We start from the raw sequence: 60,948 nt of genomic DNA, 5'->3' as shown, positions 1-60,948 counted from the left end.
TTACTTGTGTATGGTGGCTCCAAATTTAGCAGTGATTCCCGAGGGAGTTCAGCCCCTCATCGCGATAACATCACGATTTCACCTCAGCTTTCCTCGTCCTGCTCCCCCCTGCTGTCCCTCCTCACTCCCTAACGCCTCGTTCATTTCATTTTCACCACAAGAACCGCGTTTTCCTGCCCGCAGAGCCCGTCGCCCTGGACCTGCTCTAACCCCCGCCCCCCGCCACCCCTCACCGGGCCGCCATTTCCCTCACGGCCCGGCCCCGGGGCCGTGCCCTCCGTGCCTCCGCCCCGCGGCGGGGCGGGCCGGTGGGGCCGGTGGGGCGGGGCGGGGCGGCCCGCAGCCTGCCCGGCGGGGATGTGAGTACCGGGGCCGGGGGGGCAGCTCTTGGGGGCGGCTTGAGCTGGTACCAGCCGCCGACAGCGGCCGGCCTGGCCCTGGAAGGCTCGGGGGAGCCGGGAGGGAGCGTTTATCTGCGCTCCCGGCTCCCGCAGCCCCGAGGGGCAGGCGGCATGTTCCCGGCTCGGCCGGGCCGCCTGTCCCGGGGGGTGAGGCGGGGGGGCCCCGCTGGTGCTGGTGCGGGGCCGCAGCCGCTGCCTCAAAGCCTCCGCTGTGCTTTGGTGCCTGTGGGGGCGTGCGTTAGAAGGGCGGTTTTGAACGTGTTTCGGCTGGAAATAAGGGAGGTCTGTTTGTATTGTTCATCTGACAAAGAGCCCTTCTGTCTGCTCAGCAAATTGGGAAGCCTCTTGTAAACTTCGAGTAAAGTCTGTGGAGCGAGAGAGGTGTTTGGGGTGCTGGGCGGGGGCCCGGGAGGGACAGGAGCAGGTGGAGCGGGCGCTGTGCGAGCAGGAGCCTCCCAGGTGCGGCCTGACCTGGCCAGCGTGCGCACGCGTGCTTCAGGAAAGGGTCACCAAGTGTGCTTCTAAAGGAGCCTGGCGATGTGTTTATTTGAGGTTATGTCAGCTCACAACGCTGGGTGCACCTGCTAAGACAGAGGTACTGCTCAGTGAACGTAAGGGGACTAGGGGAGAGAAGCAAATGCTTCCGTTACTTCATTTCTGCAGTTAACCTCGTGTGCGTAGTTCTCTAACGTATGTTCTTCACTAGCTTCTCTTCCCTACTGGTTATTTAAAAAGTTTTGACTGTGCTGGTGGGAAGCGAGCTATGTTACTCAGCCTGACCCCACTGCCGAAGAGCTGTGAAACACCAAGCAGGTGTTCCTTCTGGTAACTACGGGAAATAGCATCGCCAGGAACCGTTCCCAGTGAAAAGCTGATAATAAGAACTTTAATTGAATTCTCAAAATATAAATTCAAAATATTGAGTTGCGTATGTGGTTCCTAGAAGCAATGACTAGTTTGGTGTTTGCTTTTAAAGGCCTCACAGAAGCGAGTTGTATGAAGACGTTCCATCAGTATGCTGGCCTATCGTATATTCTCCAGACTACAACATCACGTTCATGGGACTGGAGAAACTGCATCCCTTTGATGCAGGGAAGTGGGGAAAAGTAATTAACTTCTTGAAAGGTAAGGTAAGAGAATATAGCACTCAGACCAACATTTGTACAAATTGATTAAAAGTAGTGTAATTAGTGCAGGCTTCTGTTAGTAATTGCCAATATACTAGTGACTGTACATCTTCACTTCTCCTTGGATAGATTTAAGCTATGCACTTTAGTCGCTATTGCAGTGCTTTAATATTCTGATGTATATGCAGATATTAATTTTTACATGTTAAATTGGTTGTAGGATTTGAGGTAGGTTGAGTGTCACATGTTACACATTCTTGAAGGTCTTCCACATGAAATACTGCAAAGATGAAATTGTGTCTTGTTAGAGCAAACATCCTACACCAGGGCTTTTGAATACAAAGGTTTATTTCATGGTTCTTTGAAAATGGAAGTTCTTGCCTGCTTTACTAAATAAAGCCTGTGGTTTTGTTTTTGGCTCTATCATGGTGTCTGTACTTAGTGAAACTTGTGAAATCTGATTGAAAATACAAGCTCATTAAGAGATTTGCTCTCCCCAGAGGTGTGAATAATACTAGTCAGAGTAACTAGCTTGGTTGACTTCATTCTGGCCCAGAGCTTTACAAGTCTGAGTTAAAAGGAGTAGGAAGAAACATAAGTATAGCAATGTGTTAGACAATCTTGAAATATTCCAGGCCTTTGTGATGCAAAGGGAAACATGAACTGTACAGAATTTCATTTCTTGGCCGTTATGAGAAGGATTCATGTGGGATATGAGAACTATTTCTACCTCTAAAGTGAGTGCCAGAATATTGTCTTCAAGCACAGCCTGAGTCAGGTGCCTTATGTACCTGGCTTAGTGCCGTGTTTTGATACAGATTTGTAATGATTCTTACATTTTCTTTCAGTGCAAGGCTAGTGTATGAGAACATTTCCTTTAAGTTTCTCCTTGAAGATAGCTGCTATTTGTAGTTCGAGTTCTTTCTTTTGAAGACTAAGCCTTGATCCAAAACTGAATGCAGACTTCAATTTTGTCGCACTAAATGGAAAATCCTTCCCATGGTAGCTGCAAGCTTACAGTTTGGCTTGCAAGACCTGCATTGCAGTTTGGGAGTACTGTGTACAGCTTTCTGTAGCCAGTGTGCTTCCATTGCTTTTGTACCTGGTGTAACGAGAAAGAAGACATTCCATCTGGCTTGTGAAACTACAAGTGTTAATGACCAGCTTGCTGCGGGCTGTAATGTGGTTACTCATGAGACTGCAGACAGTCTACTGGCAAATGGCACTTCCCAGTGTGAAAGATCAGAGCAACTTGTATAAATACGTTCTTTTATTAATGTCATTATATTATTCTGATAATGACTGGGAGGAACTTTGAGACCTCTACTGACAGGCAGAACTTTTTGTGATGGTTTTTGTTATTGCTGCTTAAATAAATTAGAAGATACAGAAATACTTGAAGGAAATAGAAATGTAAGAACACAAGTTAGAGGGAGATCCTATAAAAACTTGACATTTTTATCTAAAATTTAAGTTCATTCATCGAGGTTAAAAGAACAAACAAACAAAAAACACACCTTTTCTTGCCAAGACAAAGGTTATCCAAGAGCCAGGCCTGTTCCATTTATGTGGTCCTAATGACTCCTTCAGCTGATGATCTTTTGCAGTGTAGTATTGCCCTTACTATTTTAGGCTACCTTGTATTCATTTAACTGAGATTGAATGAATTCTAACACGCCATTTAGTAGCTGGATCTGCCTTCTAGCAGTTAACTATCCATGTATTGGATTCCACAAGTATTTTCTGAATCAAAACCTTTGCCTTTCTGCTCCTTCTCTGTGTGAAGTGTTTTCCTCTAGCTCTTTTCTACATGAGATGTCTACTCTTCCCTCATCATCTCTGACACTCCTGGTGTTCTCTGGCTCTGTAGTAACCTCTGTTAACAGCTGATTGCACAGTTCCTATTATTTTCTAGAAAATCATCAGTGAAAATCTGTCTACACTCACTTTCTTCTTCCTCAGGAATGAAGCTGTTAGTATTTTGGCTTTATGTCTGACATGAATGAAATGTTTCTCAAGCCACAGTCCAGAAAAACATAAGCTTGCCAAAGTAAATATTGTTGCAGGTGCTGTTCTTGCATAACACTAAGAACAAAATCTTTCATATTTTTGAGTTGATTTTCATCTACTCCAAGTATTAGAATTGAAGGAAAGGCATAGTTTTAAACTCCAGTCCTGTAACAAATACTAAATTTAGTCTGGGAAGGTCAGCATGATGCCTTATATTTGTTGTAGCAATTTGTTGATACACTTTGTTGATGTAGCATACATTTGTTAATGTAGCAATCATGGAAAGCAACAATTTTTTCTGAACGGCTTGTGTTTTTTAAGTCAACCTAAACTTGAACTTTCTGGCAAGTATGCATTCAATTGTGTTACCTTTGTTCATATACAGAAATCTTGGAGTGACGTTTTGCAACTTTCTCTTTTAAAACCAGGTTTTAAATAAACCATCTTTTGGTCTCTAAGGGAAAGAATTAATAGCTGCTCATTGGTATTTCATGAAATTAAATGAAGCTAGGAGTGTGACAGATACCACAGTTACGTGTAAATGTTCACTTCCATGAATATTCAAGTAATTATTTATTTTTTTTTGGTGCTGCTTTGATTTAGGGAACTGAATACTAGTATCAACTGTGGAATTTCTTAAAGCATATTAAAGGAATATTTGATGTACGAGTACTAAGATTTCTCAAGTGTATCAGGTCTTAGACTGTAAGGTGTCTTGTATTTCTTCCTGTCCATCCTCTGTTAGTACCAGTCTTTTCATTCAGTTTAAACAAGACATTACCATGATTACACTGTGAAAAGTTTCTGAAAAATATATATATATTAATAGCTTACATGTATAGAGATTATGTATTTGGAAATATATAAACACTGAGTAAACACAAAGGGTTGCACTGATTTATGTTACAGATGTAGGAATTAAGTCAAGGTCTAAGTAGCTTCTTAGGCAATGTGGAGTATGGGGAGTTAAGTGATTGTATACAATGACAACTACAATTTTTCTCCTGTTGTTTCAGAAGAAAAACTAATTGGAGATGACTTGATTGTACAGGCACGGGAAGCTACGGATGAAGATCTTTTGGTTGTTCACACGAGGCGCTACCTTAATAAACTAAAGGTGCTGTACTTACTAATGTGTCTTTCAAGCTAAGTGTCTAGAAACAATGTGAAAGGTAACATGTATCCTACTTGATTCATTATAGGATCGTTTTTTACAGATTATAGATGAGTTTTTCATATTTTGAATTCAACATTCACTTTGAGAATAGTGAAAGAAAATCACAGAAATACAAGGCAAGCCAAATTACAGAACATGGATAGGAAGAGGGTCTACCATCTTACATAGGCATATTTCAGCAAAGTTGAAACATAAGAAAAGTTATGATGTTTGAGATTCAAATAATATTCTCCTTAGTACCAGGGATTTGGCCTTGAAGTGTTGTTTTGTTTTACTCTAGTAAAATCTGTTTTTGAGGTTGAAATTTTATTGAAGAGCCCTGAAACTGAATATGTTATTTCATATTACTTAATGTGAGGATTTCTTTATGGATTTGAGTTTTATACAATCTCAGAAGAGTGTCCGAGTAGGAATTCTGTCATTAGTCTGTTGAGGGGGGGGGAAACAGTGGTTTCATACTTAAAGACCGACTGTGTCAATGGAATACAAGAGCCAAAAGATCAATGTGGGGCATAATCTTGTGTGTTATCTGTGTAAAGGTTCCAGTAGTGGCCCATACAAGGTTAAATATTCATGAAAGAAAAGGGAGCATGAATCGGATATTTCAAAATGAAACATCCATTTGTTAATCTTGCATTCAACTTTAAAGCATAAACATGTGAGATCATTGTTTCTGAAAATGTATTGTTATCCGTAGAAAGAATTGCATAGTGGCAGGTGACACTGCTTTTTGGTGGCAGCTCTTCACTAGGAGGGAAGGGGAGAGATTTATATTAAAAATAATCTTTCATTTCATAATTCAAAAGAAGTTACTTTAAGTCATCTTTGTCCTTCCTCAATGAAAGAGTCCTTGTATTGCTATTTCTGGAATGTTTTATTTTTCTGTGTAAGAAATCTATTGTTTGTGTGACTTCCTCACTTTTAATCCTTTTCTGTGTTCTTTTAGGCTTCTTCATTCATTGCTAGGAAGTTACTTGCAATTTCATACATCATTAGATTTGATCTTATTGCAGCTATTCTTGATATTGAGCTTTTAATTCCATGGAACCACCCACCTCTTTTTACTGAGTCACTTCTTTGGAGCAGGATGTAATGTGCATAGCTCTGTTTGAAATACAATATTTTTAGTACCTGTAGGGTGGCTTCACAGAGAATTGTCTGATAACCTGTGTCCTGGTGTTCAAAACCAGTATTGTCTTGCGATTCCAGATGTCATTAATTTTATCTCTCATGTTGCCCTTTTACTTGAGAGCGTATTTCCTACAGTTGTAGGAATTGAAAGATGTCATATTGGTCAAGCTAGTGAATTCCTGCCAAGCAGCAAAGACGAAAGTGGTTAGTTGCAAACGAAAAACAGCATAGCTAGACATGGTAAGGCACAAGGCATCCTCTCTGCTTCCTCATGTGAAGTCTTCTGTGTTACTTTATTCTATTTTTTTTTAGTTCAGACAGATACGGATCTACCAAAAAATGGCATAGTTTTGCATTATGTCATATAAAATTTGAACATGAATTTGGTGGTATATTTCCATGCACTTGCAAGAAGAAATGGTGTTTTGGTACCTTAAAAGAAGCTGAAGAAACTGCCTAGGATGATTCTGCATTTCATAATTCAAAAGTAGTTATTTTGGGCTGGGGTTGATTGTAGTGGAAAAAAAAATTGCTGTGCACAAAGTAGATCAAGCAGTGTACTGTAAATCCCTTCTGTTTTGGGAGAAGGGGCGTACCTGTTTGCCTGCTTAAGGTAATATGAACACTCCTTAGAACAAAACTTGGTGTTTTAAATTGAGGTGACTCTCCCCTCTGAGATACTCCTTTGAAGAATTAAGGTCTGTAAAGTAATGACTAGACTTTGGATAATTTGCTTGCTGTCTCTTTGTCTCTTCTCGCCATCTTGTTCTACTGTTATGGAAAATAATGAATTTCATGTATATCGCCATTCTGAAATTCTAGGCAATGAGGTTTAACCTTGTTTTGCACTTCCTAAGTCTTACACTTGAAACATTTTAATCTGACTCAGAAGTCTTACGATAACATAAGTGAGCAAATACCAAAATGTGAATAACATGGGTAATGCTTGTGTGTCAGTCAAACATGAGATGTGCTTTTTCTGGAAGTGACCTGAATCAGGTGATACTCAGTTGAGCTTACAAATTTTAGTGTGTTCTCATATATTTGCAAATGAGGTAGATATTAAGAAAAAGTAATCACTTTCTTGGAAACGTAAATTTTTATGTCTAGTAAAAAGTGGATGTGTTTCATAAAAATGAATCAATAGAAATCATGCCATGTGGACATCTTGTTATGTATGAGATCAATGTATCACATCAGAGACTTATATACTCCTTCAAAAAGGAGCATAGATGTTCTTCAGAATGAATTTTACATGGGCCTGGAGGGCTCTGATCTTGTGATTACAGAGAGTGTTTTCTAGTGCTTGTGTGCTTTGGCTCATGCCCTGTCATCTGAGTGCATCTGCTGTGAGACACAGAGCAATGATGGTAGGGCCCTTGGGCATAAAAGCAGTAGAAGAAGCTTTGTACAATCAGTTTAGCCTGTGATATCTCTGGCTGTTTGAGGTGTTCCAGAAAACAGCACAAAATGGATTTGGGCAGTGTGCATTGCTGCAGTTGACCATAGATGACTTGGTTGCTGAAAACATGTGGTTTTGGTTTGGGTAAAATGAGCACCACTGCAGGTCCTTACCATTCCCCTGCTCGTGTCCTCAGTTCATGCAGTTTCATGCTGTCACTCATTCTCTGCTTCCTATGTCATGCTTTTTCCTTGGTTATTTTTTTTTTTTTTCAATCTTCATTGGTAAAACTTTTGTGAAGGCTAGTAGTTGTTTTCTGGAAAATATTCATTTAGAAAATCATGAGATGAAATAAATGTATTAGTTTTCACCTATATTTTTGTGCGAGAGTTAATGTGTCAGGTGAAGGAATATAAAAATGTTATTGTAAAGATTATGGTATTTGAATAGAACACTGAACAAGAGGACTCAGTTACAGGGAGAAATACCTGACAGGCTTCAGTGTTTACACTAATGTGCTAGTGCAGTAGAGCATTCTTTGCAGCTAAAGTGTCTGTTAAGCCTCTTAAACAAGGGGATGAGGTAGCATTTGGTGAACAGTGATTTGTTTCTTGTTAGCATTCCTAACTCTTCAGTTGGAAGGCTGATGCACAAAAAACTGCAGTTCTTGGCTGGTTGGTTTTCTCGGGAATAGCACCTGGCTACCATTAGATTTTATCAGTTCTGTAGTACATGAATACATTATTAATAATTATTAATAATATTGCATCATACCTTAACCTGGAAGCTTCTGTGACTATTGCAAGCTTCTTAGTCTCCTGTTTGTTTTTATGTTAATTCAAGTTAAAAATGTACTTCCATCATCTATTGAAGATGAGCATAGCTCATCCCCAATGACCTTCTAAATAAAAAATTGTGTTGGAAGCTTGGTGTTGGATTTTTGAGTCTGTGAATTTTCTCTTAAAGCTGGGACCTGCTCCAGAAACTTATCAAAGATTTAAACACGGTTTAAATTTAGATATTACAGAATATATATATTTTTAATTTGACATGTTGTTGGCTATTTTAAAATGCTGGAATGCGATGAATGCGTAACATGAAAGGCAATACTTCAGAGTTCGATTTTGGTCATTCGTGTGCTTTTTGTATTAGTCCAGGATGATCAGCATAAAAGCAACTACTTTAGCTTTATCTTCCTAATATTAGTTTTGCAGTTTAATTTTTAGTCCTTGCATCCTTACTACCACATATTCAAATACGTTGAAAAATTGTTTATCCATATTAAGAATGGAGGTTTTTATAGTCAAGGAATAACAGTTGATAGTGGTTATGATTTTATTATAAAGTCCTGCAGGACTATGCTCATTAAATGCATATGTTACAGAGTCTGGGCTTAAACAAGGACAATTGAGAACTCTTGAGGTTTCTTTAGTTTTAGGGGTTTGGAGGACATAATACGCTCCTGGGGGATGTTGCTCTTAGCTAAACTTAATGATACTGCCTAGTAGTTAATTTGGGAGGAGGGGATATTGAAGGAAAATAGACCAATTAAGGGTTGACCCAACTTCTTTACTCCTTTTAAGAAAACAGGGTGTAATGTTTAATTGAGACTTACATGTGTACATAGTTTTATCTGAAACACAGGAATGTAAATAAATAGTTTTTTAAATCCTCTGATCAGCAGTAGGAATCTGTAAAGTTACAGATTTATGTATCTACTAGAATGTCATTACAGAATCAGTAAATTGGTGATGACAGTGAGAGCAAGTATCTACCAAAAGAAATAGTAGCTGATGTTTCTGTATAATATATACCATTTGAATGCAGAAAATAGTGATTTTTTTTTTTTAAATTCACATTTGATGGGTTATTCTGTATCAAAGGAAGCTAATCTTTATTTCTGTGAAGATTTATGTTATGGCAGCTAACTGATGGCCTGGAAAACATAGTTAATATAGTCCTCATCTGTTCAAAATCATTTCTTATTTTTACAACTTGAAAAAAGTCTGCAATTATATCAGACCAATTCCTTTTGAGTTCTTTTTCAAACATATACGTAGCTGTTCTGTAAACGTGTTGCAGAAAATGTTAGAAAACAAGATTAGCACACGGAAGAAAAAAAGCATAACTACCCACAGTCTGAGGCAATACATTTCTTAAATGCTATAGTGGTGTTCCTTGAGAAGCATTTTCATTGAACTCTGCAGCTGTATTCTTGAATCAGACTTTCTTTACAGTCAGATGTTTCTTTTTCCCCCATATGTCAGGAATTGCATAAACACAGTGAAGTCCAAAGCAGTGAATGTTTTTGGACTTGGAGCTGCTCTGTAAAAATCCTCAACTGTGAATAGAAAGCTTTGTTTATTCCTTACCGACACCATTTATGGGTTTCTTGCAATCACTTAACCTGCAGGAGGATAGCTGTTGATTTGAGTCTTCCTTGCTTCTGCTTCTTCCCACTGTGATTATTATTTTTTTAAATTCAAGTGTTTAAATGCTGAACTTTTATGATGACCTTTCAGATTTGTGATTAAAAATATGTATATTTTATCCAAATGTGGCCTCTTGCAATTCCATTTTAGAATGCCAGGATTGAATTGGTTTGTTACGTTGTGCTTGTTTTAAAGCTGAAATATAATAATACTGAAAGCAGTATTTTATCAAGCATTAGAAAGCAACTAAAGCACTTTGATGAAAAGATATTATGATACCTGAATATAAATGATAAATATTATTATACATTTACAAATGAACTGTTGAGAAATACCACCTGTTTACCTCCAAAAAGTAATGTTCTATAGTTAAAGCATTGATAATTGTGAAGTCAAAGGACTTTTTCTGAATACCAGAAAACTGAGATAGTCATATGATTGTCTTCTGTTAAAATTGAATGATTCTTCATTCTATCGTTTGTAGATAGGTAACTTAATAAATAGCAATTGCTGAGATACATAAGTGTCATCATGAAGACAGGCTACATTAATTGGAACTTTTTTTTTCCCACCTTGTAGTGGTCATTTGTTGTGGCTACCATCACAGAAATTCCACCGGTTCTCTTCCTTCCCAACTTCCTTGTTCAGAGAAAAGTTTTGAAACCTCTGCGAACCCAGACAGGAGGAACAATAATGGTAAGGTGTTCTTGATTGACTTTTTATCCTATTTATGTAAACCAGTGAGTTATAAAGCTTTATATAATGCAAAGCCTTGAACCCTGAAGTCCTGCAGAGGGAAGTAAGCTAGTGTACAGTCCTGAAGTGAGCAAAGTTTGGCGCCTGTTGGCAAATACCAAGGTGAAGGGCAAACCTGATTTTATAGTCTGTAGTGTTCAGACAGTAGTAAGGGGCAGCCTGTGCAAGCCATGATAGAGATGGCAGGACTTACAGCAAATACAGAAACTGAATAGCTTGAACTGTGCTCAAATTCTAGGAATGGGAGGCTTCAAAAACAATCAGGTAGAAGGTGTTTTGAAAGCACATGCTTACCTAATGGCTGTGGTTTGGTTACTGTAGGTATTAGGTAAGCGTTTACATTTAGAAATCACATTATGCTTGGTTTTGAATAGTTAGTGTCTATTTTTAATGAAGAAAGTTACTCTTTCTTTTGTTGTAGATACTGTGTAAGCAGCTCAGCTGAACTGGGGTGAGATGTGGCCTGTTTTCACCTTAACAGATTTGTTTTCTGATTAGTTAAATGAGTGCTCTGGGGAGAAGAGCTGTGTGTCACCAGACACTTAATTTTGCCAGAGAACTCCCATTAGAGATGTTGAAGAAGTACGAAGAACGAAAACAATTAATAGTTGAAACCAGGAATGAGTTATTTAAACCACGTATTGAGGAAAAGATGCCTTAATAAGTTTAAATCTCTAACTAATGGAATCCTTTCTGCCCTTTATTCATTACTTGTCAGTGTAGATCTAGAGTTCAGAAACTGTACAGCGTGGTGCCAGGAGATGTTAACTGTCCCAGCCTCCCTTCACAGGCACTGAGCTGTAACAGTTACATAAATGGAGAACAAATAATCTAATCTGAAATCCATAATATTATGATACAAATGGATTTTTGCTGCCTTTTAGCTACCCTTTCTGAAGGCAGCTGTTCTTGGGTGCATGTGGGAAGGACAGAAGCAGATACTGCTTTTTCCTGTATCTCTTTGAAGCCAGTTACTGAAGAACATTATTCTGTGGGTTGGCAAACCTTTCAGAATGTGTTTATGCCAGATAGGAGAATACAATTTATTGCAACCACTAGATATTAAAGGTGAGCAAGACTGGGAAGCTATAATAGAATGATAAAGTTAACAGCATTATTTTCAGAAATAGGCTATTGGGTAGCTTCCTGTTTCTGTCAACTGTAATATAGGTACTCAGTAATCCAACTGTGCACTCAAACTGAGGTTTCATATTTTTAAATGTTTACCTTCTTGAATGTATCAAGAATTCATTAAAGACATCAATAATACAATAAGCTTTTCTATGATTACTGCAAAAAAGACAATGCAACATGGTATTCAGAAACGGTTAAAATACTGGATTTGAGAGTCCAGTGTGAGAGAACGATGCAAGGGAATCTAAAAGGTTGATGAAGCAATTTTCCCAAGTATTTGGTGAGGCTTGTGAGATTAACAGTCACTGCTCTCATTGTGTCTAAGCGGATCTGGGAACTATTTAGTTTGAGTCCTCCTGGGTGAAATGATAGAGAGCCAACTATAATCAGACTTTTAGGGTAATATTAAATATATTGCTTTTATGTTGTATTTGCACGTCTTAATTGTAGAACAACTTAAGGTAGAATGATCAGTGGAAAAAATAGCCATTTATTTAGATATTTTAGTGTTCTGTTAAATCTGCAGCTGAACCGCTTGATTTGCAAGTGTATATCGAAGAGTGACTGGAGGCTTTTATTCTCTGTACCTTCTCAGATTTCAAAGCTTATTGGGCATGCTGTGAATTAGACAAATAAAAAACTTGCAGCACAGTTGACAACAATATACAATGATGTGTATTTATTGTGGAGGAGCAAGAGTTACTTAAATTGAAAAAATGTTATGTTTTGCTTAATGTTAAAGACTGAAAATACTAACTAGAAAAATGTTGAGCATGTATTTGTATTTCTTCCATATCTTGTTGCTACCTTTAGAAGTTTTTTAATCCCAGAAGTCAGTGGAGCCATGGTAGTGTCCTCAAGAAATGCTGTATCAGCAGTAGTCTGAATTGCTTGTAGTAAAATATCTTATCCTGGGCATTTATGCAGAAATATTGTCATAAGGGAATGAACCTCATGCAGACAGTATCAAGTGGGACTTTGTGTATTTATGAATGTATTCTCAAGCAAGCCAGGTTTCTGATGCCAAGGTGTGTAACATAAGGACTCCAATTATTTTTCTGTAATATTTTTTATTGACCTGAGCTTTGGAAACATGGCATACGTAGCTAAGGGTTTATCTAATTGTTCTTGAAGGCATGCACTTTATTATTTATTTATTTATTTAAAGTTGGTGAGCTTCAGACACAAAGCCAGTGGAAGTTTTGGTCTGTTGTTCTGGATGCATAAGAGGGTATATAACTTTCTGAAAAGTAAGAATTATCTCTGGGAGGAGGAGAAGGTTGCAGAGTTTGGTTTTAATTTAGATTCGTGAATGGGAAGCAGATTTATTTTAAAATAAGTTGTATGTGTCTTGCCCATTTTTGGCCACTGTCCAGCTGTTGTTCTTGCCTCTTAAAATCCATTTCCTAATTCTGCTTTTATGGTCTTCCTTTGCTCAGTCTTCTTGGATGTACATGTTACTTAACGTCGAAGTGAGGTAAAGAAATAATGTGAAAGTTTGTACAGCATAGCAGCATCAGATACATTTTTCTGGAGCCTTGAAAGCCTGCATAAGCAGGAGAAAAACAGAAAACTACTGGAAGTGTTGTGGGTAAGCTTTTGGGTATATTGCACCATGGGAGGTGAGGTAGCAAAGTACAGCTTCCTCTAACAGGTGTTAACTGGCGAAAGTGAGATGTAGGAAGTTGAATACAGCGCATCCCTTACTGCGAGCCAGCATCAAGTCACTGGAATATTGTTTTCCTGGTAATTTACCAGGAGCTGGTAGATAGCACCAAACCGTTTTTGCTGATATCTGTGTAGTCAGCTTTCTTTCAGTGGAGTGTGTGGTGAGTTCTGGCAGTTCTATTTATCTTTTAAGCCTTATGTTATGAATTGGCTAGTAGTAGAGAGGGGAAAAAAGATAGCTTTCTGGATTCACGTGATTAATGCAGTCCACAGTGTTTAAAAGTTTTTGGTCCTCACTCAGAGGAAAAAGTAGCTTCCTTCCGTCTCCATTTAGTCCTTCAGTCTCACTTCAGATTCCTGAGCAGTTCTCTTCTGTGTTGTGTTGCTGACCACAGTCAGTAATGGTCATCAAGATGAGTCTGCTTTGCAAAACCCTGTCTGAGCAGGAATGTGCAGTGTCCTCCTTTACTGGTCATGCTGTCTGTCTTTGGGGGGCAGTGGTTACAAGGGGTGACTGAAATGGTGGTAGTGAAAAGTAATAGGGAAGAGTGCAGAGTTTGCTAAGATACTACCTTTGATATTTCTCAAGGGTCTTGACGTTCCCTCTGGTCCTATCATTGGTTACCTGCGAGAAGAGGCTGACCCCCAGCTCCCCACCCCTTCCTTTCAGGCAGTTGCAGAGAGCAATGAGGTCTCCCTGAGCCTCCTCTTCAGACTAAACACCCCCAGTGCCCTCAGCCGCTCCTCATAGAACTTGTGTTCCAATCCTTCACCAGATTCATAGCCCTTCTCTGGACATGCTCCAGGGCCTCGATGTCCTTCTGGTAGTGAGGGGCCCAGAGCTGAACCCAGCACTCCAGGTGCATCCTCACCAGAGCAGAGTACAGGGGGACAATCACTTCCCTAGCCCTGCTGGCTGCGCTATTCCTGATACGAGCCAGGATGCTCTTGGCCACCTGGGCCACATTCAGGCAAGTGTTGACCAGCACCCCCATGTACTTGAAAAGCAGTTTTGATTCACAAGACAGTAAATTTGTACGGTATAAGTCAGAAGTACAGACAATCTTCTGCTGTGCTCGATGGTCCTGTTCATCATGAAAATTCCTGTTGTTTTTGTTCTTTTTAATGATTTTAAACAATATAGGAAGATTGGTTGTTCATGAGCAATCCCTAGGAGGTATGCTAAATAACAGATAATGTGCTTTCCCTGTAACTTAATTGGTATTATGGTTCAGAAACTATAGTCTTTCTCAAGATCTAATTTAGGATGGCATTTTCTTAGTAGGATAATATTTACCATCCAAGTTTCCTTAATACTAAACTAGAATTGTTCAAATGCTAGTGATGGATAATTCTCAACTGTCCAAACTTCCTTGCATGTATGATATGCAATATATTTGTTAATATATTAACAAATTAATATATTCTTTTCCATAATCATGGAAAAGAATAGTATGATGTTCCTTTTTTATTGTAGCTAGTAATATATTCTTTTTAACTTATTTTAACCTGTAGATAAATGCTTGCTTCAGTCCTCCTAGCCAGAATGTCAGTTTTTTTTTTTTTTTTGTAAAATGTAATTTAAGCCTTGATTATCTTCTCTCTGTTAATACTTTCCCTTCCTTCAATGTCCTTTGACTTTATAGAAGTGTAACAGACACAGTTTTTTTTTTTTTTTTATTGAAAGGCAAAAGATTAGTAATGTTCTACACTGTACTTGTTACATTACTTAAAAAAAAAAAAAAAAAAAAAAAAAAAAACATAGCCACAGGACACTTCATACTGTGGCATTTTTGTGTCCCCACCCACAGCTGAAGCTATGTTGATCTCTACTTTCAGGATTTGGAGCTGAAGTTCCTCCTATTTCTTACATGAGCAGGAAGGATATTAGGAGGTTCTTGCTCTCTCTTACTCCTACCAATACTTGTACTTTCACTTTTTAGTTTGACTGCTAGGGGTCAGTGTTCGTCTCCTCAAAGCACAGTTAGTTTTAAGTCTGTTTGACGGCCAGAGAATGAAATACAGATGTGATATCCAATATTTTTTTCAACTAATTATGCTGAGAATAGTTTGGTATGGCTTGTATTCGGAACTCTGATTCAGAATGACCTGCATTGGTAAAAACATGTGAAAACTCAACGGGCATGTTAGAATGTCAAGAGCTGCGTTTGGGGTAGGAGCAGACAGCGCTAAACGTTTGCTTCATTCATTCATCAAGTTCTTACTGTAATTTTCTTAAGGCAGGAAAACTTGCTGTTGATAGAGGCTGGGCAATCAATGTGGGTAAGTACAAATGTAATGCATTAAGTGATACCTAAAACTACATTTAAAATCATTATTTTCATTCAGTGTGATGTGTATTCTGTTTATAAGAACAAAGTGACTGGGTTGTGTTTAATTTTAAATCAACTTTAAAGGAAAAAATGGTGAAAGTCCTAGTGGATTTTTTATTCGCTATCACCCATATTGCAACTTTACAACTAAATGAAAGTTATTTTAGAAAGCAATAAGGTAACTGGGTAAAGATATGATACATACCTACATAGGGAACAGTATTTGGCTTGTAGTGATGAGGAAAAGAAAAGGATAAAGATGTCCAGATCAGATGTAAATATTTCAATAAAACCTTCCATTAAATTATACAACAGTTCTCCTAGACATGATCAGCCAATTTATTTATATAACACCAAATCGAGCGATTGGCTGATGTTCATGAGAGTTGACTCTAACCAATACAGCCCTATTTTAGGCTGTGCAGTTCTTTCTGGAAAAGACTTAAATGTATAAATTATGAAGAATGTAGTGAATATAAATCTGCTCTCTTGCTCATGTTAAAATAGCATTGTAAAACCAGTAGTAAGCTATTGAAATAATATTTTGTCATGTAAGACTTAGCTTGTCATTTTCACGCAGCTCATCAGTTACGGGATTTTCCATTATTTCTTACCCGTACTTCTTGATATTTCTGAAGGCAATAAATTCTGCACCTATGCAGCTTTCCTGTGTTTTTTTTTTTTTTAAAGTAAATTTCTGCCTTGAAATCGAAGATTTGCTGTGTAACATGTCTAAACTACCTTTTTATTCCTCTTTTAGTAACAAATAATACTTTAAGATGTAATCTTTGAAAAAATAAATATCCAATATTAAAAATTAAATACATTTAAAAAAAAATCTTTCATTTCCTGACATATAAGAGGGAGTGTTAATTTTCTTTGCCTAGATATTTGTAGCAGGTTTCTTGGTTAAAATGTTCTGGGTTAATATATAAAAGTATGTGTTTTGGGAGGAGCAAGATGAAGTACTTGTTATACGTAGTATACAACTTTGTTTTAAAGATAGTTCTTAAAGTTTCCTTCTGGCTTGACTGTTTGTGTAAATAGAAATATGATGGCATGTGCAAATGCTGATAAAGCCATAGTTCTTAGGTATTTTTTGACCCAGCATTCAGCATGGGAAAAGAACTTTCCGCGTGTCCTTTGCATTTGCCCACAATGTTAATTGGCTTCATTAGCAGTACGTCTTGTTGTGTGGGCACTACCTCACATGTGCATTTCTCAGTCCCTGCTAGGTAAAAGGGACAATGGCCTTCAAACTGAGCACCTGCTGATCTTTTGCATGGTGGCCTGATAGGTGCTACAAGACCTGTACAGAAACCCTAGGAGGTGTCTTGTGGTGCTAAGCTAGGGATTGACAACTCTAGGCAAGATTTTTCCTAAAGGAGAAAAAACACCTGATGTGATCTGTCTCTTTGTAAAGACCATGCATGTTCCCTAGTATCCAGCTTTTCACCTCTTCCACATTTTTATGTTTAGGAGGTGGCTTTCATCACTGTTCAAGTGACAAAGGTGGAGGGTTTTGTGCATATGCTGATATCACACTGGCTATTAAGGTAAGAAATATTCTTAAAATTGTATTTACTACTGCTAATGCAAATGGAAAAAAATCTCCACGTTAATTAATGAGAAATCTTTAACATCTTAATCAGAGAAAATATAAACTAGAGATGGATAGGAATAGGAAAATGTTATGATACTTAACGTTTCAGAACACAGTGCATATGCAGCTATTAAGTGGAAGGAAGAATTGCAGGGGTTGCAGGATCTTGAATGTAAATACGAACCACTACAATTGCATTAATAATCCTGAAGAAAAAAAAAAACTACCACTGGCAACAAAAAAACACACTCAAACCAGATTTTTTAATAGCCTCGGCATTAATTATTTCAGCCTTGCGGTTGAACCTGCAAATTCAATGAGTTTCAGTGACTACAATAAAGACTTTGCAGAGACAGAAATCCTTTCTGAATCAAGCTGTGCTGTACAGCCCTCAGAGTAGTTCAAATTCATGAATAAAAACGTGGATGTCTCCAAAATAATCACTGAATGTGAATGAATTCATGTGCTATTTAGCTGTTGAAAGGCTGAAGCAAGAGCTTTCTGCAATTAGAGCTTATTTTTATCAAGTGTACTATGGTATATTTGTGTACTGAAATATTTATAAAATATCAGTAATAATCAAAACATAAAAAAGCCCTAATGACTGCAGCACACTAAATGACATAACACCCTAATTTCTGTACACTGTAATTTGCAGAAAGTAATCCAGTGTTCTATTTTCTCTAGCCTTAAAATACAGATTGAGAAATTATAGCGGATGACAGTTTGTACAAAATCTTTGTTTTTTTACCATGTCTGTATTAAAAGATAGGAGTTTGGCAAAGTTAAGATGTAAAGAATTATTTTTTCTTCACAGACAGGGAATAACAAATGAGTTATACTAGCTTAAAAAGTGACTTTAATGTATACAGTCCCTGCTGTGGCTTTTTTAAAATGGTGGATTTTACACAATCGGATGCCATCAGAATGGCGTGCCTCCCATTCAGCTGATAAGCCTTGTGTGTGCCATCATTTGTGTCTCAGGAAAATGGCTTCTCACCATTTGGGGGCCTACGCAGCTATTGCTTCACCCTGTCCCAACCCACAGTTATTGCTGTGCCTTTCTCCATGCTGTTACTTGTTCCATTCCTGCCTCTGACAGCACCAATGCCACAAATAGCTTCATGGTCCCTAGCTGGACCTGTCCTTTTTGTTTGGCTGGTGTGAAGAGACATACCACCTATGCTTGCATAGAGCCAGCACTGCTATAGCAGCATTTACTTATTTTCCTGGATTTTAATATGTTATTCGGTGCCACTGGGCTTAAGCCCAATGCGGAACCTCCTTCGTAAAACACTGTGTAATGCTGTATGTCCTTGATCCTACATTGTCTGATACCTTTTGTGAGAAAGAGGATATAAATATAAAGCTTTTTCTGCCCTTTCTCCACCAACGTTTCCTACAGATAGGTAAATACTTGCACAGATGGCTGTTCATGCATTTCATACCACGGAAATGTATAGTTTTTAATATGTAATCACAAAAATATGTGAAATAATTAGATCTTTTGTAATCAATTATTTTGGAGTCATTTGGAATACATGCCGTTGAAGCCAAAACTATAACACACTGTGCAAACTTCTAGTCTTCCGTTAATCTGTCACCTGCATTTATAACTATCTCTTCATCTTTTCTTTGCTCGCATATCTAGTTCTTATTTGAGAGAGTACCAGGGGTGTCCAAAGCCACAATTATCGATCTGGATGCTCACCAGGTGAGTAACTTACCTGTATTCAGTACTGCATATGTTTTGCTAGAAGTACAAGTGTGTGATAAAGACCACTTTTCTTATAGTAGCATAAAATGTCAATTCACAGAACACAAAGTTAATCATGGACAATGGAAGTTGTTAACAGTTGAGTTGTTTAATTATCTTATGTTCCAATGGGCTGGTGAGCCAGTTCAATAAAATTAAACTGAGTTGTAGCTCCATCGTGTGGCTAGATGTAAATTTATTTTTGAGTTGCATGTTGATCGGTAGCATATAGTCTGAAGAGTAGTTCAGTATCCCAGAAGAAACTGAAACTTCTTAAAATGGAATTACGGGTAGTTCAGCTGCTTAATTGTTGCTGCAACCTTTGCAGGAGATGAATTTTACCTTCAGTGTTTAATAGAAAGATTGACTTCAGGCTAATGAAGTAAAAAATAAATCTCTACAACTCATAGAGTGATTTTCTGTAGGTACTGAGAACAAACATCCTCTTTAGTAGGATTTTCAAAAAAAAAAAAAAAAAATCCTAAAAGGAAGGAAATGGCATTTTTAGAAAAGCAGTTAATGTGCTAAAATTGTCCAATCTAAAGTACTGAAGATATTTTAGTATGTGTAAATAAATAGCTTATGAAGTGGTTCCATTGCAGTGAAGAAGCCTAAGGGCTTCAGAAGCATTCCGTCTTCTGTCATTTCTCTTATCTGCAAGTTAAGGCATCTAAAATTGCCAGGAAACAAAGGCATAATTCATGCAGCAAAAAGATGTTTTGCATTTCTGATTCTCTGGGCACCTCTGTCAGGTTGTAGATGTTGTTGTTTCTTGTGTCCTTTAAAAGATTTCTAGTATACTTGCTGGCTGTCAGGTGTCATGCTAGTTACCTTGATTGACACTCTAAATCACTCCTTACTGTAATTGTTTCCTTTCTTTTGGGATTAAGAGGTGTGTGAAGTAGTAGCTCAGCAGATCCTTTTGAAGTACGCAGGCATCCCCAAATATTGAGTGTCCCAGTTCTCGGTGCATTTGAGTTTCACCTTTCTGAAGAAAATGGTTGACCAGGAGGCTCTTGTACTCCTAAATGTTTCTGTGTGTACCAAAGGTGCTGAAGAAATATGTAGGAGATGCAGTTTTATAGCCTAAAAAAGTATGATGGATTATTCTAATGCTTCCAGTTCCCCTTTTTCATGTGCATTGACTAGCTTTAGCCATTTGTTTCTGCATTTTGTGATTGTTGTTTAGGAAGTCATAGCAGAAGTATAGCTTAACTATTTGCTGGAAGGTTTGCAAAATCAATGTAAGTGATGTGCCCGAAGTACTGAAGATATTTCTGGTTTCTGTTTCTATGGTTTAAATGAATCACTCTAATAAAGTATTGGTCAGGTCCTATATGATACATTGATTTTGATAAAAGTATCTTGGGGATTGCTGTGAAGAGATATTGTACTTGTTGAAAAAACTCTAAATGAGAACCAAAAGAATACTATTTAAATTCAGATATGGGGTTGGTGGGAAGTACTCAAAATCTGAATTTTCTCTTGAGCATCCAGCTTTCCACCCAATACAATATTTTTGTAGGGAGTTTGTGGTGATAATAAAATGTTCAACAATTAAATTGGGTATTTAGTGTTTCTAATTTTTCCAATGACTACTTATCTCACCAACACGTGAGTTATCAGAAGAACTGCAGTCTGATCTTTTATCCTTGTACTAGGATGTCAGTATCCTTGCATCAGAATCCATTCTGAATGCTGGAAGTGGCATTTCATACAATTGGAAAGTTATCTGTTCTGCAGTCCTGGCCATGGTTGCTTTTGAGATGCTGATGAAAACAATTAGGTTTTAATTTTCACTTATTTTTCTTGTATGTGCAATGAGATCTATAATTACCTTCACAGAGACACTAGGATGCTGATTTTGATAATACCTGCAGCCTTCGGACTGATACTGTCAAAGCCCACAAGGCTCTATACCTCAAAATAACCTTGAAGACTATAAATAAGGAAATGCCACAGGAGTTGTAAATGTTTGGCCTTTGTAGTCTTAATTACCTTAGAATTTGCAGATTATGTAGTTCTGTGTGAGTGTGGTAGAAAGAACTGACTCTGGATTTCCTTTAGGGAAACGGCCATGAGAGGGATTTCATGGATGATCAGAGAGTATATATTATGGATGCGTACAATAGATATATTTATCCGGGGGATGGATTTGCTAAACGTAAGTATAATTAAAATTCATGTTCCAGAATGTGAAAGAATTACTGTAATACTGAACTTTTTTTCATTTACTAAGAAGTCTCCTTGCAAGTATGTTAATGAGATTTATTTATTTATTTTTTTTTTAAGTTCACATTGAACATATCACTTTCAGTGATTTTCTGATATATCACAATAGTGTTAATTCTGTAGCTTTCCCTCACTTCTAGAATGAAGTGTCTTCCTTCGTTTCTGGGATGAATTTCTGGAACACAAGGTGTGGGCATTGTGTGGACAAAAAAAAAGGCATAAGCATCCCTTTATTCACATATCAAATTGTAACATTTCTAAGGGATGAATTAAGACCAAAACAAAGCCCTTGTTAGGAAATAGAAAATACCAAATGTTAGGGGCCCAGGAGGTGAATCTGGTGTTTGCCCTTTGTTTCTCAGTTATTCCTTCAATATGTTTTTCTGAATTCTTTGCTTTTATACATAGTGTCCATTAAAATTGGTAGCAAATTAAATTCACTGTAGCGTAGATGCACATTGTCTAGTCCTACATAGCAATTCAGTTACTGTTTCTTACTTCCATATGCTTGAAATCACTTTCTGCCTAAACTCAGAGGGCTTTGGGGGTTAGGCCTTATCATCATTGAGGCAGATTGTGCTTTCAAAGCTGCTGAAATGATGGGATTGCTACAAATTTTATTGGAGGTTTTTTTTTTTCCTGGGGGGGGGGGGAAAGTGTTGAGCCACATCTGTGATGGTCAGAAAAGTTACTGCCTGAAGAGTCACTCTGTTGTGCCTGTTGCTCTGTACCCTAAATTTGAGCTGCACAGAATGTTTCTTCTGTGTTTCTCCTGATGACCTGGGACTTCTCAAATGCCAGCTGTCCCAGGTGCAGGCCTACTCTGGCAGCAGTACTGTTAGAATGGATCCTAGTTCGATTCAATTCTCAGCCCTCTCTTTTGAAGATGGCAGTACTACCACTCCCTTCCTGCAGATGAAGCATGAGGTGCCGAAAGCTGTGGCCAGAGGCACATGAATATGTAATTCCTTGTAGTTAGAATAAGGGTACCTAAATAAGAATTCACTAAATTCTTGAAAAATTATCATGCTAGATGGCTGGTTGAAAACAAAATCAGAGAGGGAGCCTTTTGAAGGGAGATAAACATGTGACCTGAGAGTTTGAGCCCTTAGCTGCTCCGTCTCTCTGGATCTCTTACTTGTGTTCTCCCCCCTTTATTAGAGAAGTCTATTCTGTACATTTTTCTCTACTTCATTAGGGGGGAAAAAAAAAAAAAAAGACTGACACTGCCTAATGCTTAGCCTTAAGGATCATCATGCTGTTTCCCTGAAAAGAAATGTTTTAGAATTGCACAGAAACTTAGGAAGAAGATAAATGTGAAAAAAGACTATTTCCATGAACACTGGGCTAGAGGACTGACAACCTAAACTCAAAATTCAGGCCTTCAAAAAGCATTGCTGATGGTTAGGGTGTCATTTTACCTGTGCTCAAAGCTTCAGAATTTTATTCACAAGTTAGCAAGAAGTGGATGAAAGGGTATGAAATGCAAAGAGGTGTTGGTTTAACCTCTAGGTCCATCACTGTAAATCAGTAGTCACTCTGATCTGGGTAACAACTAATCAGTGTAATTTTTTGTGTTGGAGATGAAGTCAAGATAACTGCAGCAGTATGGAATCTTATTCCTGTTTGTCTCAAATTTATGGTTTTACTGGAATGACGCTTGTTTGTTCTCTATTCTAATGCATTTACCTCCTTCGTAAAGTTCTCTCCAGCTAGCGGAATCTTCGCCTCGAAGAGCCTCTAGGTGCTGGTCAGAACAGGACAACTTTGCAGACTTTTATAAACACTTATAGAACAATAAGAGAAGAATTCAGGAGAAATAAATTTTGAAAACTAATGTTTGCAGTAAAAACAGTGGAAAGAAAAATAACGTTTTGCTAATGTTGAACAAGGAAAGCAGGGAAATACTACCCGGCAATCACTGGGACAAATAAGTGTCATTGTGTGTTGAATTCCTCCATGCACACTTGGTGGGTTCTGAATCCACACTTAGGATTTAGAGCTCCAAATCATTTAAGTCAAGGCATAGGATATGCTGAGGTGGAGGTTGTATCTTGAAACACCTTTGACATAATTTGATTAATTCATATTTAGCGTTACACATGACTGCCTAAAGGCACGGAAAGCTAGGCTTTATAACCTTGGACTTCTTTCCTCTTCTGCCTTCTCAACCCTTTTCTACTTCTAATGCTTTCCTAGAAGCATTGCAAATAATTTGATTTAAATTAAGAATAGATATTTGCTCCTTCTATTAGGATTATAAGGTAAGAACATTAAATTGGAAACGCTTAGGGCAAAGCTAAATCTTGTTATGCGGAAAGCAGTTCACGTACGTTCATGATCCCTTGCTGTTAAGTTTTCAGTGTTGAGATAAATATCACTGAGACAAATTAAGATGTTTTATTTTTATCTTGTGGTGGTTTTTTTCCAGCTGTTTCTCTGCAAAAACAATTCAGTGTTCTCTTATGCTCTATTCGGATTAATTAAATGATTTTTTTTAAATGATTTCTTTGCTGATTGGTAAATGGATTTGTATGTTGGTCACTTTTCAGTAACATTTTCCACTTGTGCTTTAGAGATTTTTTTTTTCCTGCATTGAGTTCTGTCTTCAATGGAATTTTTTCAAGGTCACCGAACTTGCATTTGCTGCAAAAACAAGTAGCTGAATAATGTTCTTTAATTAAAGATTCTGTGAAAATGTAGTGTATTTACAAAATTTCTCAAAATGTCTTTTTTCATCACTTACATAACTAAGTCTTGCTTTTTTTTTTTTTCCAAAGCAATCCTTTGTTTGCTCAGTAACACTGAAACTTTTTTAGGTGCCATAAAACGCAAGGTGGAATTAGAGTGGGGTACAGAGGACACAGAATATCTGCAGAAGGTGCATACTCACGTGGAAGGAGCGTTAAATGAACTAAAACCTGACATCATAGTTTATAATGCTGGGACTGACATTCTGGATGGCGATCCATTGGGAGGACTTGCTATTTCACCTCAGGTTTGTATAATACTAAAACACATACAGACTCTCACTCTTCAATTAATACTGAAGGCGCTCCTGAGAGTGCATTACTTGTGGCAATTTGTTAGATGAAAGCAAGACACATACCTCAAAGTAAAACCAAAATGTTTTTCTGTTACAGGTGCATCTCCATTGCTCTTTTACCGTATGTTTTCAGTTGTCTTTTTCTGGCTCTAAATATTTCTGTTGTTGTGTGCCTGTTTAAGTATGATATATTTTTCTCTCAAAAATTTTCTCTCTAAAATATACCAGTTTTGAACAGGCAGTGTTCAGAGGGGTGTATGTGTTCACAGTGTGCCTAGCTCTTATTTTTCTTGCGGTTCTGCTCCTGCATCTGGTTCTTTCTCTTTGTCTCTTTTCCCCTCATATAGCACATTTGACACCTTTGTCACCTGCCCCCAGTATGTATCTTACAAGTAACTTCCTCTGTGGCACTTCTGGTTTTTTGAACTGTTCTTCTGGTGTCTTCCAGGTCTAGCAGTTTGTGCAGCCTGTCTGTGCTCTTCAGAAATGAATGTTTTTTCCTCTTTCACCACTCATTTCTCTCCAACTATCACTCTGTTTTTCAGTTCAGTTTAACTGTACTTCCCAATCTAGTTTCAGATTTAATTTTTATTTGTTCTGTGTTGCTGCATAGAGGCCTTCACCTTCCTGAGATAGTGACAGATAGGCACTTTTGTCAAAAAAGAAAGACAGCTCATCCTCCTCAGACAGCATATCAAATCTGTCCTGTTTTTATATTTGATTTTTCTTTTACTGTCTACTGGTTCAATACAGGAAAAAATGCTTTATTGATTTGTGAGCTCTCAGAATCCTTTCTAATCGAGCCATCATTCGATCTGTTCTGTTTTGCAATGCTTTAGTTTTCAAAAGCTCTTCTACAGAGCTCTAGTTCTGTACTGGTTTGTGTTGCCTTTCTGATACAATTCCTCATTCTTCTTGTCTGTCACTGAGCAGCCTGTCCTTCCTTGCTTTCTGACTTCTTGCAAAATCCCTGATGGGTTGGGGTGGAGGAACTTGGGAACTGGTTGGAATCACCAGGTATTGTTTCTGTGACTGTATAAAGGCCTCTCTGGATGAGAAAAGAAGAGCTGAGAGGCTTGGACTTGTTTTTCAGATTGGAGAGGATACTGCCTGAGGTGTAGGATCTCGTGTGGTGGAACGGAGCTTTTTGGGAAGCAGTGGCCATCAAGAGAAATGGAAGCTGGTGCTACATAAGAAATACTTAGATGTGCCCTTTCACATTTCTGACAGGGTGGAACAGTGTTAATCATCAAGAACAATGAGTTGCTGTAGCCTGTTGTATGCCATATAGAAGAAGAAAGATATAAGATGTAGGAAGGAGGGAAAAGAAGGGTAAATGAGCCTTCCAGTCATGAGCAGAGATGAAAGGCAGTGTGTCATTTCTCTTTGCAACCACTGGTTCAGGTGCCTTCTTTTCTCTCTGATCTAGTTGGCTTAGGGAGTGGATGACTTGTTTCACCACATTTGAAATCCCAGTCTATTGGAAATGCTAAAAATGAAGGCATTGACCCTTGAAAGTTCATTTCTTCAAGGCTCATGAGTCCAGTCGTCAGTTGTGGATATTCTTTGTGTTTTTAAAGTCTTGCTATAGTGCTAATTATATGCAAAGTATGCCTCCAAGCTATTGCCAGAAAACATGATATGTAGCAGGTAAGTCCCTCTTAACTTTGTAAATTACAAGTGTGGCAGGCTGTCATTTTCAGTTGATTTTTTTTTTTTTTCTGGTAACAAGCGGGCTGTGGGAGTAAGCCCATGTCTTTTTCCCTCAATTTTTCCAGGATCAGCCACTAGAGATCTTGGAGGAGAAATGAGGCACTCTGGTTCCCCTGAATAGTGACTGCTTCCAGTTCTTGTGTGGGATAGTATTTGCTGATTCCAGTGATGGTTCCCAGGGGATGTACAGCTTGTTCTAGAATTGTTATTTCCTTTAAGGATCTGTTCCTTCAGTTTCCTTTGTCTTGATTTTCTGTTATTAGCCCTTACTCCTACTCTACTCTTTTGCAGAGTTGTCAGACTATACAGAAACTATTACTGGTGCATGGTTTTACAAAATATTTTTCAGCTACATTTGCATATTATTCATTTCCATTTGTTTGTGGTCAATTCGTTTAAAACTTATATTTCCTGGGCAGGAGTTCTTACAGGAATTTACAGTAGGCAACTTCTATCTATTGTATCTTCAAAAACCAAGACAAAGATTTTGTATTTGTTGTTTGTCAAAGGATTTTGCACGTGAAGTTTCTAACAGGGCTTGTAAACTAATTTTTTTTTTCCAATATAAAATGCAGGGCTTAATTGCTGATTAAGCATCCCATACTGCAATTCCATAAACAACAGACTGTCTGTTAGAACTAAAACATCATATTTGTATCACTTTTTTTTGTAACTGTTGTAAACATGCAGGGAATTGTGAAGAGAGATGAAGTTGTATTCAAGGCTGCCAGAAGCCGCAGAATCCCAATCCTGATGGTGACATCTGGAGGCTACCAGAAGAGGACAGCACGGATTATTGCTGATTCTATCCTCAATTTGCACAACCTGGGGCTTATTGATAAAGAATGAGTGGCCAGTGAAGCTGAAAATCCCAAGGTAGAAAAGATGATTAGGGACTCCGTTACAGACTTAACCAACTTGTCACTGTAATAATAAGTTACTAAATTTTAGGAAAAAAATACTGTTTTAGGAGCAGGAAGTCTTCGCATCATTATCAAGGTTAATATAAGAAATTCAGAAAGGACTCAGCTTGCCTTTAAAATAATGTATCACAGATAACACACGGTTGCAGATTAACTCTGTTTAACATCTGAAACTATCTTGAGCAAAGGCAACAAATCCTTTTGAGCTAATTTAGACGTACTCAAGGGGACCTTATTTCAGTTCATAATACTACTGTAGAAAGCTTTAATTGTTTCTTATTGTTATAGGTACTCTATTATATAGAAAGAACTATGCAGTTGTTATCCAAAGACTGTCCCAGACCTATTTCACATGATACGGTTCTGACAGTGGTGGGAGTAATCTGGACTAAATGTATTGACATTTTTCTTAAATACTGCATGTGTGTTCTGCACAGTCTTCAACTGTTGATTTAACACTATCGTGCATTACTATGGAAAACAGTTCAGTTGCTTGGCTTTTAAGCCACAGCCTATTAGAATGGAAGTTCATTAATTTGTATTTTATTCTTATTGATGATAGTGACTTGATAGTACTTTTAAACAGATCAAGAAGTAGAAGATGAAGTATCTTTGGCTTCTTATGCAAATGAGTGGTAAGGGCTCAGCATTAAGTCTGGTTTTTGCCTCTCAAAATGAGGCCTGCATATAAAAAGCAATAGTTACTATGCATTGTAAATCAGACTTAAAAAAAACAAAAAACACTACTATAAAACTAAAACTAATATTAGAGTTCTGAGAATTCTAGCAGAAAACATCACGTAGAAATACAGAATACCTTTTGTTATCACATCATGTATGTGATTGCAGATTCTTGTCCTGAATAAAAAAAATAAGAGTAAATTTTGATGTTTTTTTTCCCCAACTAGTGCTTTTTAGTTGCTTGAAGACTAGTGGTAGTCGTAGCTGCAGTTGCAGTAACCAAATTGTTCGTATTTAAATAAAATACTGTGAAATTTCTACATTAAGCTAATTTAATAACCATATACGAGAGCTTCTAGGAGGTACTGCAATTTGAGAGCAAAATAATGTATTCAGAAGCAAATTTGGTACATTAACTCTAAAGATTGTTTTATTTAAGTTGGTATACTTTGTATTAAGTACTGTTTGTAGCATTGGGTCATAAATGTACTAAAGTGTATATTTTGCAAGAGCTTTTTTTAACTTCCGAGTATCACTGATTTGTAGTACAAGTTTAATGTATTTCTGTGAAGGGACACCAATATTTTCCTTGTGGTGGAATCAGTATGTAAGTTATTTGAGGAATGTTTAATTCTAATCAGAATACTTACCTCAGTTGTTATTTTTTGATTTATGGGGTTTGTTAATTGTAAGAACTTGCACACTTGCTATAAATATCTGCTTTAAAACAGAATTGGCATATTGCACTAATATTGAGTTGCAACACTGTTATTAAAAGGCACTTTTAAATTTCTTACTATATGGGTGGTCAATGTACAACTAATGTTGAGATTTATTTTTTCTATACTGTGTTACTGAAGGATGTTGCTATTCTTTCATATAATTTTTATAAAATTAAACTACGTTTCTATGAACTAAGCCCCTGTAATAGTACCATATGGTCTTTTCCCAAATACATTGTGTTTGTGTTTATATGTTTGTTTTTCCTCAGTGGAGATTAAAATCATGTTGAATATTGCTGATTGACTTCCTTCACTTTGCACGTATTTTTGCTGTCAAAAATGTTGAATGGAACACTATTAGAAAGACAGGAAGATACATTTTTCCATAATTAAAATGTAGCTAAAACTGCAGCGAGTCTTAGGGGTGGATAATTCAGTGTTCCTCAACAGTGGAGGACTTCTGAGTTAATGTGTTCACCTCATAAAGTGACCTCGGGAGTTTGGTATCCAAACACACTTTAACAACTCATCAAGAGGTGTTAATTTGGAATTAGAAAACAACTTTATATTCTATTGCCTATATTATAACTCCTATTTTAATTATTTTATTACAGGTATTGAACTGTAAACTAAGATTCTGTTAAGACTGAAACAGTTTTTTAGTCCTTTTTTCTGAAATTATTGATTTCAGAAAAATTCAAAATATCTATTTCAAGTTATTGAAATAAATATTTGCAGAAGAACCTATTAGCTTTCAAAGGCTTGTGTAAAACTTACGGTCTCTATTGTGTAAAATAACTCGTGGCCGCATTTTGTGTTTGGCAAATGCAACGCATTCATACTTTTTAATTTTTCAATTTAGTGTAATACTAGATTTGTCAGAAGCAGAAGATGAATTCCCACATGTTAAGAAGCTATACCAAGACAAATGTCAACAGTTCCTCAGAAAGAATTGATAAAACTGTTTCTAAGTTGAATTTAAACTTCAGATATTGTATGATTCATAACTAATGTAGTGTTATCATTAGGCAAAGATGCAATGAATTTTTTGTCATGGAAACATTTGCAGGTGTCGACAACCATCAGAATTTTTAGCTTCAGTAAAAATTTTTGTGGAACACGAAGAACTATGAGGCACTTAGGATAATGCTGTATAGTCAGATTTTGTTGAGAAAATAGGAGATATTTCTGGTTTTGTTTTTGTGTTGGAGTCTTTTTTAATTGCAGTTGTAACTCTAAAATCTTCCCATAAAAGGGAGGAGTGTTTCAGAACTGATACCCGAACTTACAACAAAAAACATCTCTTGAAGAAAGGCTGGTAGGTCCTCTTTCATAATAAGACAATGGTTCTGACTCAAATTATTGAAGAAAAAAATAGGCTTGTCTAATAGCTTACAGTTAATGTACAAATGAGTTTCTGCTTAGTTGTCTACCATTGGAATGTATTTAATAAAATGAGAAGAGTTGATGCTGTCATACATCTGGTTTGACAGTTGGTATGTTGACTTCCAAGCTTTTGTCTCTCTTCTTTTACAATCCAGGTATGGTGCAGAAGTTGGCGTTTGAGGCACTAGGCATTGTGTTAGCAGTCTCACACTGATTACATTTTAGTGTTACATTATTACATGGTAACGTCAAATTCTTTATTGACCTTCAGGTTGAGATTTTTTTAAATTTTTTGAACATCCTGGATTCTGAAGTCCCAGATTTATGAGGAAAATTTTGATAAATGCTGTCAGCTGCAATTGTGATAAAATACGGAGTTTAAGAACATGAGTTGGTAGTCAGCTTATTGTGTGCAGGGTGGGGAATACGTACACGTATTTTTGGTAAATAATACCTGTCTGGGCACCCCAGTTCCCTACTCCTTGCTGGTCTTCGCAGCTTGAGAAGCCCAAGGGTTCTTAAACTGCCCCTGGCCTTGTCCTGCTGTCTGAGGAAGTTTTTCACCAGTATTACTGTCCTCTCTTGTGCATACGAGGTACGCAGTTCTTTTCAGTGCTGGCTGCATGCTTTCTTGTCGTCTGTGAAGTGACACAAATGTCTTGTGCCTTACATACTATATAACTTCGTCCTACATGCAACATAGCGTGGGAGCACACTGACAAACCCAGATGTAGTTAAGGTAGTAATTTTGGATATGCTATTCTGCCAGGAGCTGCAGGATCTTGCTGAGTTCAGAAAGCTGCTGGGTCTAGGGTCTCGGCACTGTGTGCTGTGCCAGTTGTTGAATAACTGCAAACATTTTCCATTCTAGAAAACTGCTTTGCAGAAGAAGGAAGTTCATGTTCTATCTTTACCCAATGGGAAATGATCTTTCTTATGCTCCCTGGCTGATTATGAAGTGCAAAGCATATCAGAAACAGTAATAAAGGGCCTAACCCCAAGTGATGTTCTACCCCGATCTTGCCCTGAATTTAGCACTGCTTGTGTCTTCCACAGCTGGAGGCAGGCCCAAAGTTTTCTGCTATGTACTCACCTTTATCTTTAAATAGGTGTGACTTGGATGTTTTTGTTTTCCATTGATCATGATATTTTTGGTAATCTCTTGGATTTCCCATCCAGTGTTCATCCAGTTTTCCTTTCCTTCTGTACAATTTTGCCAAAGTAATTTTTTTTTTCCTGGAGATTATTAGAATTAACTGAAAAGAGATGTGACATCTTGGTAAGCAGTATGAAGGACTAATTCTTACTGCTTGGCTCTATGCTTACCACAGCAGTGAGAATAGGAGGTTGTTTTTACTCAGCTTCCAACTCATTGCGAGCATGGTACTTACCTTTAGATGGTACCCACCTTTAGATTGTGCTTAGAAAAAAGTAAATAATCCCTGCCTTGCTTGCTTACCACATCCTGAATGTGCAAAAATGCTGTATCCTGCATATAATAGTGACTTTCTGAAACTGCAATCAGAATATGGCAGTATGACAGAACTTAATTGAAAAGATTGATTTGATATAGATGTTGAATAGGAGATGACTGTGGTGGGGCTGTGACTCTGACTTACTAGCCTGCTGCAGTTCTGACCTCTCCCAACATCTCATCTGAGATCAAACTTCTGTTTGGAGGTGGAGTAAGCACGGCTTTGGAAAGACCACTAGTGATGAGGCACATCTTGTGTTATCACTCCTGCAGTATTTTTATTTGGACAGTGCAATGGTCTGTGGCACTCATTTCCTTTTCTTTTTTTTCCCCTTCAAAACTAACATTACATGTAATTAGTTCAACTGTGTTGTCAGATACAAAGCTAGTTACATGTTTCCGTTAATCAGATCCAAACTCTTGTTTTATTTTGCTGTTGAACATAACATCCTTTGAGCTTTACTGGAACTGATTATCTTTATTTTGGAAATTCATGTTTGGCATAAAAATGGGGGGGAGGAAGGGGATGCATTCAAGACCAGCCTAAAAGGATATTTAATGTCTTTATGGTGTCTTCAAGTTAGTATTTAGTAGAGTTATAACATGCAATGCTTTGTAAGAGCAAAAAGATGTCACCTTTCTTGAAGTTTTGCCATCTTAAGAAAGACTGGAGTTAATCCAAAAGGTAGTTTGTCATTTGGCCTGTGGTTTTACCCTTGTGGTTTTACTCTGTAGCTGCCACTACAGAGGAGGGCAAGATGGACGTAAGGTAAAAGCAGAGAAGAAACAAGGAAACTGAAAATTTCTGAAGTGAAAAGCCATAGCCTGCTCTCTACTTTCCTTACATACGGCATGACATTTGAGAGCTGCAGCCAACAGGAGATTCCTAGCTTTCTGTATGAACCAAGTAGTATCTTGTTGGTATCTGCATTTTTATTTACATCTTCCACAGCTTTTCATTCTTTACTAATCTTTCCTATGGCTGCCACCCATCAAAAGTGTCACTGAGAAACTGCTGCTTTTTTATGATGGTGCCCAGGACTTTGCGTGGGTGCCACTCTCCAGTGGCCAGATACCTCTGGTACTGATGCTTGGCGGCTGACTTACACTTTACAGCTGCATCCAGCTATTTACAAGTTCCCCACAGAGAAGCTTAGTGGAGTTTAGGCTTGTTCATATCGGTCCTCAGTTACAGCTGCTACTGCTTGTTTTGTGTATGAGATCTTCTGAACTGGGTGTGTTAAGGCAGGCGCTGTGTGTGTACCTGAGAGCCTGAGGAAGTGGCATGGGTACACAGCAACTCCTATTGATAATTGTGTTTTAGGATAAGCAGCTCAGTGGGGTCCCAATTCAGAAAGATGTTTGCTGCCTGAATAGAAGTAATTCGTAATAGCTTGTTCAGGAAGGGAAACCGTGTTTGATTTTAATTTGGTTCCTTTAAAAATCAAAACAAGCTGACAAATACCAGAAGTAAATGGAGATGTATTTTTTCTGTGGGACTTCCAAAAACTAGTGTGTCTGATGGTTCTCAAATTCGAGATCTTATGCTTGTTTTGGAGTGCTATTGTAAATGAGATGAGTTAGTCTTTGCCAAGACAACATCCTGTGATAATCAGAGAAGTGCAGATTAATCGAAAGCAGAGGGGAAGGCATAGCTGCAGGTGACATGATGCAACTGCTACGATCGTTCCCAGTTTCATATGGTGATGCTGCTCTGGCTTAGCAGAGGAAGTATGGGTATAATGAGACACAGCCCTGCTTGTTGCTTTGTAGGCATGAAAAGATGGTGAAGTTATGAAGCAAATAAGCTGGTCTCAATATTCTAATTCCCGTTTGCTTTCTTTTTCCAGAACACTTAAATTTTAATTATTTGAACACTGCAAGACCCAAGTGATGTTTCTTAAAAACCCGTAGATTCTTATAGGCTTTGTTGTAGCGCTCATAGGAGGTCTCAAGCTGGTGCCACGAGTGTTGGCCGCGGCTCAGCTGTAGCCTAGCAGGGTGCATGAGCACAGGCAGCCCCTTGGGCCCCCCAAGGAGAGGTTCTCTGCACAGCTCAGCAGCTCCGGCCCCTGTCTGTAAGTCAGGTGTGGTGATACAACTCTGAACCTGCTCTGGTCTTAGCAATGCCATGCATCAGTTTTTGGGTAGCCCCATGAGACCTCACGATGCACTGCCTGTTTTAATGCGAGTTTGTAACAGTTTCCTAAAGTACTAGTAGAGGAAATCCTTAAACTATTGGAAGTTGCAAACAGAAATATTGATGGAACTAACTTCTTTTTTTTTTTTGGATGAATCGCTTAAGCTTCATGGTATACTAGCTCTGAAATTAATTCTGAGGTGAATTCTCCTGCCTACTGTTTCTCAAAGTCACCTTTTTTAATTAAAGAAAAAACGAAACTTCTGGACACCTTGTTGGCAGTTCTAAATGTGGAACTTGGAGAAAATGCTTTAAAGATTTGTACTTATGTTTGCAATTAATGTGCTTAATGTAATTCCTACCGTGTTGGGATCAGAGAACAAAATTCTACAAACACAAGTTAGATATACTCACATTTCAAAAAAATATTGTGTGATGAGATTGTAAAGCCAAAGTAGTGTTTCACCTCATACCATTCAACAGATTTTTATTATTAATATTTTTTTATAAGGAGGAAAGCCCACTTTGGGCCTTTTTTCTTTCTGGTATGCAGTATCATCTGCTCTGTAAATGACGCTAATCTTTTGTCTTTTTTTTTTTTTTTTTTCCTCATCTGTTATTGTTTCTAGATGTAAACATTGTGTCAGCAAGATGCAGTTGTGGAGTGGAAGCCATAGTAAAACTCAGCTGTGCTTTGATTTCTGGAGGGATAGAACATACATTCCAGACAATTTGCTTCTAATTCCATCTTCTCCTCACTCCTTATGATTACTGACTCATAAATCCATCCAGTCGCAAGACAGTAAAGTAACTCTGCACGGTAACTCAAATAAATAACAAAGGTAAACCAGTACATCTCAAGCAAACTTTCCATGTGATTCCTTCCATTTCTTGTTGAGAGTGTTAGAAAGCTTTAGGAGTTCCCAGAAAGGAGCTTTTTTAATGCTATTTGCAAGTTGGAAATGCCCAAAGTTTCAGACTTGTATTTTATAGATCTATGAAAGAGCTGTGCATGCTTCACCCAAGCCTTGGTTAGCAGAAGGTACAAGTTTTACAGAGAATACAGCGAAAGCTGTATCATGATGTAAAAACGAGTACAATGTGCAGTGACTATGTTAAAAGGCAGGAGAAGTCTCTTGTATTTTCTCTAGTCTGCATTGCTCTTGAGGGAGTATTATATTGAAACAAAACTGATCAGTGGTAGAGCTGTAGAGGAGCTGTAGAGATTCCATGGTTCATCAGGGTTTCACACCATTCGTTGTGATTAGATACAAGATGATATGCTGATAAATTAATTTGAAAACCGCTAAGTCCTCTGCTGAACTGTGACTACACAACTCATATAACTTCTAATGGAGATGTATCTGCTGCTGAGGACAGTTTTCCATTTATTGTCTTAAAAGTCCAGAGAGTAACTACATGCTTTATAATCTAGTCTAATTTCATTTGGTTGATTAAAATGTGAGCTGTATTTCCTTACTGGTTAAGTGGTGTGGGAGGGACGTGACACCCCATGTTCAATGAAAGATGTGCTGTGGGAGAAATGTTATGTCTAAGGAAAGTGACAGTTTTCTGAATGCATAGTTACTTAAACCATAAGACAAGGATGAAGAGCAAAGCTTGATTTAATGCTATTTAAAAACTTTCCAGAACTCTTGCTTTCTCACAGAAGTTAGGTGTCTGTAGCAATTACAGCACACTATGTGTAAGTGTTCAGGGTATGTACAAGGCTATGCAAAAAGGACCTGATTTTAATGAAGTTACAGTGTGTTTCCTAAAGTGTTACGGAAGGAGAACTTCTAAATTTTACATGACAAGAAGTATAAGACCCACTCTTCACTTCGTATGCAAAGTTGAAATGAAACTTGAGTTCTGAGATAAATTACGGTCGGAATGGAAGGGCAGCTGTAAAGGTGAGTCTCCTACTGTACTGGTATGTTAGAATACCTCACTATAGACAATAGTTTTTAGCGCATTTGTCTGATTTTTATATAGTATTTCCAGACAGACATTTTCTTGCACGACAGCCAGCAGTTTAGCTATCACTCTGATGCTCATTGAATAATAATATCTGCAGTAAACATACTTAAGGTTGTAGTCTCAAGTTACTCTAAATTGAAATCTGAATACACTGCATTATTAAAATCATTATGGTTATTAATCACTGCTCAGATAGTAACAGTACTATAAGAAATAGTGAACTGTCTGAATTGGCAATTAAGGTGCTTTATTTGATTTGCAAAAAGAAAAGCTAGGTAGCCTCATTTTATGGAAATTCCTGGTTAATAAAGGAAGAGGTAGTACAAACGATCATTGTTAGCCTTTTCATTTTGCTGCTTGTTGTTTAATAGGTGCAAATTGCTGTTCATTCTGTCTGCTCATGAAAATGTAATTTGCACAGATGGACAGCATACACAAAGCAGGAATGTGAATGGCAAGAGTCACAGTAGAAACGTGTAGCCTTCCATGCCAGTGTACTGATTAAGTTAAAGGGTTTCATGAAGTGTGGCAGCAGTAGTGCTGATGAACTGCAGACATGTTTTTAAAGCTGGCTTCATATGCTTGAGAACAATACAAAGAGCTCAGGAAGTTTACCTTATTTTGACCTCAGAAAAGTAAATGTGTATGTTTGAAAGTTAACAAGCTATAATAGATACATTCTTCACTGTGTAGTTGCAGTAATTCTATCTTACTTTTAAATACCTGAGGTTCTTGATGTAATGGGTCTATACAGCCTGAGAAATAAAGCTGAGTCACTGAATGAAGAATGCAATAAACTGCATTCAAAACAATTGCCATCTGTTTTTTTTATATTCTTCTTTATTAAAACTGGAAGGCTGATTTTTCCCAAATGGTACAAGAAAAATTGGGCATTCTTGTGTTGTGGTCGTTCTCAAATTGTTTGCCACTACAGAGTTACACACGTTCTCTCCCTTTCATACTGTTAAGCTTCCTCAAAATATTTGCTGAAATTAAACATTTTCAGGGTGTGGGCAAAACCAAAGACTAACCTTTTATTTTTTCCTTAGAGATGAGCAATCATTACTTAGGCCTCACCTCATGCAGTCTTAACTAAATATGATGTACTTTTATTTGAGTGATTTGTTATTAAGGACAATTTTATTAAAGAAGGAAGAGGGAATGGCAAGGGATGGTAGTTATTGCTTTTTTTTCAAAAAAAAAAAAAAAAACGTTTGTAAGCTTTAATTCACATACAATATTTTTCCAGTTAAGGACAAGGAATGTTTCAGCTTAGATGTGGACAACATAAGCCTATAAAGCATTGGCAAGGTCAGAGCTAACAAAGTTGGGCCTGATTTATTGTGCATTTCTACAACAAGGACAATGTTTGGAGGGTTGGATATGATTTAGTTTTCACCACTGAAGGACTGCTAGGAGGAAAAAACAACAAATTACCATACAGTGGATGTGTTGAAATCAATAGTGGTCACACAACAGAGGTACAACTCTTGGTTGTTTTTTTTGTTTGTTTGTTTGTTTTTGAGGCATGCTCAAAGACCTTGAAATTTTAGACTATGGAAAATTTAGTCTTTTAGTGTGCCTCAGTAAAATATCTTTGAGGTGCAGTGGGTTGACAAACATTTGCTTCCACAGTGGACAATGTTATTGTCCCCACAAAATGTATGTGCTCCTTTAGTTCTTGTGTGCTCACAACATCTTAGAAGCCTGGCCTATGGTGTTTTGGAGGTGAGAGCATCCTTTTGGTGCCCCACACTATAGCTGGTTGCAGACATTTGGAAATGTGGAAGTGTATTTTTTTATATATAATTCTCAGCACTGTTTTAGAGAGTGTACAGGAAATCATGGGCTCATTTTAGTCATCAAGAACAGTTCTAGGTTTGATGGGGGAGTAATATCCAAGCAGCTATATTTTGATAGTAGTTCAGACTGGGGAGAAGAATAATATTGTCTCTCGCCCTTGTCCAGCGACTGTTAATCAGTGCTGTCTGAAGTCAGAAAGCTAACATTGCTCTGCACAGGCAGGGGGAAGACCCTGAGGCCATCAGAGAATGGCAGCGAGTGAAGGTTATGTTAGACTCGAATTTGATTGTTCTAATGCTTAGAAATGTTCTTCTATTCGTTTGTTTTTGGCTTTAATCTTTTCCTTCCCTTGTGGGCAGCAGCTCAGGTTTGCCAGGCTGGACTCGTGATGATCTAGCACTTACAGCTCTGGTTGTATTTCATTTCTTTCTTCCTCTGCTGTAGCTGCTTTGCAGTTCATCTACTTAAACGCGAGTGGAAAAGGCTTTGCAAATCAAAGAGCTGGCTCAGTTCTCTGACAATTTGGAAGAGTTCCACTGAGAATAAAATTGTAGATCTGAGAAATATGCTGCTTTCGTAATGATACTTCCCCTGATTCTGTGAAAATAGTTTGCTTCTCTTTTGCACTCTATATGGGTGGTTTTCAAGCTGCTCTTTAGTGGAAGAGTGGAGGATGAAGTCTCTGTGTCATCAACCAGAAGTCAGGTCATTTTTAGTGCCAGTTAATGTGTAAATGGAAGAATGCTTTGTGTGAAAGTTCCTCTTTGAAAGTACCCGCATGTTACCAAGTATGTGGCATCCTGCTCTGCTTTACCTGCGCCTAGTCTGTATATCCCATGAAGAAATCAGTACACGTTTCTTTGAAAACATGTAATCTTTAATCTTTAAATTATTGTGCTGTTTAGAAATTGATGAAACTATAACTAGTTATAACGAGTGCAACAAAAACAGTAGGAAATATATGGATACACAGTGGCTGAGGAGTTCAAATCTGACAATTGGAAAGACTTTCTCCTGTGAGTAACTAACTTGGAAAGCCAGAGTGAGGCGACAAATCCTAGAAGCTAATTCTTTTGCTAGAGACCTTATAGGGGACTTTGTTTTAGCCTATCTAAATAAAACTCTTGTTGTGCCTAACAAAACTTGTACAAATTTCAACAAGCCATTTTGATGTTAAATGATATTTCATCTACTTTTGCTTGTTTTAGAAAGTCATTTTGTAGACCTGTGTGGTGGATTACCAAGACCCTCAATACTCTTTCTGTACTCCTTCACAAGCTTGAGCAGAGGTGTAAAAAACCAAAACAAAACAACACAGATTCAGTTTTGATTGCGTGGAAATTAAAGAGAAACCTATCATAATTGTTGGTATATGCATACATATAATTATTTTGCAGTGCGTGATGGCTGTTCAACCAGTTTCTGCTTCAACCAAGGATTGTACAATTCCTTCTTCCTCACAAAAAGAGGCTGCGTAGGAAAATTTTAAGCTTGCCTTTTTGTCAGCAAGATAACTTCCTTCACACTAGCTTCACATTCATGGTTTTATGGCCATAAATTACTAATGTGTAACCAAACCATGGAATTTAAAAAACAATATAGAAAAGAATATAGAATATTCTCCATATTTTAAGAGTTCTTTTTGTTTCTTGCTAGTTCCAGAATCTGTGGCTGAAAACAATAGCCATTATTGTCATGAAGATAAAATCTCTGAGAGGGTGTATGATAGGAGAAAGGCTCCAAATTAAGCATGTGATGGTTGAGTAGTGGCTAATTATCTTTTCCGTCTGTTACCTAACAGAATTTTGTAACAGTGGGATTTAAGGTTTGTCAATTTTGACTATCTTTCTAAACCTGGACATCTCTGCCAAGGCCAACAATGAAATGAGCACATTAAGATAATAAATCTCCAGTGAACAGACTAAGTTATTTATTTTGGATGAACGAGGTTACATGTAAAACTGGTGTGTGTTTTGGTTTGATTGGTTATTGGAGGTGGGAGAGCTTTAAGAGTTGAATGCTTTTATAAAAAGCTTTAGTTGTGGGAACGTTTCAGTCTGAAACGTGAAAGAATGCAGACCTTTCAAAATATGGTATGTGAGAAAAATGTATGATTTAGTGTTTCCATTTCCATAGAGGAAATAGCAATACTTTGCTTGAACCAAATGATAAATTTCCTTTAGTCATATGATGATGAGAGAAATAAAAACCCTCTAATTTTTTTCAAAATAGTTGAGGGAAAAGTTTAAGTGTCTTAAAAGTAACCTGCTGTATACAAGGACTTGGAATATTAGTCCTTAAAAAAAGGATCACATTTTTTTTCTATTTCTAAAAGAAACTGCCCTAGAAAATAACTGTTTATCAGAATTTGAATTGGGATTCTGTGGTCATTGCACTGTCAGACCGAGTGTGAGCATTACTTGCTCTTGGACAAAAACATGTTTGTTTCTTCAAGTAATGAAGACAATTGGGTGGCAGTGCTGTCCCATCAATGTTTCTGTGTATGAGCTTTTTGACACTTTTTTTTTAAATGTGTGTTCTTCAGCATTCACCTTTCCAACTGCGTATTGCACACTAATGTGGAAGGAAAAAGTCTATGCTGCATCTTGGCACTTCTACTACCATAAAATGCTTCTCCGAGTTTTGTGTAGGATTGAAAATGGACATAACTGGGAAGGGCTTTTGATATGTCTTGGGGAATAGTACAGAATCATAACGAGGTGCAAGAAGGACTTAGAATATGCACAACTAAACATCAATAATGATCACTGCTGCCTTTATATCTCTCTTGTCATTTTTAGTACTTAAGCCTGAGAATGAAGAAGTCTTCTGAGACTCCATGGGATGTTAAAAAGTTGGGGTTGAAGTGAACTGAAATTGTGGACTTCTAAGCAGCTTGATGTTGGATATTTCAGAGCATTAGCCCACTGCTTAGGAGTGCCATCTACAGCACTGGTATCCCCAGAGACTGAAACAATTGGTTATCTGAGAGCTCAAACAAGCTCCATGGTTATTGTGACTGCCAGGAGTTAACATGACTGCCTGTAGCAGGTTTCCCTCATGGCTCTGTACAAGGGGAGCTTCAGTCCAGTTTGAGTGACTTAATTACATGCTGTTGAAGCAAGTTTCCTACTACCAGTGACCCAGTAAAAACTTGCTTTTGCAAAAGCATTCATTATTGTTCAGCCCAGTGGTTCGATCATTGTAGTTGGAGGCAACAATGTCCATCCTTGTATGTGCTGTGGCAGTAGTCAGGAGTTTATAGAATGGAGGCCGTCAGACGCGTGTCTTGAATTAGTATTTCATAACGGATATGTTGCAGGTCTATTAAACAGGTAGAAAAACAGGAGGTGTATTTCTGAAATTGTTACTGAAGCCTTTATTGCACTTATAAGAAACTAGGTGTTCTGCAATAAAGCAAAACAAAAAAAAAAAGAGTATGCAGCTTAACAAGCTTAGAGCTACAGTGTAAATCTTTTCATGAGCTGCTTCTTGGTCTATATCTCATTACGTGCCATAATTGTGTGGCCCGGCTTGCTTCCAGTAAGTTGCCTCTCTGGTCCCGTGGCAGTCTTACCACCATCTCTTGCCTTCTCTCCACAGGAGGAGTCTGAAGTAGTATGGTAATGAGGAAGGTGACCAGCATTTACAGTAAGCTAACAGGGAACCCAGCTGTTCTGGTAGGTTGCATAATCTTGGAGAGGTAAATCCAGTGCCTTGAAGAGAACACACACCAATGACCCTCTGGATGGTAATGCTATTAGGAGATGTGCTTTCATCTGTGCACACGGTCATATTTAAGCCCTCTGTTCTGTCTTTACTAAGTTACTTGCTTGTTGTAGAAGGGCCTGATGGTTTTATATTTTAACTGGAGGAAATCTCTCTTGATTGTGTGTTGAATTTGGAAGTCTGATTTGGCTCAATTAAAATGTGATTAGGCTTTCTGTCTCCATTGTAGAAGCTGTAAGTGCTCTGGAGAAACATTTAATGTTGAAGGCTGGCCTGCTGGTTTTGGCTGAAATAGAGAGAAATATGCAATGCTCCGAAAAATTCCAGGACTCCCACTAGGTCAAAATTTTTTCTCTGAACTGTAGCATTTCATCAAGTTCCCTAGAAACGTGTCTCAATGTATCACAATCATTATTGCTTGGAAATCCACCAACTTTGCAATGAGCTGAGAATATTTATTTTAAGTGCTGGATGGCATTCTCTTAGCAGAGATATCTGATTAGAATTATTTCCATCCTTTCTGGTTTCAGACTGAATTTGTGTTACATGCTGTTGTTTTACTATATGTTACAGGCTTTGGATGAGACTAATTTAGTTATGAGTATTTATCTGATGCAATTATATTAAGTACAATAATTTTAATCAACTTAAGCTGATTTTATGTGTTCAGGATCTGGCCATTTAAATCTGGGCTAAATCGGAAATTAGCTATATTTTGAGGAGTGCAGTTGGTGTAGTTTGAAACATTATATGCAGGAGATCTCAAAAAGCCCTAGACACCTTGTTATAATGATAATGGCTTGCTTTGCTGTATCTAATCTTCAAATCTTTACAAGAGACACTTTTAGCTGATCTTCTTATGGAATGTGATTTTTTTTTTTTTCCAGGTAAAAATACATAATGCTTTATTTAATCAAAGTTAAGTTTTGTGGTGCACCTGTTCTCTGCTCTAAAACTGGCTGGCAGCGTAGCTGAAATCTCATAACACACATTTCCTGGCTTTGGTATGGTGTTTTCAAGCAAGCTGTTAAAAGTGGTCTAGCACATTGTTATTTCAGGAATAGCTTTCAGCTGAAAGAATGGTGTGATTTGCATCCAGAATCAGGAAACTCTTTTTATGTTAGAGAACAGTTAAATATTATTTTTGCTTTTGTTAAAGAAGTTGGATAATAAGATTATGATAGAACGGGATGGTAATGTTCCGTGGAATCTGAGCATATTCAGTATTTTTGACCCTATGATGTGCTGGGTTTCAGACCCCTTAATCCAGGATCCATGTTCATGAGTCTTCACAGTGAGTGGTTTGTCCTGTTTTTTAGGGAGAAATTTGGGAAATGAAGCTGGCATATTCCACACTGTGGGCCTCCCAGCATTGTCCGCATGTGGTCTCATGCACCAAAGGGTTGTCGGTGCCTTTTTCAATACCCTGCCTGTTCTGTTCTCAAAGAAGCAGATTGGAGATGTCTCTGTCTTCACGACTCCTATGAGGAAAATAAAAAATGCCCTAAGCATTGCAAGTAGGGCATCAGTAAAAGTTGGTTGGGACCCAAGTTCCTGAGAATTTTTGGGCACTCTGGGCCTATTTATTTCATAATGCCTGTTAAATCAAATGCATGTTAGGCACCTTAATGGTGGCGTGGAACTCATGCAAAGAGAGTTGCTGAGGTTACAGTAAGTGCACCGCAAGGTGAAGACTGGCCTGCTGGGCTCGGAACTCCATGTCCAGTAGTTTAACCACTAGAGGACACTACCTCATTGTTATTAGGGAAATTAATCATTGCATGCTTAAAATGGCCAAGTCACAGGGATCTTCCTTCTGTTGGCTTAATTTAATTTCAGGTAAGATTTTTATTTATTTTGTTCCATAACTGTACACACTGCTGCCATATGCTCAGGCTCTACTTTAAGAGCTGAATAGATGCCCAGAGAAAGACAGCTATGCTGCTCTTCCTCAGCTGAAAGCAAATGCCTGACCTTACTGTTTAGTGTCTCCTTAAGAAAGCAAAGAATTACTAAAAGATGCTGTGATATTAAGGGCTGCTTGCTCATCTGTGAGCAATCAGCCAGGCTCCTGCTTATTGTTATGATCTTTCAGGCTCCCTAAGCTTTGGCCTTTGCTCCGACGGATACCCAGGAGGACTGTCTGAGCAGGTCGCTGTAGGTGAGTGACTTTGTGCAGGCACCTGGTGGGCAGCTCCACAGCATCCTCCGCTGGGAGAGTGAGAGCGAATGTGCAAGACGTGTGCCCTACTGCTGATGGGGACTTTCCCCAGAGAGCAGATTGGTGAGGGCATTCAGCATGGTGACCTCAGGCCTTACCAGCCCGTGACACTCTCGTGCTATGGCAGAGGCATGAGGCCACCATGCAAAGAGTGCTGCAGGACTTGTGTGTACCTCTGGCACAGAAGGGTGTCAGGGCACAGCTTTGCTTCCTTTGGGAAGTTAGGAGGTGCAATATATATTTATAATTATATATATATATATATATATATATATATATAATATAGGTGCAATATATATATATATATATATTATTTTTTTCCTGCCACTGTCTTCACCTCAGAAGACAGCTTCAAAACTAGACTGGTAATAAGCAATTTTCCCTCTTTATTTGGATCGAAATGGGAGAATGCAGATACATTTCAGGGAAGAGTTATAGAATTTGCTGCTGCTTTCATTGACCATAGTAATTATATATTGGTCCCATGGTGGTAGCAAGGCTGAATCTAGGTTTTAAATATGATTACTTTCAAAGAACTGCAATGACCACGAGGAATACCTGCATAAAGGAGCAGATATTCTTGTGTGAAGTCCCACAACTCATTTCCATTGTATCATGAACTTACTGAGTTTGAAAGTCTTTCCTCATCAATCAGATAAATGCATCTCCTCTGAGACCTGCTTATTTTCTTGTATACTGTGCATCACTTACCCTGCGATTGGAAAGAGGTAATGTGCTGGGTTAAGTTACAGAGCTGCCTCTGTTAAGTTGTTGTGAATCACTGAGGTGTCTAAGATTGAATTCAGCTTGATAAAGTGGTGTTATAACCGTGAGGAAATATGATCGTCTGGAAGTGTTCATCAGTCAATTCCTATGCTGTGTCAATACTGGCATACCCATGTGCATTGTATAAAAACTGCTTACGTTTATCTGCAACGCATCTCATTGATTTTCGGCATCTCCCTGTGTGATGAATAATTGTAATAGTCTGCACTCCGTAAATATGAGCTATCTGAAATGCCCTTTTTATGTGGAAAATCTAGGATTGTTGTATTAATAATGGCGATGCAAAGAAACTCATAGAGCGTAAGAAAGAAAAAATAATAGGATTGTCTTATGGTAGATGACTGTTACAGTCCAGATATATGATTCCCATCAAGTGCTGCTGGTAGGTTCTGCATCTTGAAGGTAAACTGGCACATTTTTCATTTCCTGGGAAGCGTATCTGCGCATCAGTCAGAAAGCATCTATGTAGATTTCCTTGCTCAATGCTGCCAGCAAGCACTAGATCCATTACAACTGCATGATAGCATTATTAATTTCCGCTGTTATACATGTAATTGTGGTGGGCTCTCTTCATGTGCACTGAACAGCTTTTCTGTTTTGAGAATCACTTTAGTGCAAAGGTCTCTTGAGGCTTGAATTTGACTGAAAGACATCCAGATGGGAAACACATTTCTGACTGACAGATGCCTGAGATTCATAGCTCTAAACCTTCTGGTAAAAGTGGGGGGAGCTCAAAACACAACGCTGCTTGGAAAAAGTAAGTGAATAACGTAAGAAAAAACACCAAGGTCTTGCCAAAGGACAGTGTGAAAGGAATATGTATGTTTTTAATACCAGCTTATTAGACTGTCTGATCAACAGAGACAACGGTGCTGGAGGAAGAATGCTAAAGTAGTGGCTGGCTTTGAAAGCAAAGTTCTGGGTGTTCTTGCAAAGGAAACTACTGCTTTTCTGCAACAAAAACTTTTTTCTTCAACTGCTTTTTTACGTGAACAAAGGAATTGTCAGGGTGTCCTGAAGCACTTCTACGTGATAAGCTTTAAAATTCATTGAAGAAAATTACTGAGTTTGATAGATAATATCAAGAAAGGGTAGCTAATAATTGTCCATGTATGGAGATATATTAAGCTTCGTTGGTTGTATACAGCCAGAGGCCCAGATCAGCTTCATAAGCAATGAAAAATGTAAATTGTGTTCACTTTATTAGGAGAGCACTTGGATTTGTCTTTAAAACTTACTATAGGGCTGCATCAAATTCTCCTCTATGGCACATCAAAAAGTCTGTGATTTTTGCTGAGGCCAGTATTCACTGCAGTCTTACCTCTGATTATACCTCCCAGCCCGTCCCCACATGCAAACAGTTATTTGGGTTTTTGAGCTGGAGCTGGCTCTTCCCTGGGGGTGTTGCTCACAGGGTGGGTTAGCACAGCTCCCCAGCTGCTAGCGCTGTCTCTGTGCAGTCTGAAGGAGAAGTAGGGCTGGGTCTGATCCTGTGTAAGTGGAGTTAATGGAAGAGAAGAGAACTTGAGTGCAACAAACTCCAGTAAAATCTGTGATGAAAGCAGCCTTAAATGGGTATGTTTGTTAGGTTCTGCATATGTTCACAAAATTAAAAAAAAAAAAAAAAAAAAAAAAAGTCGGCACGTAGCCCAGCTCAGCGCAACTTAATGGATGAGCTGCAAAACGCTGACGTGCCACCCCTGGAGCGGAGCAGGCAGCTAGGAGGTGATGTTGGCTGCCCCGTGGTGTGTCGGCTGGGCTGCTGGCAGTGAGCCCTGCGGAGCACCCTGTTCCTGTGGGCTCCAGCAGCACAAAACCTCCAAGAAAGCTAGGGCTGGGTCTGTTGGGGGATCTCTTCTTCCACGCTGTCAAAGCAGTTCTATTGTTTATGGCAGTCTGTTTGCTGTCTAATCTGGTGTGCTCTTGGGCCCCTTCAAGCCAAGGACATCCATAATTCTCTGATAAAACCAGGAGGGCCACTACCTTGTGCATCTCGCCCAGGCAAGCGAACCAGGTCCATGCAGTGTGTGGCCAAATGCCAGATATGCTACATATGACAAAGAGCTTGTAAAGCAAATTTAATAGCCTTGCTGTTTACAAGCAGCATTTTTATATTCACTATTGAAGTCATGGAATGTTTCTGTCAACTGTGGCACTATTATAAGCTGTTTTAATTATTTTATATATGTCTTTATAAGTCATCCAAGTCTTATTTATATAAGATGTTCTTTAAAGGGACGCCATCACTGGTTAATGACATAAGCACAGTAATGCTTGCTTGCTTTTAATTGAGATCAGTTCTCATGATTATTAACAAAAGTGGTTACAGTTACGCCATGTTCAGGTTGGTTTTAGCTCTGGCATGGAAATGCCCGTTATGCTGCACTGCTGGGATGCCAGGGAGCCATGTCAGTCACAGACAGACCCTCCAGAGGGACTCTGCAGCGACAGCCGGGCCCCCTGCAGAGCTCTGGGGAGACCAGTCCTTCCCTCTGTCCTGGCTGCCGAGGGTCGGAGTTGAGGTGTTTGGCCAAAAAAAAACCCCACGGCAGCGGTGCTGTTACTTCCAAAGCACAAATAGGCACCGTGAGGTCTCACCCCCCCCTAGCACTGCCAGTCTGTCTTTGATTCAGCAAAGGCCGAACTCTTCTCTCCGTTAGTGGCTGTGAGCTGGGTTCAGCTCAGTCTGGTTCACTCAGAGTGCCGTGGCTGGCAGGTACAAGCAGTTGCAGGAGGCAGCCCAAGTTCCCCAACACCGCTGGTGCTGCAGGCACTCGGCGCATCCTCTGCTGTGTGTTCTCAGAGGCTGTCTGATGGTGCTCATCTCCCTGCCTGCTGCCAGGTCCCTTCCTTCTGGCGATCAGCCCTGCAGCTTCCTTGTGGTTTCTTCTCTCTGCCCCTTCACTGCTTCTCACCTTGGCACTCACTCCAGTCTGTAAATGAGCTACAAGCCCCCGTGGCCCAGCCCCTGTGTGTGCTGTCTGTGGCCCTCGGTTCTCCACTGGCACCAGGCCGGCAATGTGGGTGCACAAACTCACCAAAAGGTGCACTGGAGACTCGGGTTTGGGTTTATTCTTCATTACTGGCGTCTGCTTAAGATTCACTCTTTCTTTGCTAAATCAATAGAAGTTTGCTGGCCTGCTCCAAAGCAGTATCAGGTGCTGCTCTGTGTAGATGTCTTGGTGCCAGTGAGGGCTTTGCAAGCACTGCTCAGCTAAAGCTGCTAACCCACCCTGCTGAGCCTCACCCTGCGTGTGGTGCCTGCCCTCCGCAGTGCTGTGCCGCCTCTGCAGCTGGACGCCCTGGTGGCTCCCCTTTTGTTTTGCTCCCGAGATAAAATAACACTCTCTTTCATGAAGGACTCCTTGAACTCAAAGGAGTGGGTAGATGCGAAGCAGCCAAATCCATGAGTCAGGCTTTTCTGCTCTCAGCACTGGTAGGAAGTGCTTGGACTTGAGCTGTGACCCACAGAGGTGGGCTGCCGCCACCCAAAGGTGCTCAGGGCCGGCAGCTGGGCAGCAGGGTGGACAGGGCAGGAGGAGGACTTGTCACCTGGGTCTGCTGCTGAGAGCTGCCAGAGAAAACGCTAACGTTTCGCTCCTGACAGCTTTGTGCCTGCGGCCAAACTTCAGCAGTGGTGAAGCTTTCGATGCCAAGAATTTTGGCATTGGTTTTGGAGTATTGGAGTAATTCAAAGTATGTGGAGACTGAGGGAGGAAAGAACCCAGGTGAATTTAAAAATGCTTTTCAGTGAAATTTTTGCAGTGTTTTTGCTGTTGTTTGCTTTATCTCCTTTGACTTCTGTCCTGCTGTAGAGCTGTATTATCTAGAGGAATTAAAGTCTGATGGTTAAATTCCACATTAAAATAAATAAACACATTAGAATCTTTTAGAACTAAATCACAGCACTGTTACAGTAAGCCCTGAAAGGACAATCCAAAAATTACTCATTTAGCAATATTTTAGAAATTATTTTAGGTGCCTGCCTTTAATATCCTTTGACATGTACTTCTTAAGTGATTTATCCATGCATTTATAGATGTCTTTTTTTTTTTTGCTTAGAATACAGCAGAAGTAGGTCTTTGATATTTAGATCCGCATAACTGTTCTTGGAATTTTTCTTTGGATGAAGCTTTTGGCACTGACAATGCTTTATGTGAAACAACCCTGTATCTGGATCTCATTCATCACAGATCTTGAAAAGAAATGTCTTGGCTTTCAGATAGGGACATGGAACTCTTCAAATGACGAATTTAAACTATAAATGTGTATGTACATTTGAATATACATTCCTTAAACATGCAGAGCTTATGTAAGGCTCAGATCTGTATACATTCCATTATTCTTAAGTGCAAATTTTAATGCATTATAGGCAATTGAAAATGCACCTTTATATTACGCTGCATATGAATAGGGCGACGTTTGCCAAATAAATATATTTCCTCGAATTCTGTTCTGGTTAGACATCACGAATAGAAACCGGAGATACTGCTGTACATTCAGGTTGTTGTCAGCTTGCCTCTGCTGCTTCTCCTTGCAGTGTTTTGCACTGGGGCGTTCAGCAGCTGACCTCTAGGGAGCATTGAGCAGACCCAGTCTGGAGCTGGGATCCTGGTGTTTGGGGTAAGGGTTGTGCAAGCGTAAAGCGCACAGACAGCCTCTGTGCCTGCTCACAAACTACCACAGTGCATGGGGAAAAAAAAAAAAAAAAAAAGCTGGTGTGTGTGTTGCAGCAGGGAGTGGGTGGAGCAAAGTGAGTAATAAGTTTTCTCTGTCTGTGATCTCGATGCCTCCAGTTCGGGAAAGGTGTTTACGAGCTGAGATTTGTCCCACTGCTCTCCACGTAACTGCTTCTAGTGTGTAAAAATTAAGCTCATACATCCATCACTTCAGGTTCAGGGCTTATCAGTGTAATGGGAGGGTGGTTCTTGGAGCCAACGCTTGCTTTAGATGGGCCACTGGAATGATGAATTGGAGCATTTGGTTGCACTAAAGCAACTTAGTTCCTGTTAGTAAAGCCTAGCAGTTCTGACATGGAGCCTGTAGATTAACGCACGCCTTTGTCTCAGGTCTGACCTAAGGAACTAGCATTTAGGGACAAGAAATGAATTAAGTCTCGTCTCTGTACTGACTAAAAGCCTGGCCGCTGCCTAGCATACCATTCGTGGAGCCAGCAGTGGTCATGTCTTTGCTTGAGACCATCGTAAATTGCATTTATTAATGGCAGATTATGTAAATTTCAGCCAAGTCTTTATCAGCACTTAGGCCAAACACCAGATAAACAGTTGGCCTCAATTCTGGCCTCTAATAAAATTGTACATGAAACTTGAACCCAGTTTTGCTCTTTCAACACGTGCTTAAAAAACGAGCTGGCTCCTCGGCAGTGTAAGCTGGCAAAGCCTCCTGCAGCCAAAGCAGCCCTGCTGCTCCAGATCAGAGCAGGATCCAGCCCTCTGCTCCTGGTGGGAGCACCCTGGCTCCTGCCCTGGCCCCGCTGGGCTTGCAGGGAGCGAAGGAGCACTGCCCAAATCCTCTTTTGTGCATGGGGCCACCACGGAGCCAGAAGAGCTCCGCATCGCTGTTTTACATCTCCACAGCTTGGCTGTGCCTCATGTTGTACCCTTGAGGGCAGCTTCCCTTCACATCTGTCCTGTGATTTCCCTCCATGCTGCCGGTTGCATGGAGACAAACCTCCTGCTGCCCCTCGATGGGGTGGCCGAGCCCCTGGGGACGGTGCTGTGGGGCAGCGCGTGGCGTGACCGCTGCGTGGGTGCCACGGCAGCACGGGCAGCGTTCCGGACTGCAGCCTTTATGCAGTTCTCCTAATTTTTTTTCAAGGCTTTGAAATACTTTTTGACATCTGCTCTTCATTACACAACAATATAGCTGTCTTTTTAGGAAAAGAGACATTTTTCATTATCCATTTCAAAGTTAACAAACGCATTTTAAAATGCCCACAGTAACTGCAAGGGATTTGCTTTCAGGTGATTTGGTCGTGCAGTCGAGTCCAACTACAACATTGTTTTCTGTTCCATGTCTGCATTTTACCTTGGTCGCAACTAAAACCAGGTTTTTATCAGAGTTCCTGGGTTTGTTTTTTATTAAAGAAATACTTTGACTTAGCCTGTGTGGACGACATGAAACTGGCAGGAAATCTGAACTTTGCAGTACTGCGTGTACCGAGTTCATCAGCACAAGCATTTTGTTTGTTCTTTATGTGGACAGCATGGATGTGTTGGGGATTTTTCCTTTCCAATTAAAGACATCATATGCTTTTTCTGTTCTTATTTTTTCCACTTGGGTGTAAAAAAAAAAAAATAAAAATAAATATAAAAATATAGTCTAAGCTTTGAGGGTTTTTTAATGGAAGTAATATGTCAAAAATTTAAAGCAGAGGTACATAGCACCAAGAAGCTGACCTCTCTTTGCCCTTTTGTGCCACAGCGCTGTAGGAGCACTTCTCTCTCTGAAACACTGGAGCTGGATGTAGGGCTTGGGCTGCTTTCCAGCAGGAAGGATGCTGTGAAGGAGAGGAGAAGGGTACGGTGTCTGTGGTGGTTTAAGGGTGCAAAAATACCTGAACTCACACCTTGAGGGAAAAATACCTTGCCTCACATCAGTTGGGTTGGGGCTGGGGGAGCTGCTTGTGGGTAAAGGAGCGGCTGTGGGAGCTGGGCAGGCCCTGCTTCTGCACGAGAAGGCTGGGGCTTCTGTTGGTGCCCTTGCTTGTTCTAGGAAAATCAATAAGCTTTGTATACTAAAAGAAGGGGAAATATTTTCTACAGAAAATACTGAGTGTTTTGTTTGTTTCCTGAGATTTACAATTCTTTCTTCATTTTCAATTTTTTCTATGTAGGGGAGTTGTTTTTTTTTCTCTGGGAGATGTGAACTTTTAAAGTATGAATTTCCCTTTTAGCAATGTTAAATGCTTATTTAAACAAAAAGAAAAAAAGGCTAGGCTGTATTTATGGGCAGTAACATGGTGTCCAAAAGCACACATCCTCTTTTATCAGATAAGATAACCTGGAGCTGTGCCTGTGAATCAGCGTGTGTATGGTGGAGAAGTTAATAACAGACTTTCCTGTACCCCAGATAAGTGCTGCAAATGTGATCCTGGGGCTTCCAATGCCTATTGCAATCTTTTTGGAAGAGAAAAATAAATCAAAGGAACAAGAAAGATGACCCATGGTGTTTTTGCTCTCCATAAAATTATAGAGGGTACTCTGTAAGCAACAGACACCCTGTGTGCTGCAAAAATGTGAACAGCACTGTAAGTGTTTCTTGTATTTGCCCTAGACATCTTCATTTTCAGTCATATGGAGAGCCCGTGCCTTACTCTGCATTCTTGACCCGAGAGCAGAAATGGCACGTTTGCATCCGTGCTGTTTGCTCTGTCTCATTCTGTATATAACAGCGGGAAGCTGGGCTGAGGCTGCAGCCAGGGATGTGCTGTGGGCTGCTGCTGTTCTGCGAGACAGGGAAACAGCTGAGGTGAGTCCTGCAAACTGCTCTTAATTACACATACAGCAGCTCACTCATAGCTCGGTTACTGAACATGCCTAGAAAACTTAATTCCTCTCGTCTTTCCCGGTATACATGTCTGAAAAATAGAGGGAGCTGCTGTCCTCCCAGGGCAGAGGAGCTTTAGCTGTAAAGAATGTGGCTTCCTGCCCCCATCCAACGTACCCTGATAAGATGAGAGGCAGTGTGTCCCTGGCCTTTGCCCCCCTCGGGGCCGCAAGTCAGTACTCTCAAAACATCCCGAGGTTATCTTCCAGGCAAGGGGCTTTGTGTTCTGCTCCTCGGAGCTGGGCTACGGCCGTTTGCTCACTCTGATCCCCTTCCTTAGAGTTTCGGTGTCGTGACCCTAATGTGTAGGATGGAGAAAATAAGAGCGCTTCACTCTAAATGCAACACAGCAGGGGCCAGCTGGCATTCAGCAGGACAGGGACCAGAGCAGCAAGGCTGCAAGGTAACTGGGTTTGACCTGTTCTTGATAGCAGAGAGAGATGACTTTTTGTCATATTTAATTGTTTTGACTGCTACAGACCCAGAAGAGAGCTGTAGCTATGAATTTGCTCGAGCCTGGCCAGCTGCAGCACCCCGCAGCTCTTGGTGCTGAGGCACCTCCGTGCCCGGCCTGTGAGGGCACTGCGGGGAGCTCTGCTGCCTCGCTGGGTTGGCCAGACATCACTTCTGGTCCTTGGCCAAGAACAGTTCTAATGCAAGAAGACAGAGCTGTTCCTGAAATTGATGAGTTACCTGCAGAAAGCCCACCTTTGGGCTGTGCTTCTCCTTAGCTATTTTCCTTGTCCACGTGTAAAATGTTTTGATGCAGTTTACTCCGAATGCGGGACAGACGGTGGCATTGGGTTAGACCTAATCAAAAATCTTAAAAATGAAAGTTTTCATACTGCTGTGATGGACTCCAGAGTTATGTCTGCAGGCTGTGGTGTTGTATCTAGCTGCTTTTAAGGATTATAGTGCTTCTCCACGTTCAGGGGATGACAGTGTGTGTTTTATAATAGTTTACAGAAAGCCTTTAGATACAATCCTTCAGTGTTGCAATCCAAGGAAATAGATCTACAGTCTGAGTTGTTAAGATTTTTATTAAGTAACTCATTCTCATGACAATGAGACCATACAATGCATTTGCTTGTTTTTCCAGGGTAAAAGCATGATTTAGTTTCTGGGGAAAATAATTATGTCAAACCTGCTGCTTGCGAGTCATGGAGGGGAGGGAGAAAGATTTGCCACTGTCTAATTTAAGGGATGCCCTAATTGTCTCCAACATTTAAACAAGCTTCTTTTCATGCATCTATTGGGCCATTTTCAGTACTAAATGGCTCCATTAAATGGTTTTCCAGGTCTTATGCTGGCCAGACAGCTTTTAAAGTGGATGGGAGTTCAGCCTCTGTAAGAAATGGAGCATCAGTTCTTCTGCCAGGTGAAATATATCATTCAGCAAAAGCTAAACTCTTATTCGGAGAATCCAACAAGCTAATGTAAACAAGGATATAAAACTTCTCAAATCCCGCTGAGCTGTTTTTGCAGAAGTAATGCTTTTTGCAGCACCACAGCAAGTTCCATGGGAAAAGGAGCTGGGAAGCGCCTGCGCGCCGTGCCGCCACCTCAGCCAGCCTCTGGGAGGGGAGACGGAGGCAGAGCTGAGGCCGCCCAGCAGCGACAACCTGCAAATAAAGCAGAGAGGCAGAGAGACTAAAGAAATCCCTGTGTTTCCAGAGAGGGAGAACAAGTTTGTACAGAGGCAAACCCAGCCTGTGTCTGTGACCCAAGCCTCTCCTGGTGGCGGTTACCAGAAGAGCGTGGGGCACCAGGGCCGATGCCCCTGCAGGTGCTGATCTGGGCTGTGCTCGGGGCCGTCGGGGTCAGGGGTCACCATGGGATGGTCGATGGTCGAGGCCCTCGCATGGCAGGAGCTGGGGGGTCCCTGGATCCTGCCGTGTTTAAAGCCCATCTCTAGATACTAGCAAGTTACCTCAGCAGGAACGCACTATACGTGAAGTGGTTTTGTAAACACACACATGAAGAAAAATCCTCAAAAATGACCTTGAGAAGGAGTAGAATCATCAGGATTGTGACTTGCTTGGTTTATGAGCAGATACAAATCTCCACCAGAAGAGAAACTCTCCAGTGGGTTAATTCTCACTACACTATCTTTGTGTATCCTTGAGTAAAGATTAAGGATTGCATGTAGATGCAATTATTTTTCTACAGAAAATCTCAGAATAATTCTGTTCTTCCAGCATTGAAAATAAATTGACAACTAAACATTGACTTGGTGAGGAAAAGTGTGACAAACATTTGTTTTAATCCTGAAAAATATTTTTCTCATTTCTTTGAAAAAACAAAGGCAGTAGATAAACACATCCTTTTAAAGACTTTTTTTCGTCTTTAGCTTCTGCTTTTCAAAACAAACAAAAGCAAACAAAACAACCAAACAACACCCTGGGAACATCTTTCTGAAGATGTAAATGATCTTTGGAAGCATTACTGCCAGTGGTTTCACAAAAAAAAAAAAAAAAAAAAAAAAAAAATTTGATTAGAAGATGCTGAGCTCTGAGCTGTGACAGGGCTGCTGTCCTGCCACCAGCTGTGGATGGTGCGAGGGCTCTGGTTCTAGCCAGGACATGCAGATGTGGGATGGGGAGGGAATTCCAGCCTCTGTGTGTGGCTCCAGGAATGTAAATTGCTGGGAACTGCCCGCGGCTGGACAAACACAAGCCAGTGCTTGCTCGTGTTCTTGTTACATTGGCTGTTTTTCATTTACCTCTGACAAAACAGGTGTAAGACTATAGATACAAAAGAAGATTTCTTCTATTGTTTTGCAAGAGAACAAATGTTGCATTAAAGATGGACTTCTTGGATATATAGATGCTAATGAAAAATGACATGAATATTTCCTTTCCAGCTAACAGCTGAAGCCTGCTATTTGCCTCTCTGACATATGGACAGCCCGGGCTCCTGTCTGTCTGTCTGCATGTCCTCCTGCACTCCTGGGAAGGGGGTGGGTGGCACAGCAAGGAAATAAATGTATTTATCTGCTGTTCCTAAGGGAATGTGGTTGTGGTACTGCAAAGGGTGCGTGGAGGCGGGCTGCAGGCGAGGACAGACTTTTGACTTTTGTTCTGATTTGTTCACTTTATTTTGTTCACACAGAGCATGGGGGGTCCTCAGGAGCACGCAGGCTGTACTGTGGAGAAATGCAGGCTCCCTGACTCAAAGCTGGGAGCAGCCGGGCCCAGGGGCCTGTGCTGGTTGAGGGAAGGACACTTTGTGTGGCTCCTGGCACCCCAGACACCAGGCAGCATGCCTCGGGATGGGCCTGCAGGGCCCAGGGGCAGCGATACCTGTAAATCCTGGGGGAAAGCAGCGTGGAGAAGAGGATATGGGCTTCTGTCTGTTCTCCTGAACAACAGGTCTCCATCACCTGACCATGAAGCATCTGTTAACCTTTCCGTGTGGTGTTGATGGGGGAAAGCAACCTGTCAACACCAGGTACCTTGGCCAGGCACAGATGTGCTGAGAGAAGATAGGAGGCTGCTCTGCCCTCCCGTGCCATGTGTACCAAGGTCCCTCTCACCTAGTTTCTTTTTTCCCTTGGTGGGAGAAGTCTTCTGTTTCTGGCACAGCAGATAGGAGCAGCTGCTGACCGCCCGCAGCTCTGCTGGGATAGGAGTCCCCTCGCTGCTGTAGCTCATGAAGAGGCACCACAGGGTCCCTCTTCTGCTCTTCATGGCCTTTGCCGTGCTGCTCTCATGCTTTTCTGAACCTGACCGCAGCCTGTAAACTAAAACTGCTGCCAGTGCTGTGCCAGGGCTTTGCCCCGTGCAGAACGTACCCCATGGGGTCCTGATTTCTGGCTGAGGTTCCCAGGTAATGCTGCAGGATATGTACTTTTTTCTTGTGCATACCTCGGTGTTTAAGGGAGAGCCCTAAACATCATTTATTGCTGATGGGGGGAAAAAAGAGAAAACACAACTGATTCTTGTGGAAAAAGAGATAGTAAAGTAGGGGAAGTTATTTACGGGTGGTTTTTCTCACTATATGGATTGATTGCATGGCCAACATCTGTTTTTATCTGCTCTTCCATCTCTTAATATGTATTTATCCTCATTTATCACCACTGTTGTGTAGTCAGAGCGATTTCTAGTCCAGGGGTTTCTCAGGGAGCGGGAGGCAGCCTCTCAAAGAAATGCAGCCTCTCAGTTTCTGCAAGGCAGGTTTCAACTCTGGTAGGGGGAAATGGGCTTCTTCCTTTTCCCCGAGGGTCTGGAAATGAATTTTATCACAGCCTTTTAACACTTCTCACTGTTCACTTGGTGTTCTGCAGCTCACACCTTTCATCACTGCAGCATTACCGGAACATTAAGAACTGGTGTATTGAGCAAAGATATATTTTGAGGGTAAAAATTGGGATTTTGCCTCCTCCTGCTGTTTCAGTGCACGTGTAGCTCTCAGCAGGCATCGTGCCATGGAAAGGATGGGCAGGCAGCAAGGTCCAGGCACCCGGCAATGCAGAAACGCATCAAGGAGGGCTCGGATCCTGGCAGCTCTGTGGCAGAGAAAGGGAATATGACAAAATACAGCAAAACCCAAGGCGTCAGCTCCAGTAAGTGCTTCTCCCGAGTGCCTGTGTGACTGAGGACGTTGTCTGTGGGACGTGGAGCCCAGGTTTCTGCAGGCCAGGCTTGCCAGCTCCTTGCTGAAGTGGCCACTCTCGGCTTCACTGCTGCCTGGTTCATGAATTTTGTCTTCCCAGGCCACAGCTGCTGCCTGCCAGGAGGCCGCACACACCCTGGGCGAGTGTCTGTGCTGCTCGGCCCCTTGGATGGACACTGAAGGTTTCTAAGGGTGTTTTCCTGTTGTGTTTTTCCCTGTTGGAGTTACCAGAGCTTGCTGAGGGGTGGACGACTTCTCATGTGGCCTCACTCACCTCTTCTCTTGCGGACAATGCCGGCCGTTGTGAGGAGGCTGCTGAGGAGGCCCCTCTCTCCTCCTCCTCCTCGTCCAGCCCTTTAATGGAAAGAAAACACCCTGCTCCAGTGCTGTTTGCTTTCTTTTACTGGTGCTCAGCAGCGCTGGTGTGCCAGAGTTTGACATCCCCCCCTGCGGCTCCCAGCCATCGCCCAGGGGCATGTCCTCATCCTGTCCCTGTGTCCTTTTCACCCAATTGCCCACAGCAGGAGTGGGAGAGAGAACTCCTCAGGCAGGTGCTGCCAGCCTGGATACCTGCAGCCTGCAGCCCCGTCCTGCTGCTGCTGCTTGCTAGGGTGCTGGAGGCAGATGGGGGCATGGGCGAGGATGAGGAGGGTGGGGAGGAGCCAGCTGTGGTCCTAATGGGGGAACCATAAGGTAAAGCAGCACCTAAACCTCGTGACTCCCTGCTAGCAGAATGATTCCTGACAGTGCTGAGCCAGGTTCTTACTGAGCGGTGAATTTGGTATTTAAAAGGTACGATAGGCTGAATGAAAAGCTGAGTCAGGATTAAAAAAATAAAGTTCCTTCTCTCCGTAGCCCATGGATTTACCAGAAAATGAATTTTTCAATCACAAAGGTTCTTGCCCCTCCCCAGGAAAAGCCTAATTCAGTGCACCAGAAGGGTTTTCACTGGAAACATTACTGATGTTCTCATGCTGCCATTCATTACCAGAGATGGGCTGATTTCTTACTATTTATGTTTGATTTTTGTTTGGAAACAGTAGGAGGAAAAAATGTGCCCACTGTGAACATTTGGTTCACACAGGTCTGCGTATTATTTCAGCTGGACATGTTGCATTATGAATTCACAGCAGCTTTCCCCAATGAAAATCGGCACTGGCATCTGTGCCACTTGAATCTGGAATTGGCATTCTTTTAGCAAAATGCATCGTGTCGAGTTGCTGGGCATATTTTGTTTGTTTTCTGATTTTTATTGACTGCAGGAAGTGCGGCCACCCAGTGTGCTGGGCAGCCTTGGCGATCTTCTAAAAACGTGTAAAACAGACTTGCTAGCTCCCCTGAATCAAATCAAACAAACCAGTGATAACATAACCCCGCTTTTGTAAATGTGCGTAAGTGGCATTAAAGATTTAAGCTGTGAAAAGATTAGTGCTGTTAACCAACTTCACATCGTGTTTGGCTCCAGCACACACGTGTTTTCTGCTTTTTTGATCTGGGTCTCCCTGTCTATCTCTGGCACTGGTTTTTCCTTTCTTGGGGCTGTGTTCTGCTAAATAAGTCGGCATCACTCATGAGCCTGTCTTGATGGAGCACTGCTGGCTGAGAGGGGCAGTGAGCCCCGGTGCTGTGGGTGCAGGGACCCGTGCCCAGCCCCTGCCCACAAGCTGTGCGAGCTCCCAGGCTCGCCCCTCACCACAAAATCCTTCCCTTGGCTCAGGCAGTTTTCCCCTCCCTGCAGCCCCAGCACTGTGTTGGCAGGGGAAATTCTGGATGTGGCCACAGGCATTGGCTGACCCAGGCTGGCTGCCACCTCCCCGTGGTGGCATATGTGCAGGGTAGCAATAAAAGCAGAACAGGCCATGAGCGAGAGGCAGCAGGTAAGTGGCAGTTTCTGATGTGGGCACGGTGTGGGATGGCTCCCGAAGCCATTGCCTTTCCCAGAGATGCTGAGAGTGGCAGCGTTTTGGCTGGGCCGGGATGAAGGCATGAGATGCTGTGCAGAGCTGCAGCACTGCTTTGAGAAGTCCTGCTGTGGACTCCTCTCATGCGAAGTTGGGAGGATCAGGCTTGCTGGAGCCTGGGTCAGAGAGCTGTGCTCTTTCGGGAGCACGGAGGAATTTGGCATGGGAGAAAGCAGAAGGGTGGCACAGCACTGCCTCAGCTGCTGGAGAAGGAGGAGGAGGGAAATCAGGAATGAGTGACCCTTAGGCAGCCGGCCCTAGGGGTGTGACCCTGCTCTACCAAAGGGCAGCCATGACTTGGGTTCACCCAGCATAGGTACCAGGGACACCATCAGCAAAGAAAAATGGAAGTTAGTGCAGAAAGCTACCTAAATATTTCTGTATGTTTCCAGCATGTTTTGCAGCCCCTTCTGATCACCACGCTTGTGGCTGTGGTTATGCTGTTCACAGGCCCTGACCTGGTTAGGCCAGGGGGAGCCTGCACGAGCTGGAGCTGCTCCTCGGCCACGGTGTGGGCGGTGAGTGGGCACCATCCTTCCTTCCTGATGAGAAACAGAGGGCCAGGCTGGGTGAAAGTGCATCCTGTGGCCATCTGAGAAGTCCTGCGGGAGTTTGGCTGTCAGACCTTGTCCCCAGTTCTCTTCCCTGCTGGGCTGGTGCGAGGGGAGTGTGGTAACTTGGGTCATGTCAGGTGTGTGCTTTGGGAATGGATATTTTCTGTAGTTACCTGTGAAGTGTGCCTCTGTATTGACAAATCTGCCTGAATGGGGAGGGTAAGGACCGCTTTAATCTTTCTTGCTGCTGGTCAGAGGGCAGAGGATGGGGTAGCTTGTGAGCAGAGGATGGGAGCTGTAGCTTGTGAGCAGTGACCAGTTAGTTATAAAAAGACTCGGGGAATCAATAACGCGGCATCGCCTCTGTTTGTGAGGAATTGTTAGCCCAGCCTCAGAGCAGAGTGTCTGAAAACACTGCAGCACAAATAGCAGGGAGTTCACAGAGGCAGCAAAAGATTTTCTGACCTTATGTAGCCTTACATATTCACTACACTTCTTCATTTAAAAACCTTGGTGGGAGCACTCTGCCCACAGCGGAAGTCCATCCTTCCCCCGCTACTGCTCTGCAAGAGGATGCTCTCTGTTTTGCTGCTATATGCTGCGTTCTCCTGGGTCCCTACCACTGAAGGAAAATAAATCTGTTTACAAGAAACAAACAGCTTTGCATAAACTACAGCTACGAGCTGCCAACTGCATGTTCTTCCAGCACAGAGATGCATACTTCCCCACCGTAAAGGGCTCAGTTAACAGCAGCCACGGTACAGCTCCAGGGGCGTGTGGTTATGAGATCATGTCACTCGGGACTAGGAAGCACCAGACTGTGCCCCATGTCTTATAAATACAGCTGTGTGATGATTATCTCATGATAACCATCAGAGTTCCTGCTGTAATGACACTCCTAATAATTCATCCTTCAGAAGTTTTTCATTTGGGATCCCACTGTTCGGAGCCTGAGCAAAGTGTTGTGCTCGGCATCCACTCCACAGAATAGTCACTGAGGTCCTTGTCCTGCACATGGCATGGGAAGAAGTAACTGTGATGTGTTGCTGAGCTCCAACAATGCGTGTAACCAGAAAGTCAGATAATTTCTAGTTGGGATGATGGATAGTAATGCTTAAACCACTAACATCACTAGATATGGTTGCAAGAGATTAAATAAGAATACCCTTATTGTCAACCATGCTCCGTTTTTTATTACCAGATTATTATAGTTCTCTCTGCATGTTTCTTCTTTACATACGTTCATCGTCTAGAGCCTACGATGGCTGCAGCTGCAGCAGGAGTGGAAGTGCACAGGGAAATGACTCACCTCCCATGGGCTAGACGTGGATTTTCGACCCAGCAAACCACAGGAAAACTGACATAAAGGTGGAGCGTTGTGTTGCTCGAGGAACAAAAATGTCACACCAAATGACTGCTTTGGGTTTGGTCTATTTTTTAACAGACTTGTAGGCTGTGAAGTAAGTGTGAAGAAAATGTACTTATTGTCTCATAACAAAAGGTCAAGTGTACTAAACACCTTAAGCTGCAAGTGATCTAGGGGTTGCTGTACTTAAAGTCGATCTCTGTGCCCTGCTCTCTTCTGCTGGAAGGGCTCTGGCTCTGAATCGCATTGTTGAGGGAAGATTTAAGAGATAGTAAGAGGCTCACTTTTCCTTTATGCTTCTAAAAAACTCCTACCTCTCCCCACCGAGACTGAAAATGTCCCATGAGGGCAGTCAGACAGAGCCTCGATGCACGGGCTCTCCTTTCAGTTGCAGCACTGGGACTGCAGGAGCCTACAGGAACCAACTCTGCTGAGGGTTGGTTTTGCACCATGCAGCCAGTTGTGTGTGAATCTTGTCCTGGCTCCGTGACGGCACTTCTCCATGGTGCTTTGCAGTTACACTCAGCTGAAACAGAGCTAGTTTCAAGAATTGGTTTGATCCATCTCAAGCCTCTTTAGACTTACAAAACACCCTCCTTTGGGTGACAGTGAGTGCATGCTAGGGACTCTGGAGTGTCCCTATACCTTCCCTATATTTTTAGTCTGAGCTTGGAAGTCAACTGAGGGCCCTTATCGTCTGCAGCCAGCAGCTGAGCTGCCTTTTGCCTTCCATTTCCAGAGCTGGGAGGTAGGAAGGAGGGCACTGGCAATGGCATTATAGTAATGCACCTCGGTTTTGGTCTCCACCCCCTTCAGCAGGCCCAGCCTTTTGGGCATTCAGCAGCTTCTCCCTGTGGAAATACCCCACAGGAAACCGTGTGCTCCTGCATGTGATTCAGAAATAATGCAAAATTTCTGCCCGCTTCTTCCCTTCCCAGAAGTCAGGCTGTGTGTTTGCATGTGTGTGCATGCCAAGTTTCAGCCCAAAGAGAGTTTTTACACCTGACTTACAACCCCCTGAAATAACTTTATTGTGGAAGCAGTGACATAACTTCACAGTAACGCAAATACAGTGCTATCGTGCAAGCAGTTTGTAATAATTTTATGAGGTGTCTGCA

The 60,948-nt window shown here is 40.6% G+C and overlaps 1 protein-coding gene across 3 annotated transcripts; it reads left to right on the top strand.

The window, feature by feature from the left end:
- Positions 1–318: 318 nt before the first annotated feature.
- On the top strand, positions 319–34,060 carry HDAC11 (histone deacetylase 11). Of its 3 annotated transcripts, none has more exons than XM_084292801.1 (10): positions 319–359; positions 1,378–1,526; positions 4,555–4,655; positions 10,260–10,376; positions 15,479–15,521; positions 17,051–17,127; positions 18,826–18,888; positions 20,998–21,094; positions 23,982–24,160; positions 33,877–34,060. In XM_084292801.1, coding segments are annotated over exons 1-10 (834 nt in total). In that variant the 5' UTR covers positions 319–357; the 3' UTR covers positions 33,883–34,060. The 3 variants fall into 3 exon arrangements, with proteins under 3 accessions (XP_084148927.1, XP_084148925.1, XP_084148926.1); XM_084292799.1 differs by lacking the exon at positions 33,877–34,060 and adding an exon at positions 26,612–28,447; XM_084292800.1 differs by lacking the exon at positions 33,877–34,060 and adding an exon at positions 24,306–24,438.
- The last annotated feature ends 26,888 nt before the right edge of the window (positions 34,061–60,948 follow it).

This window comes from Netta rufina (assembly GCF_964035555.1).
Source record: "Netta rufina genome assembly, chromosome: 10".
NCBI lineage: Eukaryota > Metazoa > Chordata > Aves > Anseriformes > Anatidae > Netta > Netta rufina.
This window is presented reverse-complemented; position numbering and strand designations above follow the sequence as displayed.

Bases quoted from the DNA above. Each gene is read 5' to 3' on its own strand.
- HDAC11 (XM_084292799.1), top strand. The intron at 17,128-18,825 runs GTAAGAAATATT...TCGCATATCTAG, and splicing joins ATATCACACTGGCTATTAAG to TTCTTATTTGAGAGAGTACC. The intron at 24,161-26,611 runs GTTTGTATAATA...GTAAACATGCAG, and splicing joins GACTTGCTATTTCACCTCAG to GGAATTGTGAAGAGAGATGA.